The sequence below is a fragment of the Periophthalmus magnuspinnatus genome, chromosome 1 (assembly GCF_009829125.3).
Source record: "Periophthalmus magnuspinnatus isolate fPerMag1 chromosome 1, fPerMag1.2.pri, whole genome shotgun sequence".
Lineage (NCBI taxonomy): Eukaryota > Metazoa > Chordata > Actinopteri > Gobiiformes > Gobiidae > Periophthalmus > Periophthalmus magnuspinnatus.
Window position 1 is genome coordinate 31,888,787 of NC_047126.1, and position 60,948 is coordinate 31,949,734.

Genomic DNA, 60,948 nt, shown 5'->3' on the forward strand with positions numbered 1-60,948 from the left:
CAAGTGGTAGACCATGCACAAAATATATATTAATATATTACCTTTACACAGATATCTAATGAAATAAACCCACAATACTATAATATTTGCACGTTTCATAACTGTCAATGCATTGTTCAATATTCAGACTTTTTTCTTAATATGATTTTGTATTTTCTTTCTACTTATTACATATTCAGTTGATATTATTGCCAACATTTCTCTCTCCAAACAAAATAAAGCTCCAGTCTGTAAGCAGAGGTGCGTAGAGCGCCCAAAAACTGTGCTCAGATAAGAGTAACGTTACTTCAAAATAATATTACTCAGGTGAAAGTGCAAAGTAGTGGTCCAAATACTGTAATTACTTAACTTAAAGAGTAACTGTTGGGACGTAGCATCTGAATTATAATGTGAAGTTAATGCAGTTTGAAGGACAAAATCTTAAATAATGCAGAACATGTGGAACGTTCAAAGGATAGACACAAAAATTAGAAAAATTGGATTATATCTGAGCAGTGCAAGAAACACATATGTTCAGATCAATTAATTATCAAAATAAAGCATGTAGATTTACTCATAGTGGGAAATGTAACAAAACTTTTACACAAATCAAAGTACTGTTAGGGGTAAAAGTGCTGCTAAAACAGTACAATTTAGTGAATGTAAGTGAGTAGTGAACCTAAGCATCCATCTCACTCCATCTCACTCCACAGCCCCGTCCGCCAGCCACTCCCGGGACACTCATGTCCACTCTCCAGTCTGGGGCGGGGCCGTCATTTGGGACTTGACCTTGACTCGACCTTCCTGCCGCATCAATAGTGAAAGACAGGTCAAAGAAAGATAATCATAAATATTGATTTTGTATTTTGTGATGTTTTTGTATCAAAGTCGATGGGTGCCAGGCATCTGGGAGCCAATTTATTTCTGTATTTCGACGTCAGCGTTCCCCAGATGTATCTTAGCAACCTCTTTCTCCTTAATGAAGTATCGTGTAAATGCCTCCTGCAGTAGTCTATGTGTTTTAGAAGTGTACGGGTTTTAAATTTGACTTGTGCAAAGGCAAAAATAAGATTGTAAATAGTGTTTTTAGTGGGACAATGAAATTTACCTTTTTTTTTTCTTGGACAAATCAAATTTTATGAGCTTTAATGCTTTCCACTCACCATTATCTCACTCATAGTTAGATTTTGAGTGATCTGAGCGTGTTTGACTGATCCTGTATCGTTTTCCCATTCACCTGCCCACAGCTCCGTACTTATTTGTCATTCTTTGAAAAAAAAAAACTCACTCTCGGCCATCAAAAACTTTGCAAACATCTCCATGGAGACAAGCAGATGGTTGACCTTTCACCAGAAAATTTACATAGTGCACCTTCAATGAAACATTTAAAAGCTAGATTTTTAATTAGTTTGGATTGGTTTTGGAAAGAGGATAATAATAAAACTTTATTTTAAGTCAGCTTTGTGGTGTGTATAAGCTTTACATTTGCAAGAAAGTGTTTAATTATGTTACAAAATGGTATGCTTCCTAATAAGTCTGCTCTTTGTGGATTTATGAGTCAGCAAATGTGTTCCACCAAGTCAAGTCTGTCCTATGGCAAGTTCACCCCGCATGAACTTTAAAAGTGAGCATTTTTCAGCGGAAAGCGGTGAGGGAGATCATAGCAAGATTATAATGAATAGATGGAAATTTGAAAAGCAAGAAAACCCAGGGGGAAGCATGGAGGAGAGAGAAATGAAATGAACATCAGATAAGGATCAAATGATGTGTGAGTTGAAAAATAGGCGCTGGGATGGGGAGGTGTGCATGGCTGCTTCCTGTTGCTTTATCGGAACAAACAGCAGGCCTGCGAGGTCAGTGCCTAATCACAGTGGAGGTTAGATTGTATCGCTCTATCTCCCAAGTCTCCTTCTATCTCTATCTCCACATCTCAGCTCTCAGATCCGCTGTGGGACAGAGGATTCTGACATCAGGGAACTCATTTCGAGCCTCTCACTGCAAAATGCTTCTATAGAGCGTATTTGTGTAAAGAAAAGAGGGTGGTTTTCATGTTTGGGTCCAGCGTGATGTTGGCGTGATGTTTGCTTAGTGCTTGTTTACTGTTTGCTTAGTCTCGCAGCCACACAGCTTTCATTTACTCACGTAATTAAATATGTGGCTGATTGAATTCCCAATTCCTCACAGATATGGCACATCAGCTGTAGCAGCGCAGAGGCCTGATGCAGTGGAGGATGGTGGGATTGCAATTTTCTGTTGCCCTTTTAAAATTATCCAGGAGCTTTGGAAATTATCCTTGGCGATAAAAGATTGTGTTTTTTAACCATAATGTTAGTTTCAGGGCTGCTCTGTGCATACTGAATTACCCCCGGTGGAACGTAACAAAGTACAAGTAGTAAAGTACGGTATTACGTATAAATTTTAGGTGTCTGTACTTTACTGAGTGAATACATTTTTCTTTTACTTCACCTCATTTAAGAGCAGTATCTGTACTTTCTACTCCACTACATTTTTGAACAGGACTGAAAAGTAAAAGTATTTTTTATTGTTTCTGTTGAAAAGGCTCAGCACAAATCTTAATTAAAATCATTACATTTGAAGTCTTGTTAGATCTCAAAATACTTTTACTCTTTACTCTTTAAGTACATTTTTAATGGACAGTTTAATCCTTTTTACATAAGTGAATTTTTTTCATGTGATACTTGAGGTTTTGTTTAGTTTAGTTTTTTTTGTGTGTTTGTTTTGTTTGTTTGTTTTTTTTTTGGGGGGGGGTTGTACTTTTACTTAAGTAGATTTTAGAGTGGATACATTTTACTTTTACTTCACTACATTTGAGCGCAGTATATATACTTTCTACTCCACTACATTTTTTAACTGGGCTGAAAAGTAAAAGTATTTTTTATTATTGTTTCACTATATTTGAAACCTTATTAGATCTCAAAATATGCACAAAATACTTTTACCTTTTACTCTTTAAGTACATTTTTAAATGGGCATTTTAATATATTTACTTAAGAAGATTTTTTTTTATGTAATCCTTGAGGGTTTTTTGTTTTGTTTTGTTATTTTTTTATTTTTATTTTTTTTGCTCCAGTATCTGCACTTTCACCTAACTAACAAAACTGAGTACTTCTTTCACCACTGCTAATAACCAGAAGCGTATATCAAACAGTGATTACTTGCTCCATGCTGTTCTCCATTTCTGGTCCAGTATGAGGCTCCCGTCTTTTTACTAGAACAAAACCATACATCAGTCCACAGACTTTATATTATGTAACTTAAACACTGAAATAATACGGTAGAATTTAGTCAAAAACTGCATAGATATTTGTCAATTATAGCAAAATTGCTGTAGAAAGAATGTGATTGGATGAACCTTCAAATCCTCTGCATAGAAATGTAAAAATATGCAACCAGGGTAACGCTGCAATACAGAAAATATGCCCTTGTATTACGTGATATAAGGTACAGTTAGGCTTTTTTTTACATTGTTTTTTGAGAAATCTGAAAATGTTTTAAACCTTTTACACTTTTACTGCTGATTGATCTGGCTGGGTATAACTGCAGAGCTAAACTTTTACGTTAAATATAATGACATTGCCCTTACATTGAGTATTTGCAGTAAACACGCAACACTAATGACATTTTATCAGTTTTAAGCTAAGGACAAATTGAGTGGAATAGCGTGCCATCGCAACATTTGGCCAACTTGCTTCTCCTGGGCACAGTCCAGGGACTTAGACATGGGTGACACATGCAGGCATCTGTGCGCCTGTGTCACTGCACTGTGTGTGTGTGTGTGTGTGTGTGTGTGAGGGGGTGCATGTGTGTGTGTGGTCAGTGCAGTTTAGAGATTACTGCTTGAGGTGAGGCCAAACTGACAACAGCTGCTGACAGGCTGGCCACATGACATTGATTTATTTTTGATTCTGGCCTAATACCCTTTCCTCAGCCCATAACTTACACACCCACGTGCGCACACGAGTCGGGATGATTGATATAAAAGCTGTCATTCTCCCGCTGTGGCTGTCAGGCTTCTCTTATCTCCATGGCGACGCAGTGACAGGGCTCCATCCATCCCAAACTGTCTGACAAACAGATACACAACACTCGTAGGACACAGACCAGCACATCACATAATAATAATGACATTTTAAATATTTATTTGGGATTTGGTGGAAGGAGGACTATCTTTTCCCCTTAGGCCAATATTTTTTTTTACAAATGTAGGCAACTTGAGCTGGTGCCTGCATGGATTTTTTAAAAACAGATGCCTCCCTTCACTTAAAAAAGGCGAAATGTTAAAATGTCCCAGTCAATACTATAATAACAGCCTCTTAGTATTATTATTTGTAATTATTTGACATGAAACAAAAGCTTAATGAATTAATAGTGCACTATGTAACTTTTCTAGCAGAGTCAGCTATCTTACTTGTCTCCATGGAGATGTTGCCTGGAATGCTCCGCAGCAAGGCATTGACTTAGCATAACACATGACATATCTATGGTGACGAGCAGCAAGGTCGCACAGTGAAGTGCACATTTTAAAGCTGATTGAACAAGAGATACAGCAGATCTATGTCTATAAAACATGTATATTAAAATAGATCCAAGTTATTTTCTCAGGCTCAGCTAACCCCAAATGACACAGGCCTCTTACACAGAAGTGCACTCTGATTTTTTTATCGAGTCGCTTCTTATTAAATCAACAGGTCGGTTATTTTTGAGATAAGAAAAAAAGAGAGAAGTGACGTCACAATTGTAGACAACGTTTGCCTCCACTGTGAGTAATGTGATGCTACTACCCTCTAGTGGGCAAGCTGTGAAACTACAACATAAACACATAAACTATAAACTGTGGTACAAATGTTACAAATGAGCTTTGTTTAGTGTGTTATCAAGACCAGAACACGTCGATAAAACTATAAGTGAAATATTTTACCTAAATAGAAGCGGCTGTGACGACTATCTTTACAATACACTCCTTTTGAGGCCATTTAAATGAGATTATAGTGGGCCATCATGAAGCCTCTAATCTTCCCATTAGGCGATTAAAGGTGCACTAAGAAACCTGTGCGCAATACTGACAAGGCAATAGCCCCCAAACAAGTGGAAAAGAGTAGCGGTTATGGTTTTGAAAGTGAATCAACAGTAGAAGTACTAGTTACATACAATATTTGAGTATCAGAAACACCAGGCTATTAAAATTTGAACTCTTCGCCACATTTTAAGCCCTTGAAAACAATTATCTGAGATGTTGAACCCACTGGTCGTAGGTTTAACCATTATATTTGGCCTAGCTCTGAGCAGAATTCCTGTTTGGTGAATACAATCGTGTCAGAGACCTGAAGATTAGCATACACCCTCTAGTCAAACTTTCAGCACATCTGCCACTTTGGTCTTGTGCAAAGGAGGAATTTCAGCAGTGGCTAATGGCTCCTGATAATATTAAGCCTTTAAGCTGTGAAGTATGCAGTAAAATGTAGACTAGCCCACACCAGAAACACAGTACAGGATCGTGAGACTAAACAGTAATGTGATATGTGACATTTCCATGAAGATGTTGAATCTCTGCCTGGAATGTTTCACAGTAGTCTATGGATTTAAACTTATCTTGGATGTATTAATTTAGGCTACATGCTTTTTTTATTGCCAAAAATACTTTCTATGTGGGCTTGAATAATGAGTATTTGAGCAGGGATTTCACAATATCACATTTTGTAGTATAATGAGGTTCATCTGGTTTTCCGTTAACTTATTTTAACAATTATTTTTCCAGATTCTTGTTTTCATACTTGACAGTTAGGACTTTTCTTCAAAGTGGTCACATGATGCTGCTGTGAAGCATCAGGTCGGCTGATTTAACCAGGTTTTGGTACTGTCTTTCTGTCAGTGAAGGCAGGACAACAGCGCCATCTGCAGTCCGACTTCTACAGGACACTATCCCAGGTGTGTGAGAGTAAAAATGAAATAAATGCAGAGGGAAATGACAAAACGCAATATAAACACATCAGTAAAACCATACAGAATGTCATATATGAAAAACCCTGAATGTCTTGGGATAAAATATACATCGGGAAACAAGGAGGGCTTTTAGTACACGGAAAAATGAACATGTGACAGAATGTGAGAAGGAAACAGCAACATGAGCGACAAAACACAGAATAGAAGCAAGTGAAATCAACCGTTTCTGATCATTGTAAAAGACAGAACCATGGACTTTTTTATGGACTAGGACAAAGCAAACATCATTCAGACTGAGGACAACAAACATCGTCGCTGGATTAAAGAGGCAATCGAAACAGAAACGATTTTAAACCAGGACGAGGGGGCCTTTTTGCTCTCACACACCTGGGATGCTGTCATGAAGAAGTCGGACTGCAGGTGGCGCTGTCGTCCTGCCTCCACCTGTAGAAAAACCTGTTTAAATCAGCTGACTGAACATGTCACAGCAACATCAAGGAGAACGATCAGAGGAAGAGAAAGAGCATTAGTGAGCAGTGAACTGTCAGGTATGAAAACAAACTAAACCATGGTCTGGAAAAATAATCTGCTAAAATAAATGAAATTTTAGTGCTACGGTTATTGAGGAAAAACATTATGACTTGTGATTAAACACTATTAATGACACCGCCATGCCAAAGTATTTTAGGCTGACTAAGCTAAGACTAAACTAGGCTTTTTTGGAGTATATATTGAATTGAAATAACTTACTTGGATTAAACGATTCTCATTTTTAGATTGACATTGACTTTATATTGTGACTTTCAGTATAATCACGATCATCAATTAAACAAATAATCTTGACATCTCTATTTGAAAGTGACTCGGACTTGGAAAAGATGACTTGACTACAGCACTGACACAAAAAGTGAGGGGTAAGAGCGAGATATCATAAATGTCTGCTTTTTTCCTTCTGTCTCACCAAACCAGCCAACCAAACAGGACCCAATTTGGCCAATGGCGACAACAAAAGAAAACAACTTCACAAAGGTAAATTAAACATTGCTAGATGCTTTTGACTTTGTGTGTGAGAGGTCTGTGGGCCCCTGCAGGCTGCATGAATAATTAACAGGGCCAGTGAGCGAGCCAGAGCGGCGGCCCGGGTGTTCTGTTACCCCGCCTCACTCTGTGCTAGCATACAACATTAGATAACCCTATCTATGTGCATGTGGCTTTGCACTAGGCTACTTTTTCTACCATTTGATACCTGTAAAACCTCCCGCTGCAGAAAGCCTATACATCCCCTATCAAAGTGACACTGCAGCTTCAAGTGCAATATTGAACCAGTCAGGCCACAAAACATGGATCTTCAGACCTTTGTTAAAACGTTTTTTGGATAGATCATTAACTGCATAATAAAATAAGTGACAATGGCTTCTGCAAAGGTTTTTTTAATTGAGAATTAGTATTTTTTTTACACTGTTCTATGTACAACAATGGGACTCTTACATCAATCAATTTGGAGAATTGTATAACCTAGAAATAAAAATCTAAAAAAGGTAAATAAAGCTATCAAGTTTAAAAACTACAAGGATAAAAGAACTAAAGGGGAACACATGTGTCAGCGCAATACACAAAATGTAAAAACAGGGTGACAAAATGCATGAGACAGTGCCCTTTCAAAGGCTTCATAAAGGGATAAAGAAATAAAATACACATCACATGTAAGAGAGCAAAGGATACGAGCTCACAACGAATACTGAGAAAAAGCTGCTTTATCTAGACTCTGCTCATAGCTTAAGTGACTGATGGGAACAACCCTTTGATTCCCAGCTGTTTTGAGGATGGTGAGGTAAAGATTCAAGTATGCAGTGGAGTCCTTTTAGTGTCAGCTGGGTTAGGTTGTTCTCAGCCATTTTGACAGCTCACAGAGTATGAAAGCTGAATCTATTCATGTAGAAGAGTGTGTGCCTTTGGGTGGCCATGCACGCTCAAGGTGTTGAATAATCTCTTTTCAGCCACTTCAATGCATTTGGCGAGAGATTGGAGCATCTTTGCTGTGCTTGCCACCTCTGCTTGATCTGCATTAAGAATTAACACATGGCATCTTAATGCTGGCAGGAGAGGAGACAAGTGAAGCCACTGAAACAAAATTTACACTCTGTGCACTAACTATTTACTCTATTTGTTCTAAAATCATTGGGCATACATTAAGAATCAAGAAATTTCCATTACAAAATTTTTTTATGAACTATTTTACACCCTCATTCAAATCTGAAATTATTTACTCCAACAAGTCTTACTTCAGTTTAATTTAACACTTGCAACAAAACAAATAACCATGACAATGGCAATCAAGTGATGTGCTAATTAGAAAATAGAGTGTTAGAGGATATTAAAATGGCTTCAGTTTCAAGATCATTTTGTTTTGGTTGTAGAAATCCACAGTATCCGTGGTAGTTAGTGCCTTCCCATCATCCGATGAACACAATACAATCCAACAATGTTCACAGTAAAGGGCCAAACCTAGTTTTTCTGACTAGAATGCAGTCACTGTGTGAAAAATATTTCTTTATTACAAGATAATTCAAATTGAAATGAGGACCACCGTGCACCATGAATACTGTGGATCTATGTGCTCTAGCTGCTGCTCTCAATAACAGAACACAACAATGCTAACCTTAACTGAGAGGTGGGCATGTACTGCCATAACAACTGAGAAAACAAAATAAATTATTTTTAAAAAGAATAAGCAAGAAAGACTTTGTACAGAAATAATAAATAGATTTAACCTCTATTTACAATGTGCCATCTACTGATCTGAAACAGTGTTTGCGGTTTAAATTAAGTTAAAATTCAAAGGATTCCAGTTATACTTTTAATTCTGATGAAAGAAAATTGGCGCTCTGAACTTGCCTCCTCTGTGAGGAAACAAGAAGACATCAGGGAAGCTGTCAGAGAGAAAGTGCAGACACCGTTTTCTCCAATGTGTTGTATCCTCAGCAACTTTCCTAATTAGTTTTGTGGAGCTGTAGCTGCTGCTGTTAAGGTTTATTTTGTCTCACTCACAAATCCACAGACCTCACAAAGCACTGCATCCTACAGGATGACATTTAGGAGGAGCAGAGACCTTTTGATGCAGAGATTTGAACTGCAGTTTTGTCTTCAAACTTTTTGCAAACCATTAAAGCAACGCTAGAGCAGTGTCTTTGGGCCACGTCCTCCCCGCTCCTCGTGGCCGACTGAAGTATTAATTGCTCTTCTTTTCACTTTTTATGGAACCATTACGTTTGTGTTTGCCGTTGACCAGTGTTTCACTGTGGCAGTGTCCATTCATCAAACTTTCCTCTCCACTGGCACCAGCTCCTCTTCTCTTCACATGTGTGGCTTTTCCCCTCAGAAGTCGGCTTATTCGGGACAGTGCAAATATGAGGAATGTTCCCGCAGCGCCTACAGTGAGGACCACATCTAAGAGGAAGTACTGGTACACAGACACATCATACACAGCGGCGCGGAGGTGATTGGCCCCGTTGTGCCGCAGGATGTAGCAGATCCAGTATACAGCCCTGGTGACCGGGTGGCCGGGCTGGTCCTTGTGAATGATGGAGAGGAGGCGCGCCTGCTCACGGTACCTGAAAGAGACATAGCTTTAGTTCACTCTGCTTTTCCTCACACCTCAGTGATGATGGTGATGAGGCCAGACTACAGCACATACTTGGAATCTTTGATGACACTTGTGAGTGCGGTGTACAGGTCATCTTCACTCATTGACTTCCAGTGCAGCATGATGCCCATGCCTTTGGCCGCTACTCGTGTCATTGTGTCATAGTGGTCTCCAAACAGAGGGACGCCCACCACAGGGACCCCATGGTACATGGCCTCGTAGATGCTGTTGAGACCACCGTGGCTCAGAAAAGCCCTGGTGTTGGCATGGCCTGGACAGAGGATTAATATTTATTTATTTATTTGATTGGGCCAATGCATGCTAATGAACAGACATGATACAACATGAACATAAACACACCGGATGATAGCCAAACGCTGATTTCCATCCGTTGTAATAGAATTTGTTTGAATTTCAAATGTACCTGTTCTTCCACATTGCTATGTCATAATCTAAATTAGCAAACACAGGTGGGGCTGCCATAAAAACTATTTATCTCATTTCAGGTGACACCACCAGGCCAAGTTACAGGACTGGTCTATGGAAAAGCTAGTAAGGATGTATGATTAACGAGGATTTCCACCACACAAATTACACAGTACACTTTTTAATGTGCTGTTAGCATTTATATTTTAAAAGGCTTAATGACACAGTAACTGCACAAAGTAACTTCATAACAAATTTTGTGCAAGAAGATTTTGATTTCAAAATGATTTACAAATGAATGATAGAAAGAAATTATTTATTTCTACTCTTTTTAGTGAGAATGGCTTACACAATCAACGTGAAAGGTTGAATAAGCTTGCACCTAATATGAAACAACTCATAAAAAACATATCAATTATGTGTCATAACTTGCAGCTGGGCTGATAAAATCAGGTTTGGTAAGTGTGTGAATAGTGTCAGATAGGTCTATAGATATATTGAAAGAGAACATCAACAACTATTTTATGTGTCAAAAACTGTAATTTTGTAACTATAAACGCACCTAAAAGGTCATTCTGAGGCATCCAGTCTACCAGCTTGGTGTTGTTGCCAAGGTTACGAGGTGGGACTCCAGAGAATCTGTAGAGAGAAAACGTAAAAAGAGGTTCATCATGAAAACAGAAATGAAAATCTTTCATCTTCCCCCTTTTGTTTTGGTTATATACTTAATAAAACAGCAAAAACAAATAGATTTTTTTTTTTAGGATAATATTAGCATATTACTGCTTAGCATTTATGCACATTTAACTTTAAGCTAAATGTTTGCTACAGTTACACACAAAAATATATTATGTATACAACAATATGAGACCCATTTAGCCAATATAATCATCTCTTTCTGACAAAGCATCAATTCACTGTACTTGTACTGAAAGCCTACATTCAAGCAGACGATTATCAATGAAACGATTCATCTTGCACAATCCCATACTTTTGCTCCCCTCATTTCCGTTACATCTGACTGTAAGAATGCTTTCTTTTGAGTTGACCTGTGGCAATGGGTGCAATGTGCAACAATGTATTTAAAATGATGACCAGGCATACTGAGAACAAGCAGCCTACACTGGGCTCAGGACAGGCACATGGACCCAACACACTTTACACTATTAAACATTTGCCATGAAATAGCCAAAAGGTAAATGCACAAAGTACACTGTGAACAATAGGGAAATCAGTCTCTTGCCCAACACCAGAAAGTGTGGTGCAAAAACTACCAATTCCTTCAATGGTTAATCGGTTCTGTGCACAATAGTGTAACCTCAGTGTTAGCATCACTACTTCCTGTCCAGTTTTCTCTCTGTGAGGTTTTTGACCAGTCACACTAAAATGAATAAATATTTAAAAGATAAGTGGGTGGACAGAGAGCTGTGGGCGGATGTCATGACAACACGTTAAATACTTTACAAATGAGATGAATACTTCAGCGAGGACACTTCTGTGTTTAGAAAGAGAAATGTTTGAGCCTCAATGCTAATGCTAATGCTAATATTGAGACATAATAAATTATAAATTAAAACAACACCACTATACTAAGTATTCTACATATAAAAATAACTGGGTAGTCTTTATTTTTATTTCATGTTTTCTGATTTTAATAAAAGTAACTGTCATTTTTGAGACACAGTGAGCTAGCTAGCATGCTGCTGTCAAGTGCGTCTAAACATGGTAGCATGCTGCTGTCAAGTGCGTCTAAACATGGCCACTCATTGAAGTCTATGGGCCGTGCACATATTGAAAATTTGTACCCACCATGAGACATGAGCGAGAAAAACAAACGGAGCAGCCACAAAGGGAAGGGAATAATAAATAAATTATAAATTACAAATTATAAATTATAATGTTTATACTTCCAGGGCACTTCTGAACCATGCTCTAAACCTGTGGCTCATTCATGACAGTTTGGCTGGTTCACATCGCTCACATGCTCGTTCATGTTCTACTATGTCATCGCTCTAACCAATAAGCGCTTGAGTTAACTAGAGCAGACATGGGGTGTAGCTGAAGCTAACAATTAAAAAGCGTTTAAGACAACAGACGAAGCTGAGAAAAAGTTCATTATCTGAAAATAGGTAAAAATAGCCACAAAACTGGACCTTTGTGAAATCTGTAGGTGCCCCGTCAGCTGAACACGAGCAATTTGTGATCACATTGTGCTCTGTGAGAAAAATCCTTTCTGGGCAGGAGGGATTTTTTCGCTGCTGTACCAATGAGTGGCCACTAAGCCAACACTAGACAGCTCTAAGCAGCAACACCCTATCCAGTTATTTTAATAGATCCATGGCTGCTGTGCACAGAGCCTATTACATTATTTGTAGCATGATATAGGAAAAGACATTATATATGACATTTGATGACCAATAATCCTTTTAAGTCGAGGCCATGAGGAGTGCTGCTTTTTACACAGACCCAGTGAAGTAAATGAGCTCTATCATTACAGTCAGGAGGCCCACAATATTAATACTGTGGGGGGGCTGTTACTCTCCAGTACAAACAGGGCTTCAAGGACCTGGGAACCAAGCACTGCACTGCATCAAAGCTCAAAGATGACATCACTTTGAGTTTTTACTGTTTGCTCACAGGGCAAGCGCAGAGTGCACACAGCCTTATGAAACATTAACTCAGCGACACTAAATGCTTATAGATAAGTGAGCCTGAGAGTGGGATATTCAGTCAGAAACACCCTGTTTTTTTACACTGGTACTGTTTTTGCAGAGCAACTGGAACACAACACAAATAACTGAAAACATGTGAAAACATGCATTTCTAAGCCAAAGTAGCTCTATAGTCATTCATCTGTATTTAAGAGGTGTTTATTCTTAATAGGTCACTACTATGGAACTCTGGGTAAATGATTCCCTCTAATTATAGTGATAAGTGTGTTTGAAATCTAAAGTCAGCAACAACTAACAATAAAAACCCAATCCTGTCAGTATATTTATTTAACAGCAGACTCTGTATTTGTGATGTACCAGAAGCTGCGGGTTTATACGACCTAAAATAGATTACTGTGTGTAGAATTCAGTTCAAGATGATTATTTTGTGGATTTGCTCATTCATACAGGAGTGGCCCAAGTTAGAAAAGCTTTCAAAGATTGTGATCTGGACACTCAATACAGTGTGAAAATCAACAAAGGTTCGGCTAGTGCATTACCTCCAAACCACACGCTGTGGCAGTCGGGCCAGAGCTCCAGCCAGTTTGTGTGCAATGTCATGGGAAAGGTACTTCACCCCAGCTCCAAAAGACACCACCACAAAGCCATGCTCCGCAGTGTCATTCACCCAGGCCTCGAAATCCTGAGAAACATGAGGGGATAAAGTGTGAACAACAAATCAACATTAAAGTTTAGAGTTACTCAACTTTATTTGTGTATATTTTTTTACCCCATAGATTATTACTATATTTAGCTCTTTGTGACAAAATCAGACTGCTGTGAAAAAGCAGTCCTAAAGCTGGGGACACACCCAAAAGTTCATACATAAAAACACTAGACATATGCCAAAGGGTTTGTGAGCACTGGGAAAGAGTTAGATAGATTTAAATACCAGCTTCCTCTTTTTAGGTCTGAAAATCCAGTACCTAGCTTTAACTTTACATAAACAGAAGTATACAACGGACATCTGTGAACAATAGACCTGTGGTATCCAAGCAAATGTCAAATGTCCATACTGGGTGGGTCAAGTGCTTTTGAAATGTATGAGGCAGTCCAAGCATGAGTGTTGGTTGTTGTTTTTGTTTTTTTTCAAACTATTTATTTCATTACATTTATAACTAGCCTATACATGTTATAGCAATCTGTCAATCTGTTTAATAATTAGAAAGCATATTTATGTTGTTGTTGTTGTAAAAACATGCTGCATTAGGGCATGGAGAATGTTTGCTCATGAGTGTTTTATTCTGGAAAGATATATATCAAACCCTGCAAGCACCGGACTCACAAAAGCTGTTGGCATTCCGGGAAATAGCTATTTAATAATCATTAGATGTGTATCAAGTGGCAGAAAGAGATGTGAGACATGACATAGGTCTAAAGCAGGGTGAAGGGTGTTCCAGGGTAAAGTAGGTCATATCCGCTGATGGTTAGAGGACAAATGGGGAGACGCAGAGCCGGCCCCAGCTGCAGCAGCACACTGTCCCACTGTGTCCCCACAGCGCAGCCTCACTGACCCCACACAGAGCCTCAGTGTGGCCTGTGTCTCTCTCTGTGCCCGCGACCTGCTCCGGGACAATGGACGCCTTCTCCCTGCACTTCCATTAGAACTCCTTCCACACAACTTGCACAATGCGCCCTATTGGCTCAAGTGGCATTCCAGCACCCCCCACAGCAGATACCAGGGCTCTGTGCTGTGGATGTGCCCAGGTCATCACCATAGGCCTCTGCCTCCATCACGCCCTCCGCTATCTGCTCTAAATCAATTCAGCTTTCCCAATGCACGCTCCTTTTGTGTCTGGTTAACTCCAAACAATAAAAAAAGGACACCCAGATCATTTACAAAAATAACCAAATCTCAGCTTATATAGACAAAACAATGATGGTCCTGGTAAGTAAAAGACAATAAAATGAATGTATTTCAAAGTGATGCCTGAAGCAACAACCTAAAGGAGATTGACTTCCAGTTTCCTCTTATGTTTACTGACAGTATGTTTATGATTACCGTAGTTATTGTGTACGCGTTACAAATTTTTGTCCAATGAGATGTGTATGCTCTGTGTGTGTGTGAGATCACTGACCTCGGGCAGGGGGCTGGGTGGCTTGGTGAGGATACCTCCGATGTAGACCACGTGTGGCAGGGTGGGCCGGGGGAACTCTAGAGCCAAGTCAGTGCACAGCATCCACAGCCGACTGCCCTGCACCAGGTCGGTCATGGCCACCTGAGGCTGGACGCCATATTTCTTCATGATACGGTCATACTTTGGAAGAGCTATGTACTGGACACCGATGCGCTGCACCAGGTAAACAGCAGTGTTGGTGATTCGCTCCAGTAATGTCATGCGGTCTGTGAGCAGAGAGTTGAATTCTGGGACATAGGAGAGAGGAGCTGGGGCGCCCGCCTCTGCAGGATACCACAGGCCTGTTCCAAAGACAGCATACTGAACCCCCAGGATGTGAGCGATCACAAACCCACACATCTCATTGGGGTCCACCAGCAGCAGGTCAAATTGGGCTTCTTTGAGGCGGGTCATGACCTCCACACTGCCCACCACAGCGTCACAGTTCTGAGAGTAGTGATCCAGGATGTCAAAGAGCTCCAGGAAAGTCAAGCGACCAGAGAAGATGTTGTTGACTTTGGACTGGAGGAAAGAGTCTGCAGAGCTGCTGTTAAAAATCCCTGGGTAGCGCTGTAAATGGTAGTAAGGTGAGGGTGGGATCTCTCGACCTTCTGATACCAAGAAGTGCGTCTCATGGCCCTCTTGGTGCAGAGCCGTGGCTAAAGTCTTGAAGATGTACAGGTGCGACTCAAACATGATAGGCGGGACCACAATGACTTTCCCTGCCCACGATGAGGAGCCCCACACCAGCAGGGTGAGGAACAGCAGCACAGGTGAAGGCAGATGCATGGCTGAAATTGGAAAAAAACAAGACTCATATTAAACAATAGCAAGGCACACTGTACTGAGCCAGTGCAATGCATTACACACAGCACACCTTTTCAGGCACATGTAAGCAGCCATCAAGATAATACTATTAAACGTGCCTGCTTTGTTGTTTAAAGAGGGAATGAAATTATCAGCTGCATTACAAATGATGAATTGTACAGTATGTGTATTAGAAACTCCTTTGTCAAATAACCCTCTGTGTTGAGCTGTGTAGCTGTTCACTCTGAGCAGAGCAAACACTGTCCTGGTGTGGGCAGCACCAGCGTCAGTCTGCCTCTGTTCACAAAGACAACACAAAGAAACCTTATCAGGCTGCCCTAATTATTAAACCACCATTATGTTAGAAGTGCCAAATACATTGAAATGCATCCAGAAATACCAGTTAGAACACCAATAAGACGAGACATAGCAATTTGATAAATAGGGCTGAGCAATTAAGAGAAAGATCATGTCTAATTGTCAATGGTTGTGATTTTTAAATAGAGAGGTCTACAGCCTGTCTTCTGTCTGTGAGAGCATGTGGTTCAGACTGTGCAGGAAGAAATGTGATTATTTGTTGTGCTAAATGGCACTGATGAAAATATTGCATTGTGTGTATTTTTAAAATCTATCTCAATCAATAATATTTCTATTTTGTTTTTAAAAACAGGAAATAAAATCTAATCAAAATGTTAGATTTATCAGTGTGTGGGGGGGGGGGTATTTTAATTTTTTTCACATTTTGCCCTGGCCTGATGATGAATCAGACATACATCTTGGGGTTATGACTTGAATCACTTCAGGATAATTTAGCTGACTGTCACATTATTAAAACCTGTGAATTATTACACTGAATCCATGACATCATATGATACTAAATGACTCAAGAACTACAACCCAGGTTTACTGCACACCGGTCAGTGTTTCCATAGATTTTGTTAAGATTATGGTGGTACTAATAATTTCATTTGAATTTAATCTCATTCAGTATGTGGAGTGTAGATGACACTTACTGCCTATATTACATCTTTAACCATTTTTGACCAGTGTAGTCTCTTATCCAGGTTATGATAATACAATGAATGTAATTTTGTTATGCCAACATAGTACAGGTTGTTTTTAGGCAATGAGGCAGAGTTGTAGACTACAGGAGGCCACCATAGTCTGCTGTAGTAATGGGAAACACTGCTGGTTAGTTGTCATGATGAGGGAACTAAGAAACACAACTTCTTTATAATTTGCTAACCTGAAATTTGCAACCATGAAATTTAGTTTTGAATGCAATCTTACCATTATAACGTATATTTTGGAGTATTTTTGCATGACTTAAGCATACAGATAGACTGTGGTCCATATCGTTTGCTGATAGGAGGTGATAGCATCTCTAAGATTATGTGTTATATCTACCACCTGTGTCCGGTGACTCTCACAAACAGCTGTAGTCTGAAAAGAGACTTAACGTAGCCGCCATCTTGTTTAGCAATGTCCAGAGGATATAGCATTACAAACACTTCGCGGGCCAGACTGTTGACCGTAGCTATAGAAACCAGCCGCTGTCTACGGAGAACTGTGATGCACGATGACTAAAGTTACCAACAAAAGAGTCTGGTTACGCTGCGCACAGGGAGGGCTGGAGAATTATCTGATTAAATGAATTAAGAGAATAAGAAAAATGGGTGGGGTCAGCTAAGTTAAGGCATAATGGGACGCAATATTACATGATTACACAGGTTTAAGGCATGTCAAAAAATCTGTGTTTCAGAATATGCTAATCATGAAAAGCACTATACTAGTGTTATGTATGATTAGAAGAATTAATAATAATGATAATAGTAATAATAATAATGATAGTAATAATTACTACTAAATTAAAGATGGAAGAATAGTTTTAGACTCATTATTTATCATAAGTACCATTGTGTTGCTCTACTGGGGATATGAGCAATACATAACTCTCATACCTCATTATAGATTCCAGCTAACTACTTAAATTCTGCTTTTTATGTTTGCAGCTAATATTTGTAACAATATTGTACATTTAGAAAAAGGGTCTTCTGGGATTATCCTTTAGAGTTATTGTGTCACTGGTGAACAGCAGATTCTATTTTTATTGCAATACTCAGTGCTATAATAAAACTATGTTATTTAAAAAGGCTGCAAAATGACTGAAAAAATAGAAGACAAATATTCAGTGTAATCTTCCAAACAGCCTTGAGTCACAAACAAAAATATTTCTTTATCCATTCTACAATGAAATGATTTGACTTATGACTTAAGACGCAAGTATGACTAAGATGCTAAAATGATACAGTATCTCAGTAACATGAGGCATATAGTCATCAAGTAGAGAACAAAAAACTTAAAAAGAATCATCTTCTAAAATGTTCTATTGGAGTACTAAAACAAAGAGAGGGCAGAGAGAGATCTCGCAGTGTGTGACAGCATCAGGGCAACTTCCTGGAGGTGCTGGCACAGGCTACAGACTTCATACTGTCAACGAGTTACCTTAGTCAGGGAGTATTTGCCAAAAGCACAATGTAGGGTCTGAGTGTTCACTAGTCAAAAGGAAAGAATGGTCATACGTGACGGTCTGAAATCAAGTTCACCTTAACTCTTGGGTCACAGCCAGGAGTGCTGCAAAATCTACTTTGGCTTCTGATACATTATCTGAAAATGCCATTTCCTCTATCACAAATGCATTTTTTACCTTCTGCAATACAGAAATATCTAGGAGTACTTGACTGAAGTAAACAAACTTTAGAGAAAGACAAGGTTATCAGCGTGAGCCAATCAGTGATATACAGCCACACTTTGCACTCTTGAGATTGAAGGGGAATGCTTGAATGGGATTTTAAGACCAAACCTTTTATTCCTGTAATTAGTGACGTAATTATGTATTTTTTCATTCATTACAAGCTGTGATCCAAGCCCACTGAAAGTGTCAGGACACTTCACTTTCACATGAGAAACACAAGACTGTTTATAATGGCAACATGGTCTCAGTGTGTGCCCTTATTTACTCAAGCCTCATCAGCATTTTGATGGAAAACACATTATGACAACTATAGACAACTGCTTGATTAATACACAGACCTTATAAAACATATTCACCATCTTACACACTATCCAGCCAGACAGGCCTGAAGTCAAACAGAAAACAAAACAAGAAAACAAAGCAGTATTTATCAGACTCTGGTGGAAGTTAAACTCTGTTAAACTCATGGCTCAGTCTGTGACACTCCTTTAAACGCACACATCTATAAAATTGGTAACTGTACGTTGAAATTTGACCGCTGAATGAAACACACTTAACACATTACCTTTGGACACGGGTGTCTTCATCGGGACAGAGAATAAGACATAAACTGACTAAACAGAGTTGTGAAATAACAGATTAGCTACATGATTTCGGGTAAACGTTGATCTGGCGCTAACTCCTGCTGCGGAGGAGGATATGTGCGGCTCTTTAGTTTCTGTTAAAATAAATGAAGTGAAGTGACGCCTAATGGACCAAGAACCCCCGCAAAACCGGTTAAATGAAGATAAAACCTGTCCTTGTGTAAGTCTGTCCTGCAGAAGGAGCCCGCTCTTACACTGGTGTTACTCCACTCCGTGCGGGCCGTGAACGCAGCACGGCTCCACCTGTGTCTGTCTCTGTCCCTTGTCTGTCTCTGTGTCTTCTGGTTTGGACCGTCGCACCTGACACTGAGCTCCGGGGGGTAACAAACACAGCTCTTACAGTTAATAAGGCTCATAATAATACTGTTTTGGTCCTGTGTCCTTGACAGACAGACAGAGTTTCAGTGCTCGTTCATTCCCGTGACACCTGTTGTGCGAGTAAATGAGCGTGTTTTAGCCTTACCTTAGTGTCAATGTCCCTCCAGAGGTGAGGCCTAAATGGTGCTGTCCTGAGAATCTACACGAGAACTTAAAACACGCAAAAAAACTGAAAAGTCAGCACATGAAACATGTAAAGATGAACTAAAGTGGAGAAGAGGAGACGTCCGGGAGCACACCAAGCTAACCTCGCTCTCTCCAGGGCCGGACAGGGCGGGCAGGGCGGAGGAGGCGGGACCAGAGGAGCCGGGACATGGAAACTCAGGGAGTGGCGAGCCCCACAGCACGAGAGCACCAGGGCGGGGTTTAGAGGACAGGTGTCTCAGGTACACTGCTCTGTGCTGTGTCTGTGCTGTTGATCATGTCAGCAGAGGATCAGGGACACAGCAGAGGGACATGGACAGCACAAAACAATCTGAATGTGACTCAAACTTACTGGACAGTGTGTCTGGCAAATGCAGTAAAGAGCAACAAGCCCCAGACTAGTCTACAGCATTATACTCTAGAACAACTTATGTTTGACCTTAATGCTGTTTATTCACCCAATATAGACCAAAGTTAGACTAATTATAGCCCTTATAGGCCTGGATGGAAGGGTGGGGGTGGGGGAGCACCCCACCTGTTTTACTAGAGACAGATCTTATCTGAAGGAGAATAGTCTGGAGAGATACTGCTGACTGAGGACCCAACAGTCAGGATGTTTACATGGTAAACACTCCACTGGCTCTTGGGTTTGAGAAGTCTTCATTGTGTGGTCAAGACACAACAGTGGCCTTTTATTCCTGAGCTGCTCTCTTCTCACAGCTCATACACATTTCATTTTGCTGCATTCCTGTCATTGTCAGCTATGCCCTGGCTCATCATTGGCTGCAGACAGTATTGGTCCGTTCATCTATTAGTGTGTTTGTAAGAGCTCCTCTCTTTCGCTTTGTTCCACTCTCTCTTTTCTACCCCCTCACCCCTTCCTTTCTCCCTCTGCCCCCATATCAGGTGTGTCACCTGAGCTCTGTATCAATTGTTTATCACCCTGGGACACCCAATCTACAGAGCATGACCGAACACTCCAGTGAGGAGTGAGAAGTGCTGTGCTAGTGCTCTGATGTATTTGTGACACAAACAAAACACAGAAAGGGCTGTGTAAAACTTTGTCAGAATGTGCTTGAAATTGATGACAACAGCAATCTGCAGCAGGAGCAAGTTTTCTAAAGTGACAATAGACCTAGGACTTATCATGGATTTCAGTGTAGTGTTTATATAAACATTTGAGGGCTTTTATCCATTCAAATTTTTGCTTTAAATAGGTAATTGCTACGGTCTTATTTGAAGAGAAAACTATTCAGACAATGCATCGGAAAAGATAAGAATAAAATAAAGGGCAAGCCTTGCAATGATCACAAGTGACCACAAGAGGGATACTCACACAACAAGTCATTTGTGTAGTCTATAGGTCAACGTTGGCCCAATATGGCATGCATGAAATCAATTTGATTTGCATGTATTTATTATTATTATTATTATTATTATTATTATTATTATTATTATTATTATTATTATTATTCCCAATATGGCATGCATGAAATCAATTTGATTTGCATGTATTTTTTATTATTATTATTATTATTATTATTATCTTATTTCATACTTTCTGTTGTTGCTCTTTTACATTAATGTGGCACAATAACTTGTACTTTTGATGTGGTAAAAAACAAAACAAGTCTTGCCATATCATCCATGCCAATTAATCAGTTAACTTTGACAGATTCATGAGTTGTTATGGGTTAACCTTAAAAATGGACGTAATGTCATGATGTGACCAGTAGGTGGAGACTACAGACTATAGTCTTACTGAAACATCAACTCTCCCATATTAACCTTTCAAACATTATTAGAATAATATCTTTGTGACTGCGTTTTATGTATACATTCTGACATGTTCAGATTGCTACATAAAACAAGTTTGCATTTCAAAAAAATCCATGGATTTCCACATATTTTCTTTGCCAAATATGTGTTTGGACTGTGCTGCTTTAATATTCTCAGCCTGTCAGACTGGCAGTACATCAACTGAGTGTGTCCCATGTGACTAACAAGTTGTCCCCAATCAGATAAAAGGCCCCTTCAGTCATCTGCAGTATACGAACCATATCTTGAGGGAAATGCAATAAGTCAATTGGGATGCCACTGCTGGATATTTATAGCTCAGACAAAAAGGACATTACAGCGTCTTAACATTTCTCGATTTGTCCTTGCATTTTGTATTTGTCATGTTTGCTTTTCCCCTTATCATTTAGCATTTTGTTTTATTTTTTGTCAGTGAGGTTTGTTTGGTGTTGTCTTATCTTGTGTTAGCAGTTTCCCCCTGTGTCATTACTCCTTTATAGTGGTGTATACTGTAGGTCTTTGGGCTGAAACACAGGACTGGACCTCAAGTTTTTTAAGCAATACTACAATATTATATTGCCTTATGCCACAGGGTTTGCTCTGATAGTCTAGTCTTTTGGGATAAGACCTGTAGCTGCAGGTGCTTGAATCATTATGAGAAAGAGTGACGTCTTTAAGGAAGTTGAAACCTTTGGACAGTGGACAAACACTACTAGAATGCTCATAGTTCAAGGATTTCTTAGTAATAAATACACCATTAGATTAACATAATAGAAATGATTCATGAATATGGGACTGAATGCCTGAGTGATGCGCCACTTATGAATGAAGTAAACATATCTCCTACATCTGCATAATCCCTCTGACGTCCAGGTATGAACCACAGCAAAAGAATACACAGTTAAAATCTACAATTTCCTCAAACTAAAAAGTATTATTAAACCTTATTTGTTCTTTTTCAAGTATTTATGCCCACTCCTTCAGTCTCCATCTCGTTCAGCTTCAGTTGAGCAGGTGCACAGCGATAACGCCACTGAGCTGTAAAGTCCCCACTACTGGAGACAAACTTCAGGACTGTCCTTCTCCTCACTGTTTTTGTCCTTCTCATCACATCTCCCTTTCATCAGCTGACAGCCACTGAGTCAACAACACTGTGTGACTTTCCCTAAAAGAGGAGCTACGGCAGAGTTTTAATGGGCTTGCCGTCACAGCCCAACTCTTTTGAATCCCGTGTGAGTTTCTGACCACATCTACATCTTTAATGTCCACGTTTGAATAATGCATGGGCTCAGTGGCCTAGAACACACGCATTTATGCATCTATATTTGCGAGGGCAGCTAATGACTTAATGCTCTCCCATGACGAACCTTACAGCTAAACCTGATTTAAGTCGTGCATAAACAGGCGACTTCTTGACTACCAAAGAAATATAGGTCACTTCACTGGAAAGTCAACACAGCATCCCAGCAGAAAATCAGATTCTAGTTTATATCAGGCAAAGTGCATAACTCAAGTGAATAACCAAGACGCATGGTTATTTTTTGAGTGGGATTTGAGTTAAAATGGAAGCTCAGTGGATGGTTGTCTGTACAAATCTATACTATCTATAATAGGACAGCATGATCGATGGTGTCAAAACTGGTATTGAGAATGTAAAATTTTCCTTAGTGTCAAAATCTGGTTTGAATTTCAGTATCATGACACCAGTGATGGACAAAGTAACGATGTAATGAAGTAAAAGTACTATCTTAGGTATCTGTTTTTAACTTAAGTGCATTTTACACTGGATACTTTTTGATACTTTTATGTCACTATATCTGAGAGCAGTATCTGTACTTTCTACTCCTCTACATTTTTGAACAGGACTGAAAAGTAAAAGTAATTTATATTATTGTTTGAGACCTGCTGAAAAGTCTGAGGATTTATTTTTTAACAAGAAAACTAAAATACACAGATAAAAACAGCATTGATTTAATTGTTGTTGTTTTTTTTTTTTTTAACAAAACCTTTTAAATCTTTATTAAATCTCCAAATCTGTGCAACATACTTTTACTTTTTACTCTTAATACTTTTACTTAAGTCGATTTTTTTCATGTTATACTTTTACATTGAGTATTTTTTTGCCCCTGTATCTGCACAAAATGAAGTACTTCTTCCACCACTGCATGGCACTATTGATGTTAGCATAAAATATGAGCAGAGGTTGAGGACGTTTGTTCTGCAGAAGGGAAGATGACAACAAGAAAGTGCATCAGAGAAAGAATGTTGAGCAAAGTTAGATATGTCAGACAAAAAGCCAAATGGAGGAAGTACACAGAGGAGATTTATGAAAGGGTTAGTTAAGGTTGCATCCTATATTGACTTGCAGTGTCCTTTATAGTGTCTGGGGCGTTTGTCATCCTTTCTAATGAGACCGTATATTTATTTATATGAGTGTAGTGCTTTGTAACTCCTTGTTGCTTTGCTCATGTATTGACAAGGAGGAAAACACACACAAATACAACAACAAACGTATGGTAAATGGTGAAACTTTTCCACCTTTAGGCCTCAAAGCACTTTACATCAAGGAAACACTACCCCAATAATAAAAAACAATATTGAAATGGTCTCACGATTATCACGGCTAAAATAATTGGAATTAACGATTTTATCAGGAGAATTATTAAAGTGGCTGACAGTTTAAAATATTATGGATATGAATAATTATCATTTTATTATGATTTAAACAGCTGTTATAGTACTGTACTTTGTTGTAAGTGACAACAAGATAGTGGCGTTCATGTCTGTATACATTATAACGTGCAATGTATTTTTTATTTATATCATGTCTTGGTCATTATCTTTGTTAGCAGTTATCATAATTATATAAAATGCCCCACAAATGATTATTGTCTTGCATGCCTTGAGGTGGTAAAGGCATGGATGAGCAGCAGCTTCCTTCAGCTAAACAGTAGTAAGACCAACACACTTCTTACTGGCACCCCTCTCAAATTTGTTCCTTTCCTATATCATGGTTCACCTTTGATGGTCAGGTCAGGTCATCACTCTCTCCTCCTCAGTCACTAACCACATAAAACACCTGTGCAAGACATCATTTCATCATCTACAAAACATCTCCAAACTCCGCCTCCTTCTAAACCTCATGAGGCAGAGAAACTTGTCCACGCCTTTATCTCCTCAAGGTTGGATTATTGCAATGGACTTTTTGTTGGGATTCCTGCCAAGGACATTCAAAAACTACAATACATTCAAAACAGCGCTGCCAGAATCTTAATGAAAGTCAGGAAATTTGAACATATCACTCCTATTCTTAAATCACTACACAGGCTCCCTGTTTCATCTCGGATCGATTATAAAATTCTTCTGCTGACCCATAAATGCATCACTGGTCAGGCACCACTGTATGTGCAAGACCTGATTATTTTGCAATGTTCAAACTGCACCTTCAGATCTTCAGGTGGCTCCTTCAGGTCCCCCCCACGAGGCTCCATACAATGGGGGACCGAGCCTTCTGTTCAGCTGTACCATGACTCTGGAAGTTCCTCCCTGTCCAGCTGAGAGCCACACAGAGTCTAGACTTTTTAAAAGCCAATCTAAAACTTTTTTGTTGTAGCACTCTGGGATTCTGTTGAATGAAGAGTGCATTATAAATAAAATGCCTCTTTATATCACAAAATTATTATTATTTACTATCCAATTCTTCCTGTCACCCCACATAATCTTGACAGAATTTGATTTTTGAACATTGCGACATATTTGCAAAGGAAAAAAAACAAACTCTATATAATAACACATCTACTCTGCCAGTGCATGTTGTGATGGACATCTACCACACCTCTCCACTCAGCCACAATGCTTTCCTCTGCTGCCACCTTCCTGTTGACTCTCTGCACACTTCCTGTTGCATAGAAAAAGCATCAACAAACACCTTTCTGTTACTCCTCTGGACTCGCTTACTGTCGCATTGGACCGTTTAACATCCCGGTCCGCCCTCGTGTATTTGTGAGATGCTGGCTGGCTTCATACTTCACAGTTCTCATTTGACTTTTAAATGTATGTGCCCCCCTCTGATCTTCCCACACGCGCGCACGCACACACACACACACACACACACACACACACACATCCACAGATGTGCACACATAGACACACACATAAGCCCTCGGGAAGATGAAGATGTGAAACGGAGGTCAAAGTGGATTTCTGCTGCTACTGTGCATAGTGATGGCTTGACCCACCTGACCAGCCGGCAGCTCTCCCTCTCTCTTCTTCTCTCAGATGTTTGAAATGTTATACAATATATTGGCTCGGATTTCTCCACCGATTCAAGCGTTCTGCCTTCTGCTTTGCATTTGTAGCAGGGGTCTATTGGAAAAAGTACTTTCTCAATATTTCAGACAGTATATAAACCAACGAAATGCATAAAAACAGTGTGAATCCATAGCATATAAAAAACAACAAATCAAAAACATAAAAGCCAACACTTCTGCAGGTAGAAATGCAGACGTTGCCTTAATTTCAAATGTTTATCAAAGATGCTAACCTATTTAATACTGCTCTGACTATGAGGACTGTTTTGTAAGTAATTTCTGCTTGAAACAAAGACATGTGCAGTACGCTTCATGTTTTGTAGCGTGTGTGTGTACATGTGGGTGAGACTGTGTATGTGACTGCGTCTGTGTGTGGGTTGTTTGGGGGGTTGTGGGGATGGGGTGGGCATGTGGGATTGTTTTTAATGACTGTATATATATTGTTTGCATGAAAAGTGCTGTTTTTCAGAGTAAAGACGACACATCTGTTGAGGGTTTCCTTTGAGCTGATCTCTTAGTCACTTTCTTGCTACATCTTTGGTACTTCTGCATTGTTAATTACCTTTTCCTTGTTTTATAGATCTTTTCTCTATGTCTTTGAGGTTGTGAAACGCTTTGTGATACAGTTCCGGTATAAATTTGCTACATAAATAAGTCTTCTTATTGATAAATGTCATGTAATAAATTCAAATATATGCTAAATTTAACTAATAATGAAAAACAAAATCCGTACGTGGAATCTTTTTGAATCTCTGGCGTGAAAATGTAAAGTGTTAGAAGAATAAGGTCATCTTTGCCATGGGTGAGGATAAGTTTCTGACTTTTAAAAGAATGGCCCTTTTTGATACATGGTGGAGTGTTCTGACTGTTATGTGAGGACGACCAAAGCCCAGCTGAAGTGTGTGTCCAGATATGACTGAACGAGAGCTTCAGAATGAGAAAACTAACACTATACAAAGACCGTGTGTTCATATTCATACTGAGTTTAGGTTATAGTTGGAAAATGCTCTGAACAAGACTATGATAAATGGGTTACATAGCAGATTGTAGCTCAGTTGTGTTCTACATATTCACCATGGCATGCAGTCCATAAGCCTACACTCATCTGCACCTCCACAAATCATCCAAACCTATACCTGCTGTCACACACTGTACAAAGCATGTCAGTGAATTTACAGTCCTCAGGTCACCCCGGTCCTGGAATGAGAGGAGAATCTCTGTTTTTGCCCTGAGCAATTATTTGACTCCATGGGACTATAGGTCTGAAGCTGGGACATAAGGCTCGACCCGTAAATTGTAGTTTTTGGCAGTAAAGTAGGACTTAAAGGGAGGCTGTGGGTCAGAGCCAGGGAACGCGCACAGTGTGAGGCGCGCTCACGTTGTGCGGAAAGAGAGAGAGGAGGGAGAGAGAGAGTGAGTGAGGAGAGAGCGCGCTGCTAATACTAGATACAGAAAACAGCAGCGAGCATCGAGTCTGGAGAGCAACTGATGCGACAAGGTAATGAAAGATGCTGTTTGTTTGACTGTGTGGATGTATGCGCGCTAGAGGCTGTGTTTCTGCTGGAATAGCCCCATCACTGAGCTCTTTCCACCGCAATAGTCGTGTCCTCCAGCCTGATCCCGTGTCCACCGCTCTGTTGTTGTGTCCGCAGATGCTGAGCGTCGCCGTGCTGTGCTTGTGCGCCGTCGCCTTTGGACACGTCTCGGCTCGTTCAGACAACGGCAATTTTTTGGATGATAAATGGCTGTTGGAGAGATGGGACAAATTCAGAGATGTGAGTAGCCTAAGCTCTTGTTTCAGCATTGTTCTGAAAGCATGTAGTGCTGTCTCAGAGCACTGTAGTCCTCCACACTGCTCTGTGATCATGCGCCTCTCGTTTTCTCCTTGTGTCAAGCGGCGCGTCACGGAGCCCGTCGCTTGTGCTGTTTGTCACACGTTCATCACCCGCTCCAGTGATACAGTAAATACACCGCCATCATGTCTGCCAGTGTTTTTCATAAATCAGAGCACGGGCTGCGTAAAGAGCATCGTGTGGCGGCGGAGGGAGAAGCGCATGGGCCTAATTACAGGCAGGTAGACCGAAGCGAGTGCGCAGCACTAGGCCCGCACTTTGAACAGAAAGCACCTGCCATCTGCACTGTCATTTCAGCTTTTAGTCAGATGTAAAGGCTGTATAAATTGCACCTAAACCTACTGAGTGTTTAGAGTCCCAGACAGCGCGTTTGGAGTGGAAATATTCCCATTTTGGGTTTGAATTGTTTAGTCTGGGGTAAATCCTAGTGACCCTGCTCTTTGTCACTGTTTATGTTGGGGATTTCTCCATGTTTGTTAACAAAACCTCAGTATAAGCCTATGTACTGCAAAACTTTTGTTATGTAAAATTCAGTAGGTCTTATAAACTCTATAGCCTGAGGATGCCTTCACTCTTGTGTTTATTTGATCCAGGTTTGAGCTCTAGTCCTCATATAGCCTTTGGTTTGGTCCTGTTCTAATCCTGGTTTAATCTTGGTCAAGTCAAGGTTTAGTTTCAGTTTTGTTTCCAGTTTAGTCCTAATTTGTGCATGTGTGAACGCACCCTAAATTAAGCCTATTCACTATTTGCTATAGGCTAGATGAAAGGCCAACCATAACACACACATCCTTATTAAAACAGGTTTTCCAGAGTTCCCCAAAGCTCCCTGTCAATGCAGCGCTCCTCTGTATTTAAACAGTTTGATTGATGATTAAGAGAAACCCCCTTTTGGTGCTTTCATGTTATTACTGGAGGTACTTCCCTCGTGACTGATGTTTTTATATAACTTTCCAGTTGGTTAAAGGGACACATGAGAGCCAATCAGTGCCCTGAACCCATGTGATACACCCTAGGTCCAACGACGGTCCTGAGAAGGATTTGGATTATGCAAATGAAGTATCAGTGCCCGTGTGCGAGGCTCTGATTGGCCGTGGGCTTGGTACCTTAAGATACTTTGCCTTATATCTCCTACAGTTAAAAGATAAAAGAGAGAGTGAGTAGAAAGAGGGAAATGAGTGAAGTCATTTCTTGGGTTCAATCTGAAGCTCAGTATATATCCTCGCAATATCTGCTGTATATAATATTACACACAGCTGAAGTTCACTAGTAGTGTCATGATACTAAAAGTCAAAGTCAGTGATTTTGATATGGGATATATTTGCTACTCAATACTATTTAACACACTCCTTTATGGACCATGTCATTTTCAACACAAAATATACTAGTCTCTTTAATATTACCTCTTGGACTTATAGATCTATCTAAAACTACACAGGAAAGGTTTACATTTGGCCAGTTTATGCCATTTTTTTTTTTTTTTTTTTTTTTTTTTTTGTCTCAATAGCTGCTTAAATGAATGTAGTTTTGATATGGGCATCATTTTGACTACCTTACCTGACATTACAACACTTGATTGCAAGTTCAGTTCAGCTTATATATGGTGTTATTTAATTTTAATTATTTCTGCTCAATCATCCATTAATATGCCAAAGTATGATGAAGATCAAATTTTTTTTTTATTTATTTATTTATTTATTTTTTGATAATCATGAAAAAAGCGTTTTGCTCTTTGGCCCGTTATCAAATAGTTCAAGTGAATTCTTTGCTGTATGAGTACAAGTGAATGCAAAAAGTGTAACAAAATTAAATATTAAACATAGTATCTTCCATGAACTATTGGTGAGCCTCAGGTGCATCTTGAGATTGAGAAATAAAAATTGTGATCCAGCTTTAAGAAAATAAGCATATTATTATCCATCCATCCATTTTCTTACACATATCTGGAGCCGGGTCACGGGGGCAACAGTCTAAACAGGGACTCCCAAACTTGCCCTCACCCTAGACACGTCCTCCAGCTCCTCCGATGGCACCCCAAGGCGTTCCCGGGCCAGCCGAGCTTGTCCTGTGTGTCCCCCCTAGGGCCTCTTCTCTGTGGCACATTCCCCTTGACTTGGAGGAGCAGCGTCCCGTGCGACTGAGCTCCTCACTGTTATTTATTTATTTATTTATTTGGCATACCGCTCACCTCTACACCATCCCTCTCCTGTGGCGGTACATGGCGTGCTAACTTCCTGATATATAGCCTCCATTACCCGAGTGGAGGGTGTTTGAGACATGTACGCACACTCTCATCTTGAGGCATGAAAGCAGTAAGTGGGTCTAGCTAAGTGCACAAGATACAGTCCTGGCTTCTCATTTACTGCAGGTTCCACTTAAGATGGTCACTCAGAACCACCCCGGGCCCTGCGTACTCTGGACTCCCACCTAACCACCTCGCCAACTCGCTATATGCTAGGCCAACTGTAAGCGAATACAAAGTGTCACACCAAAAACATGGGAATTAAAGCTTGTTTTGACTAGCCTCATTATAAAAGATTAGCATGCTCCACTCCTCTGCTTTTGTGCGTTCGGATTGGCTGCGTTTGCGCCATACTGTTTGTGTTGTGGAGGGTGAATGATGTAGAGAAGGTACAGAGCTCCAGGCCTTTTCCACTTCAAAGCACCTCAAGAGTGTGTGTGCTTGTGTGTGTGTGTGTGTGTGTATGCGACAAGCTTGAGCAAGACATCACTAGCAGCACTACGACTGAAGCATGTACAGAGAGGAGAAGGGAGTGAGGACGCCAAGGAAGGAAGGAAGGAAGGGAGGAAAAAGTGTTGGAACAAAGTGAAGAAACAAGGTGCAAGTGAGAGAGAGAGAGAAGTTGGCAGGGCAGCTCATGGTTGAAGGGCAAGTCCTGATTATAATTTGAAGAGTGATGTTTGAAAATAAATGTTCATGTTCATGTTGTTCAGATGTACAACAGTGAAAGAAGTTAATTTACTGAAATGGATACGTTAAAAATGCTACAATAATTACTATAAGATGTCTACTACTAAAATGACTATACTAAAATGAATATGAACAAGTATCAGTGCTGGAAAAAGTCAGGACAATTTTGAAATGAGCTTCATCTAGATTAGAACTAGTAAAAGATGACACAATTATAGCAACGAAACATATGTGCCATCAGAAAATATGGTGATAATTATTGACTATGGTGCTATACCATATCACCCTATACCCTATTGTGGTGGATGCTGTTGTAGCCGATAGACTCACAATTGCTGAATTTCCTTTACTATAACTCCCCAACCTCATGTAAATTCAAACGGCATGTCAGCGCAGAGGCATGAGGCTCTTTAAATGTTTTACTGTCATTATGGTAATCTGCTTACGTTGTCCCTCGAAGATGACCAATCAGAGCGCAGGTGCCGCCAGGATTTTCCCAGTCAGTTATTCGATGCGTCAAAGGAAAAATACAGATGTATAGGTAAAACAGAGGAAGTTGTGTGAAAAAATGCAGTATATTCTGATAATTCCTTTAACATAATTTTTATGACTAAAAAGAATAAATCTAGGTGAGTCTAGCTGGTCTATAATGTGCTCAGTCCTTAAAGGGTTAATGTCTTGATTTACAGACAAAATAGCCAAATAAAAACACCAGGATCATGTAGAGCGGGTTAATACGAACAATTGAAGAGAGCAGTTACAGAGAGTAACTGCTCTCTGTAACTGACAGTGTTTCAATAAAAAGTGAATTGGAGCCAGAGTTGATGCAGCCAAAAGCGCATCCATGCTCACTTCCTATGTCCATTTATACATACAGTCTGTGTGCCATACGGTATACTTGGCAGCTATGGAAAAACTGGCACGGTTGCCTCCTTGTAGCTTTTATATTATCTATCTATCTATCTACTCTTCTTTTGTGTTGAAAAGAGCACTGAGTTTTCTTTTTAATACTAATAATAAAAGTCAATATTTAGATGGAGGGCGTTTGTATAAAAGCAGGCTTCATGAGTATTGTAGCACATCCACTTTTGATGTTGTGTTGTGATGACAGATACCCGTGCCGTGCTCACTACGGCGCCCACAGGTTTATTTGTTTACACTGCTGTTGTGTGCATTTGTGTGTGTGTGTGATGCCATTAAGGAATCAGACCTCAAGGACTTTTGCCGTGTTGACTTGTCCAAAGCGTGGCCCGGGCTCCCATAATGAAATATTCTCATTACTGGGTGTGCTATGTGCTCGGAATAGGAAAAAGCAGGGCACTTCCTCGGGTTCCTGTTTCTATCAGATGTAGACCTGAATGTTTTTAATCTGGTCAGAAATGAGAAAGGAGGCTGAGCGGAGTTTAATCTTTAATGTGGAGGAGTGAACACAACAAATATTAATGTTAGTGGGTTTGTTATTGTTAAGGCAAGCTGTGAGGTAAAGTCCAACCAAAGAGTGATCAGATGAAACAAAATGAGTGTGTGGGCTGAAACTTGATGCCAATTCAGATTATAAACTTAAATTAACATGAATACGAATAAAAAGTTGGACTGTTAATATGGTAATGGTAAATTGTCACATTTTTATACAGTGCTTTTCCACGTTTAAGGCACTCAAAGCTCTTTACATCAAGGAACCACTCACCCATTCACACACACATTCACATACACAAGAGTACACAGACACTGCGGGCAAGGTGGGTGTGTCTTGCCCAAGGACACAAAGACAGTAATCATCTCTAGAAGCTGGACTTGCACCTCCAACCTGTGGGTCAGTGTATTTGACCGCTCGACCAGTGATGTTTATGTCGAGAGCGGGATTCGAACCGTCAACCTTCGACTCAGTGGACAAACACTCATTCATTACATTAGTGAGCCTTTAGTAATACATTATAAATACTGCAACTACTGTGTAACAATAAGAACTCTTTGTAATTCAACTTATTTGAGGTTTTTCACAGGGACAGAGATAATTATAGCTACTTCTACATTGTTCCAGATTATAACTTAAATAAGTAAATGTGACATACCTGTTGTATCTTGTTGCGATGGACTTTGGTACATTTACTTCCTGTTCGCTCCCTTTTCACACTGTTCTTTTATATCATAGTCAAAGCCATGTGCTAATTCATCTCTTATTATTTACTAGACGTGAGAATTAAGAGTGTTATGTGGATTTACTTGAGACGGTGAGATCAGAGAGCATTTAAAGGACCCTCGCAGAGCTGCAGCCGTCTTGAGCGGCTTTCACATTTGCATGGGAGGCTAGCACCCCTGGGTGTGTCAGCTCATCTGCCGTCTAAAAGCAGAAGCACTCACCTCAGTGTACCTGTTTCAAGTACAAACAGCGCCAACTCAAGCAGAGAGGCGAGGGCTTAGTGGATGTAAATGAGTCACATTTTACAGATAAGATGACATTGAAGTAGCACTCCATAGCCTGAAATGAAAAGTCCCAAACACTACAGCTTAGAACTTTTGCCCGGGTATGAATAAAGACAAATCCGCAGTAATAGGCTCTGTGCACTGTAGCGCGCGGCTACCTCACTGTTAGCATCACTACTTCCTGTCCAATTGTATCTTTGTCAGGTTTTTGCAGAGTCACGCTAGAAATTTATAAATATTTAGGCATAAGGCAGTGAACAGGGGGCTGTGTGTGGGTTAGGGGTCAGGGGTCAGAGGTTTAGGGGTTTGGATCAGACAGTGGACATGGGGCAGTGTGTGGGTATCACTGACATGTTAAACACCACCAAATAAAATCAATACTTCTATGCTCACGAAGAGAAATGTTTGTGTCTCAACGCTAACGCTAATGCTAATTTTGAGGAATAATAACTATTAAAACAGCACCACAAACTGAAATATGCTACATATAAAAATAATTGGGTAGTCTTTATTTTTTTAATTGTGACTGTTAGCTTTGAGATGCTAGCTAGCATACTGCCGTTCACAGAGGCTAGTGGTGTATTATGTTTAAAGTGCATATGACATGTTTTGTTTTTTTCTAATTATTACTTGGTTTGGTGGGATAGTACATGCAGTAAATATTTATCATATTTTTATATCAGCGAAGTGGCAGTTTGTGGAAAAAGAATATCTCTACCTATGTCATCAACACTGTAAAGTCATCCAAAATACAGGGACAATTTACAAACAAGAAAGCCATGACAGATTAAACCTTCACTTAACAAAAACGTGTTATTTATGTTTAGTAGTCTAATCATTACTATTGTGTAATTTGGACAGGTTTTGGCCTTTGTTAACATTATGGTTGCTAGGTAAGTTACAAAAATGCATCTACATGTGTCACATGTGCTGCCCGTGTCCAACCCGGAAGTAAAATGATACATAATATTTCTGATACGTCAAAATATTGGAGACGTTTTGTAATGACTGTGTTTATGTTCTACCATGAGAAACACTAAAGGGGCTTTTTCTCTTGTCTTGTTTGTTTCTTGTTTTCATAATGCTTTCTACTAAAGGAAGTGGAGGTTTGTATTACACATGTTGTACATTTGGATCAACCACAACATTGAAATGATAAAATATGCTAAAATGTGTTTGTCTCTTTTAGGAGCCAAGAGCATGGAATCCATCCAAACCATTTGATCAAGGTGAGCACGAGAACCTCCTGCTGTGACTGTAATCAGTTCCAGGTCTGGGTTCAAGAGTACGGAGAATGTGCTCAGTGTCTTTAAATAAAACTGGCACAAAATGTGACAAGCTTACAAACATATAAAGTACCAATTTCAAATATCATACCATTTGATTAAGTTTGAGCTGTGTCAGTGGTGTGTCTGCTCTATGACCTTTAACCACATTCACTTATCTGTTAATAACTAGTATATCCCACAAAAATATGCCCATAAGAGAAGGTTTGGGTGTATAGAAACAAACAGTAACAACAATAACCTGCCAGGACCTATCTTTTGATATACAATATAAATTCAAGAAGTTAAAATTATTTTCTTTTTTAATATAGAACATTCTTAGACATAGGCTACATTTTGTTTCTTTGTTGAAAATAGAGAGTGAAGATTGAAACTGCTGTCTTAATGCTCTAGCAGTAGCTGCACACTAATCAGTGGATAATTGTCGACACCTGGTGCATGAACAATAAAAATGATGTTTTTGTAACAGCGCTGCACGGACCGAGCTGTTGGGAAAAGAACTGGCTCTGTGCACGACGGCACCCGGTTAGTTCCAACCAGAGGGACAGTCGGCTACACCATTTCCAGCGTAATGTAATGTCTGTGAGGGTTTTGCCAAGTCTCTAAAATCAATAACACTGACAGATCAGAAGTGGACAGGGAACTGCAGGTGGATGTCACTGACAACATGGGAAATATTTTAGAAATGTCAGAAAAACTTCACACTGTGTTTACAAAGGTGCGTCTGTGTGTGTCTGGGCTAATGCTAATTTCTGAGTCTGATAAATATTTAAATAACAGCACTGGCTGAAATAATCTACACAGAAAAGTAATTGGTTCATCCTTACAAAAAATGAAAAGTTGTTGTTATGTTATATTTAATGTTTTAACTTTCTAAAAGCAGAAGTGTTTAACATGTTGTCAGTGACATCCACCCGCAGCTCCCTGTCCTCTTCTGATCTGTCAGGATTTATTGATTTTAGTGCGACTCGGCAAAAACCTCATACACATTACATTACGCTGGAAATGGTCAGACTGACTGTCCCTCTGATTGGAACTGGCTGACTACCGTTGTGCACAGAGCCAATTATCCATCCTCTTACTCGGCCCCTTCAGCTGTAGCAGTTCCTCTATTAGATAATGGCCGTAATAGAAGGTCTGGTTATACAGCGGTTTACAGCATTCAAATTGTGGTCCAAAGCAGCTTTTTCACTTCTAATAAAGAACAATACTAGGCCCTATCTTTAGATATACAACTCCAACTTTGTACACAGCCTACATTGTTGTTTCTTTGTTGAAAATAGAGAGTTTCTGTGTCGACTCTGCACACCTGATTGGACGACAGATGCGTTGGAGGAGAGCCACTTAGCTGAAAATGAGACAGTGAGATAGAGTTTTAATAGTAGTTTAACATCATTTCTTCAGTGTTAATGCATTGGCACTTGTTAATAATAAGGGGATAATTGTCAATACCTGGTGCATGAACATTAAAAATCTTAATGTTTTGCAACAACACTGGATAAACTGAATTACTGAAAAAATAAAAAGTCACCCCTCTTATTCAGCCCCTCCAGCTGCAGCAGTTCCTCTCCATGCTAATTGGTAGCAGGTGATAATCGTATAAAACATAGAGGCAAACCAGGACAGCAACACCTTCACTGTTTGACTTATCACCATTAGATCCTCCACCACATCAGCGCACGTCCACACACACGCCTGTATCATGAAACAATAGCTTTAGCCGCGTGGGATCAAGCCGAGATTATCTGACAAAGCTGCTCAGGGATTACAGTAAGGTTCTTTAGAGGCAGAGGTCACTTGCTAGTGACTACTGTTCTGAGATCCGTGCTGGGCCTAGCATGTTGTGCACGGGAAACATGTAAATGACTGACTCAGGATCAGATGGAGATTACGTGCGGAGAAGGAGGAGAGCTAAACACTCAGACCTTACATCAGCTGTCCATGAGGCTTTCTCTCTGCAGTCGGAGGCTAGAAGCTGATACCAGATCAGTTTGTAAGGAGCTGCAGGATAGATTCAATTAAAGTTCATGAGGATGTCACTCCAGAAGTATCCGCGCTAACTGTGTCCATCTGTTTTTAGATCTGTGGATGCTAGGTGTTAGCGTTGAGTTCATTTGTAGCAGGCTGTAAAGGAGAACTGCTTGAAGATTGAAAACATGCGTGCTAAATTGAGAGATTAGATCTTTGTTGGCAGTGGCCTCCATATTGTTTACAGAGACAAAAAATCTTTGGACATGCAAACAGACTCCTAAAGAAAAAAAAAGATTAAGATAAGGTTTAACAGTTTATAAATGAATAACCAGTATTCATAAAGAAAGATAAGAATCACATACCTATATAATTATCTTTCACTGCTGTAACAATTAGATGGCTACATGTAGACAGGGGCGTGTCTACACTTTTTTTTTTTCCTAGAGTGGCCCAATGGTGGCACCAAGTTTTTAATTCAATAATATTAGGAATTGAACACTTACAGTTTATATTTTTGTGAATGAATAATTTTTGATCTATAAACATTTAGGTCTATTTTGTCTTTTTGTTATAATGTACTGCAATAATATAAGTACCATTGAAGACTAGTAGTTATTTTACCCCCAGTACACATATATTGCTTATTTAGATTTTTTTTCTTCTTTGTAATTCCTCTGTCATTTGCCCTACCATATAAATATATACATACAGAGATAGAAATGATCACACAGGATTCATTTGGTTTGGTTTTATTTGTGTTCCCAGCCCTTGATCCAGCCAAAGATCCCTGTCTGAAGATCAAGTGCAGTCGCCACAAAGTGTGTGTGGCTGAGGATTACAAAACTGCCACTTGTGTGAGCCAGAGGAGAATTAGGTAAGACCAGTTCACATGGGCTCACATGCTGTAACATACGTACTGCACTTAAAGACTCTATTAAAATCAAAGGAACCGAATCTAAAGACAAGCTGTTCTTAGGCTCAGTTCAGTGTTTCAACCAGAAATGAAAGGCACATGGCAGCAGATTATTTGGAAATCTAATTTATTTTAGTCACTTCCTTATTTATCCTGTCTCACTTCTTAATTTCACTGTCATGATCTGACCATATCAAATCACATGAGCTGCTCTTTGTTGTCTGTAATAAGCGGAAAGTACCAAAGACACATAATTCTTCATTTCTCTTCATTGCCAAAATATAAAGTGGAAATGTTTCAAAAATCCCATTACTGCGACTGTGACTTTGACAATCAGAAATGGAGTTCATGAGGGCCCGACATCGCCCAGGACTGAGTGGGAAATATCATGAAAATATCCAAATTTTACGTGCACTATGTAACTTTTCTGAAGTGTCTGCCACCTGCTTGTCTTTATGGAGATGTTATATTACTTTGCTACAGTCTCGTATCTCCACAGATCTGACCTGTAACTCAGCCTGGTAATGTCACTTGCTTGCCTTTATGACGATACAGTGGTCCCTTGTTTAAGCTAGAAAAATAACCCGCTATAGGTGAAATCTGCACAGTAGTTAGCTTTATTTTTTGTTTTAAGATTGTAAAACCCCTCATCACACACTTTATACACTTTTCTCAGACAGGTATTAACATTTTCTCGCATTTATCTCTCTCGTTTAATTGATGAATAGTGACTCAGGTGTATTTCACAGTTCCTCTGATCATGTGTCTTCGTCCTGGCGTCACTCCGCTGTAGTGTCGATCCAACATTTATGTAAATTTGTCTGAACACATCCTGTACTGTACAGGAGACACAGCACGGAGGAGACTGATGGACAATGGTCTACAGTCCCTCAGCCAATCAGGACGCAGAACACAATGGATGCTCATGAACTGTAAAAAAAAAAGCAAGTAAAATTTCACTAAAAAATCTGCGAGACCACAATATAGTGAGAGACCACTGTAGATAAGTTTAATAACATACTGTGTAACGAGTAGTAATGGGTAATGCAACTATACTTCTTTGATTACGACCACTGCGCTCACGGCCACGTCCTACGGAGGTCGACTTGCATTTTCCATAGATCACCCAAATTGGCAGTAAGAGTGTGGAGCAGCCATAGAGAATTTTCATTGTCGATCCAATATTTATAATTTAAAAAATATATATATTTTAGTTTAGCTAGAAATGAAAAGATAACAACAATAGCCACATCCCTTTATATGGGAATAGTTTAAATTCCATCAGAATACCCAACTGTCCAAAATGTCCAACTGGTCCATCCGTCGCATTGCTCTCCTGTGACTGTTGTGTGACATTACCGTTCCGTCCAATTAGCTCCCAGCTCTGGCAGCACGGTTTAACGGACAGCGAGTCCTGCCAAGTCATATGAATGGGGCTTTCTATGTTTGTGTGTTTTTCAGTCTCAAACACTGTCAACCGGACCAGGACAGTAACACCGCAATGACCTCATTCCCATTCTTAGCAACGAGACAATTACTAATGCACAGGCAGGGCGAGCAAATCATCAAATAATCACACTGAAATCCTACAATCCTTCATTTTTCAAATTGCAGTTGGAATAAGATGACATTCGACTGACATAAAGCGCTTGGCCAGCACTAGTCTCGAGCACGACGGGCTTAATGGACGGAGGTTGCGGTTAATGTCAAATGATTCATAACTTCCTCAGTTTTTGTGGAGGTGGAGAAGAAGTGAAAGCGCCAGTATGTGAAAGTATCAACCAAGTGGAAGTGAAAATTGATAAAAGTTTTCATACAATGGGGTTTTAAGAGTTCCATTCAGATGTCATGGGCCACGGTAATGAAAGCTCGTGAAAGAAACAGACAAAAGGGTGATGGAGCACGAGGATAATTTTCTGGAGAGGTGGTAAAATGAGAACAGGTTGTGCAGAAGTTTAACACTAATGTGACAATATTAGAAGGGCATTTTTTACCTCAATTTTAAGCAGGCCCTTTGCAAGAAAAGTTACATAGTGCACCTTTGACTTTCAACTATTGCTTCTCAAAGGTTACGCTAGTTAATGTATTTCAATTCTGCTGTGTAGTTTCAAGGATCCCAGCTTGTACCAGAACCCGGTGTCAAAGTGCAAGCCCTGTCCAGTGGTGCACCCGTCTCCCGTCTGTGGAACTGATGGACACTCGTACTCCACCGTGGTACGTCGAAACAAACAACTCAGCAAAACCACGACCTCATTTTGACAAAAACATAAGTGACATGCTTTCATTTCCTCTAGAAGGGTCTTTCACATCCTAACTCCACTTCTCCTATGTCTGTTCTTTGGTATTGTGTGTCGCTTAGTGTAAACTGGAGTATCAAGCCTGCATCACAGGAAAGAAGATTGGCGTCAAGTGTCCCGGCATGTGCCCTTGCCCATCTCAGCCCAAACCAACGCCATCGGAGAAAAGAGGTATTCAGCGCAAAATACAAGGTTATTTTTATAAAGAATGCAGATGTTTGACCTGGTTCATGATTAAAGCAGAACTAAGTAACATTTTTACCTCATTAAAAGTCCCTGCGAGGATTAAATATGTTTTTGAAGCGGCTGTTGTCTCTGTCTGCTGTCTCTGGGCAGAAAACCAGCCTTGCAATATGGCCGACACGACCCGAAGAGAGTTCTCCTGGGAAACTCTGGCTCTTTTTTATATTTGACAACATTATTATTTTAATGTGATTATACTGCCTTATTAAAAAGAAAAAAAGAACAAAAAAACAAAACAAAAAAACACTTTTGAGTTTGTTCCCTAACAGTGTATTCTCATAAGGGAGCTGCAGTGGGAGCTCTATTGATGAAAGTTCATATTTTTTCACCATAGCTTCCAAATGTGATCGCCTTTCAATTACAGTACATAGGCATTGAAGTAACTTGAAGTCAAAATAGTTCAACATTTATTGATCTTTTTGTTTTGTTTAGAGATGTCTTTCAAAAACAGTACATTTCCTAACGAGCTCCATTAGTCATATTCCAGTCAAACTTGTTGGTGGGCAAAAAAATATGTGACTAATAGTTTTAAATCCTGTTCTAAAGTGTGCAGTGAATCTGACCTGAAGGAGGTGGTGAGTCGTCTGAGGGACTGGTTCAGAGTACTACATGAGAATGGTAACCATAAGAGGGTCAAGATCCAAAAGCCAGAGAAGAACAGTAAGTTTGAAATTAACGGCCATTTTTACCAGAGCTTCTGTGTTAAATAGAGTCTTTTTATTGCAGAGTTTGAAGTGGGCGCATCACCCATCTGTAAGGACCCACTTGGATGGATGTTCTCCCGCCTCGACACAAACTTTGACATGCAGCTGGACCAATCAGAGATCAAGAGTCTGTACATGGACAGGAACGAGCCCTGCTCCGATGCCTTCTTCAAATCCTGTGACACACACATGGACAAGGTCATAACCAGCTCAGAGTGGTGCACGTGCTTCCAAAGATACACAGGTATGTACTGTTTGGGACAGTACAGCCAAGTGCACCGTGCCAGAGTCGTTAGCCCTCTTCTGTGTTTCAATATAATTGTGTTAGATGAATTAGCTCTGCACACAACAGCTCCCAGCAGCCTCACTGTTAGCATCACTACTTCCTGTCTAATTTTATCTCAATGGGTGTTTGCCAAGTCACGCTAAAATGAATACATATTTAAAGATGAGGCAGTTGACAGGGAGCTGTGTGTGGATGTCACTGACGACATGTTCAACACCACACAAATAAAATGAATATTTCACCAGAGGGTGTTAAGAAAGAGACATGTTTGTGTCTCAATGCTAATAATAATTTTGAGACATAGTAAATACATAAAACATCACCACAAACTGAAGAATTCTACATTTCAAAAAAGTCGTCTAGTCTTTACTTTAATTAATCTGAATTTGAATAGGTTGTTTATACACTTTTAATAAAAGTTATCTTAAGCTTTGGGACACAGCGGGCTAGCTGTAAGGGTGAATGTCCAGCAGTTGTCCTGTTTATACTGCTCATTAGTGTGTGAGGTATACTGAAGTTATTTATTACTCCTGGGATTAGGCCAAAAATATGAACATTAATGAATATAAACAAGTTATCACTTACTATTATTATTTTATGACAACAGCTACCCATTCAGCTCGTAAAGTTAGGTGTCAGTAGCAAGTAATTTCCTCAAATCTAATCCCCACAGATTTCACTTTGGTTAACAATGATTAAAAAAAAGCCCACTTTTCCCTGGAGATGCAAATTGCCTTGAGTTAGTCCTAGTTTTAAGCAGGGCATAAATTTAAATGATCCCTTTTCTTGAATCCAATGATGTGTATGACATTTTATTCACTTAAGGCATATGCATTTGTCTGTTTATTCTTTTTTTTCGTTTGGGGTACATTTCTCTATATAAATACCACTGTTGTTGACCATTGTACCGATATACTTTTGTGGTTATGAAGTTGTGTCTTTGGAGATGACTCACCAAACAAAGATACTGACAAAAGCAGAAAGTCCACACAAAAGCTGCACAAACACAAGCCTTGGAAAAAGCAGCCGACTTGAGCACTTTCTCAGTGCACTCTTTGTCTCGTCTCTTTGCAGACTCCCCTTGTAAAGCAGAGCTGTCCAGCATCAACAAAAAGCAGTCGGGGAAGAAGCTGCTCGGTGAGTCACTCATATTACAATGTCATGCACAGACTGTTTGAAGCATCACGTCAACTGTCTGTATGTTTCATTCTGCTTACAGGCCAGTATCTGCCGTCCTGCGATGAGGAGGGTTACTACAGGTCCCACCAGTGCCACAGCAGCAGTGGGCAGTGCTGGTGTGTGGATCGCTATGGTAACGAAGTGGCTGGATCACGTACCCATGGTCCTGCAGACTGCGGTAGGCTTTGTCTGTACATTTCCACACATTTCCACAAAGTTAGAAATAACCTCAAATCTAAGGTGTAATTATGATCTACAATAGTCTTTTTCCATTAGATGAACAGTGATATGGTCTTTAGGAATATTTGGAGGCTACATATTTGAAGACCAATTGAAATATTTGGATGCAATAAATATATTTTAAAATTCCTGAGTCTTGCTGAATCTTGCTGACTAACATATTAATGCGCTGTGTTACATATTCTATTATTTTTATGTGAAGGTTCTGTCTTCAGTTTGAAGCTTTGAAATAACAATTCTTTCTGTCAGAGAGGTGAGTTAGGTTTACCTGCTTTACATGTTTCCACTACGTCCTGAAGCTTTCCTCAGAAGTGAAGCTGAAACATGTAAACAAACTCTCTAAATGAAAGAACTGTTATTTTTCTAACCTTTATTCTTAATTTATTTTAGAGATTATTTTAAATAATTTATTTTAGATAGATATAAGGCAGTGTTCAACAGCAATCTGACCTGAACTGAAGAAATGGCTTAATTGAGCAGCGAATATCGTCACTCCTGCAAAGTTTTGTCCAGTTGACAGATTTAACTTTGGCTTTTACTATTTATTTTAAAGAATACAGTGCTTACTTAGTACTTAGTAAGGTTGGGTATGTAGAATTATTTTTATAAACATGATTTGGCTTCAGATACGAGGTAAACATGTACAAATCAAATATTTACAGATACAGGTTGTAATGTTGACGTATTCTTAATTACAAAAACATTGTACACGACCAAATAGTTGATGTTGTTTTGGTTCTCAGGCTGATTATCCAAATCAGAAAGCAGAAAGAGCCTCTCATTTGCTTTGCCAGTTTCAGCGCTGAAATCTAGTTGGTTTAAATCTAAAGGACTCTCTGTGATCTGAATCCTAAACCTCAGCACCTGTATGCAAACCTGACTCAGTGCTAGTGCAACTTCTGCAGCTCAGTGTATTATGGTGCTTTCACAAAAAAAAAAAAGGCCTGTCAATATTAGCAGAGTTCTCACATATATTATTTTTTAAGCTAACTGTACATTTTCACCATCCCTCTGTGCTCTATAAATATGTATTCAGTCTATGTTATTATTATTATTATTTTACAGGGGTGATTTTGGAGTCATCCGGGGACTTGGGCAGTGGAGACCTCTTAGTGGATGAAGGTGACGACGATGAGGCAGACGATGAAGAAGACGACTACCTGCCCCCGCTCGACCCGGTCATCGATGACGAGTACAACGATGAAGACGAGGACGACGACGATGTTGACGATGAATACCTGTCGTAATCGATCGAGCCCCAAAACAAACAAAACAACTTAACTGGTCAAACTGCACGCACCATGGTGACCCGCCAGGAAGAAACCTAATCGTACTAACAGCCAATAGACTTCGCTCTATATTGTTTGTTGAAAAAAAAAAAGAAAAAAAAAAAGAAATATTGCTGGCGATTAATAATTTCTGATCTTATCTCGATATGACTAGGCACTTTTGTTGTTTATTTGTGTGAATATGACGGACTCTCAAAGACCAGCCAATCCGGAACCTTGGATTCGGTCACATGGGTAAAGATCTCCCCTGATTGGACAGTCCTTGTCTTCTTTGTGTCCTTGTGCCGAGGTATGTTGACGCCCCAAGGCACGCTGTTTTAAAAGACCCCCGCCCCCCCCCCCCCCCCGCCCCCTCTTTTCGCCAGTATTCCTGTGTATTATAAGTGGGACGTCCCAGATGTAGATAAGGAATTATTGCACTCTTGAGGTTTTCTTTTGATCTATAATTTGTAACTGTGTCTGTAACTCTATGGAACAAGCAGATAAAGTAAGGAACGCTTTATTAGGGGAACTAAGGCAGTGTAGCAATCAGAACAGACATGCAAGCTGCTTTTAGTGAAAAACAAATCAAACAGAATAATCTCTAAAGGCTCTGGCAGCAAAGAAAGACAAATTACTGTTTAGGAGAAGAAGAAAAAAAACACGACGGTGCTTGGAGCAAAATCGATCTATTTTTCTAATCCACTGAATATGAAAGATGAAACAGATTTGTCAAAGCATGTCTAATACGGTGTAATATTCCTTTCTGTAGAGGCTAAAAAAACCTTTGTGGAACTCAAAATATTGTAGCTCGAGACGAAAAACTGAATCTCGCCTCAAAACACGTGAGATCACAAATGTTTGTTGACCGCTGCGTCGGCGATCTGTATCTCATTGTTCTTATGGTGTCGATGTTTTTCAGTTTTATATTTTAAGAGTCTTAATGTGTATCTAAACATGCAGTGTAAGAGATGCAAAAAAAATGATTACGTTGCACAGTCATAGACCCACGTATGCGCTACCATGACGACCAGAGGGTATTGTTTGTTGGGGGACGAGGGGTAAAGAGGTGTGCCTTTATAATGCCGGGGATGGTAATGAAAACGCTTGTAAACAGACTCATAATTACAGCTGATTATATTGGCTTTTTAGTGGATACCGGATCTATATTGGTTTAAATACAGTTTTGTTGTCCCACGAACACCAGATAGCCATAACATTATAAGACTACTGAACTTCAACGGGACATATAGATGGGATACATAATATTACTCAAGTAGAAGTAGTGATCCAGGAAATGACTCATGTAAGAAGAAGAATTATTTGCGTGAACTAGTAAGACAAATTGGACGTAACATTTGACTAAACATTTAATTGGAAGTACAAAACATGAACTAAACCACAAAATCTGGTATTTTCAAAGGATATATCACAAACATGAGTAAACTATATAAACTACTCTGAAAACTACTGTATAATTTTATTTAAAAAGTGTAAATGTAACTGAGTAATACCCACCTCTGGAGATATTAGGTACCAATTTAAATGAAAAAACATAACTTATTTTTGGTCCAATCCCATCAAAAGTGGTCTAGGTAATGAAAACGAGTTATACATGGACCTAGGCCTGTCACAATTATCACTATACCGACTATCATTTAACATTTGGAAGCTGGAACAATAGATTTTGCAGCTCAGAATTGATCATGTGTACAGTTTCTTCACAAAAATAGGAAGATTTGGGGTATTCCTGTTGTAAAACGGTGAAATAAGTAACTAAATATTGCTCCATTCTGTTATTTGCTTGCTGCAGCTCATGACTTTTAATGAGACTGTCTATTTAAAAATGGTTTACTGAGATAATTATCTTGCATTATTGTTATCGAGTCTTTTCAATATTATTTATCGCAGTGTTTTTCTGGAGCAATACATCGTGGTTCAAAATGTGTTATCGTGACAGGCCTACATGGACCGACACACGAGAGTAGGTGGTGATAATGTTATGACTACGAGGTGTCCAGTTCATAATACAGATCACAATACAGCGATGCTCGATGTGGGGCAAAAGCACAGGCGTATACAGCAGTTAAGGCATAGAACAGTGTAATGGATTTTATATCACACAATGGCTAAGATACGTGAGCTTTGGTTTAGACAGCTTCATAGAAAAGAGCTGCTTATGTTATAATGGCATTTGCTTTCATTTGATTTGTACATGCTGTAATGAATTTTAGTGTAAATGTAAACCGGGCTGATCGCCAGATTTAACACGCAAATCTGGAAACGGCCTCTCAAGTACTAATACATCCATTTAACATTTGAGAGATTCCATGTTGAGAAGTGCCATCTAAATGTCCTGCGTAGATCTAGAGTGTCTTTCTTTTAACTTGGAATTTCGTCTCACTTGAAGCTCTGCCTCCAGGTTCGGTTCAAGTCTAGTATTTTTTGGTTTTGCTTTACTTTCCTGTGCGTAATGACAAATGGTTTGAAAATGACCTCAGACACTGTAGCCACTCCAATCACACACTCTGTCATCACTCTTTGGATAGCGTTAGGTTACGCTACAGATTACATTTTTTACAGTGTATGTATGATTTGCTGAAATAAAAGCTATATTGACCAATGACAGTGGGTTTTGTTTGTGTTTGTGGCATTGATCCAGTTCTCCACATCTGAGCCAGGATTTAAATCAGGAGAAGTTACGTATGAAAGTCCAGAAGAGCAACACAGCTTTAGAGCATATGTTAGAGGGGAAAAGTGTGATGTTTTGTTTTGACAAGTTTTGCGCTTAGAGTGCAACTGTAAACAACTCAAGAAGGAATAACATTTGGAAGAAGGCTGAAATATGAACTGATTAACATGAATATTTCAGAACATGTTTGTAGAGGGCAGCAGTGGCTCAGTTGGTAGAGTGTTTTTCCCCTGATCCAAAGGTTGGTGATTTGAATGCCGCTCTTGACATAAACATCACTGGTTGAGCGGTCAGATCCACTGACCCACAGGTTGGCGGTGCGATTCCAGCTCCCACAGATGATGTAAAGCATTTTGAGCGTCTTGAAGGTGGAAAAGTGCTCTATAAAAATGTGACCAACAACATTTTTCTCTAAAAAGACAGGATATTTTGATTATTTGCAGAGGACATTTCATTATCTAAATACCTGCAGCCTTTGGGATTTGATAACTGCGTCTCATATTGTGACTAATTCGAGTGCGGTATCTCCTGCTACAGCCCTGGTAAACATGGGACCTTGTTGCTAAGTGTTCTGTGGTATACAGTACTACTGTAACACTGCTGCTGCACCCAAGCCTTCAGCTGAATGTATTGAAATAAGAGGACACACATTAGTCAGACTATTCAGTTTGTTTTCCCAAGGCAGTAGCATGAAGAGCCTCACACACAGGTCAATTCACTGTTAGAAAATAAGAAATGAAAGAGTATCCTTGTTACTTTGCAGCAGTTGAAGTGGTTCAGTGTCTGTAATTCGCTACACATTTAAATATATTGCTACTAATACTTGAGCATAGTGCTGTATGAGTATAGAGAGTCGTGGGACGTAACCAAGTAAAAGTAATAAAGTACTGTCCACATTTTAGGTATCTGTACTTTTAAAAGAGAACACATTTTAATTTTACTTCACTACATTTGAGAGCAGTTATCTGTACTTTCTACTCCAATCCATTTTTGACCAGGACTGAAAAGTAAAACGATCAATTTAATTATTTCTATTGGACAAAATTCTGCTCCAATCCTTATCAATATCACTGGATTTGAAGCTTTAAAAGATCTCAAAATCTGTGTGAATTACTTTTACTCTTTACTCTTTAAAAACATTTCTAAACAGATACTGGGTACAGAGCAGATAATGAAATATTTGTAACTTGTTCTGAAATTGTATTAGCCTGAATTTCACCTGATCTAGCGCTGATGTGCCCCTGCTGCTTGTTTGTTGGGGGTGGATTGTACAAAAACACTGCTGCATTATTTAGAGGCAGAAATCATGAATATTTCATGAGCCCTGATCACGCCCACAGAAAGACTTTGCATATGACCCAACACAGCTGACTAAATGAATTAGCTTAGTGAATTAGTTCTGCACAGTGAGGGCCTTTTGTGAGGGAACCACAGTCAAAACGCTGACCAAAAATTCTCTTATCTCAAAAAAGAAGGAAGTGACTGGGTAAATATGTATAATGTATCCACACACTTTCCTCTTCCTGTACGAGCTGGGCGTGTTGTGAAGATAACAGCTCTGCTTAGCTCATTTTTAGCCCAGTGTAGAAGCAGGAGTGTCTAAACAAACAAATAATGATGTGCAATTGTGAGACAGCCAAAACACTGACAGGACCTCTGCCTCCGTAAGATTAGGAAGGAAGTGGCTGTGGTGTTTTGTAAGTCAGGCTTTAGGGATAAGAAAGGCATTTTACATGTTTAAAATATAATAAACTAATAAGTAGCTAGTCTGGTCTCATTTTGCAGATGCAGATGTGGTTCGAAGGTCAATGTTCATTTATTTAAGGACTAAAAGCTCAATGTAAACCAGAAAGTATTCAGTCTCACAATACATTAGGCCTGTCAGAAGTACTGGAAATCAGACATGAAAACTCGAATCAAAACTAGATACTCATGTAAGTATCTATACCCTCCTAGGACCCAAACTCTTGCTTTATTCATTTCCCTTTGGGCTGATTGGGACCTGATGAGTGTAAAAATAAAGTATTATTTTTTTACATTATGAGAAAAATGATGTTCACAAATGAGGACATTTCTACATTTTAATCATTTTGATAGAACAAAATATAGTCACATTTGAATAATGATTTGCAAAAACAATTTATTAAGTTCCTGAACACAGCAACATTTGTCCTGAGTGTAAAATTGTGCCTCTTGGAACAGTGTGTCTCATTTGAAGTGTTGCTGACAGGTGCAAACATTAACAAAAGCCGTCTGGAATCTAAACTATAATGTGACTCTTTTGTCATCACTAAGGGGCCACCTTATATGTGGACACCAAGATCTTATAGACAAAAAAAAAAAAAGTATTATGGCCTAGACAACCCAAAATGTGCTGTCCTCATATGTGGACACCAGGTCCTAAGAGGATACTGAAATGAATCACAACATCATAACTGGATAAAATTTGACCTTTCCTGAACAGTTTCTCTAGTTTGACCAGAACTAGTGTAAGATCACATGGTATAATAAACAAATACTAAGGTAAATGGGGGTGGGATTTAATACATTTTCTTCTTCCCACTCCTTTTTGAGCTTAAATAAGAAAAAAAAAAAAGTGCATTTTAGTGTACTTCATACATGTCCTCGAAATAAATAAATGAAAAAAGAAATGAAGGTTAATGGTCAGATTTTTATGTAGAGCTTTTCCACCTTCAAGGTACTCGAAGCACTTTACATCAAGAAACCACTCACCCATTCACACACACACTCATGCACCAGTGTACAAATACACCGGGGACGAGGTGGGTTAAGTGTCTTGCCCAAGGACATAACAACAGCCTTCCGCTCAAACCAATGATGTTTATGTTGAGAGCGGTGGACAAACACTCTACCAACTGAACTATCCTGTGTTGAACTTTACAATAACATCCCAAAAACAGTTTTCAAAATATCATCTGCGTATTAAAATCTGTATCAAGTATTGAGTCTTTTCTTTAATATCAAAATAGAGTTTGAAATTTTAGTATCATGACAACACTAACACACATAGGCCTAAATAACTGGAAGCCTTGATGCGACTGGACTTTTACACATCCCAAAGCCCTGTACTTTCCTGTATTCAGAGTGTACTACATTTATGACATCAGAAGCTCATTTCTGCTTACATTACTAGTAATAGTGTAGAGACAAAGCCCTGCGCTCATCAGTACTTACAGCCACTCACTCAGAGGAGGAGGAGGGTCTTGTTCCTGACTCAGCTCAAACACAGACATCCACACAGCAGCACCACAGTTTTACGACCCTGTGTCTCCCATAGTCCAGTCCAACCAGTCCTCACGACGAGCGCCCAATCATTATTTCATGCCTTGAACATAAATATTGAATCAAATAAATAAATGAAAACAACACAAATATCCACCTATAGAGCACAGTGAGTCAGAGGTTGGCGCTCATTTAAAATTCATTATAGGCCGTGTGAAGAGTCCATTTAAGGGCAGAGATGCACACTTTCAACCATAACAGTCACGTTCCACCGTAGAGCTTTAAACAGTCCTTAAATAACCTATGGAATAAATATGTAGGCCAGAGAGAAGCAGAGTTAGCACTTGTTTCTAAGAGGAGAGTGATTCCAGGACAGGCCTTGTAGAGATAGCATGCCCCCTATAGGTTTTCTCCAGGTGTAAGACTTTTTTTTAATAGAATTATTCAGTCAAACCTTGCTTATACCGACCAAACTATAGCATCGACTGAGGGATAGGCACCTCTCACTGAGCACTTCAGTGAGTTGAAAATGATTAGTCTACATTTTGTGCCTAGATTTTAGTGAGACATCTTTGTTGAGGATGTTTTATTGAGTTAAATGTGGTATAATGTGATGTTTATGGTCATGTTAAGTCCATTATGTGTTGCGTGAATCTTTATTTGCTGTGGTTAATGGGGTGCAGATATTTAGGCCACATAGGTAAAAGACTGGACTAACTGGATCACTCCTGCCTCTGTTACCTTTGGCTGGCATGGTACAGAGGTTTTTGGCACTTAGATGTATTACGTTTTATCCCTGAACAAATTAAACACCAATTCAAAACCATGTCAACCTGCGATGTTGGACAAAGCGTACAACTTCCTGTAAAGATGGGCCTAATGTTTTCCCATCTTTTTATCCATGCACAAAGGATTCCAGGAATGTGTTCTGTTAAGTACTGTGGAAATGGTGAGGTGTGGCCAGCCAGTGCCCACAGAGCAGCTTTTCTTTGGATTCCTGAGTTTTATGGAGGCAAAGAGTGCAGTGCTTTCCCATCAGTAAGCTCTAACTGCTTAGTGGCCGGGCGCTTGTCTGGTCAATGGCTGACAGGAAAGAAACTGCAGGGGGTAAAACAGATCGTTACATTAGTACACGGTAGTACACTGGACAAGTTTATGGCATGTCAGCCTGTCTCCATAGTGATGAGCCAGCGACAAACACCATTGAGCGCTTGAGTGTTCAAAGCTTTTATAAAAGACAAAAACACACTTCAAAACAAAGTACATGCATTTCTACTTTCAGGCCAAGTTAACAAATATAGTCAAAATGCATTAAATAAAATATAATGGCAAAACAAATCCACCTAAAATATACAAATAAATGTAAAATGAACAACATATTCAATACTGCTCTGATTAATATTTGATTTCTAAGTTTTTAAAATTACCTAAATAACATAAAAACTCCACAATTTTATGTGCGTAGTCAGAAGGACCATGACTAGAAAGAAATCAGATCATTTTCTGTTTACATTTGGGTTTAATAACTTTTTAAGTCGTAAATCAGTGGCTGCGGTTACTTGCACACTCAAAACCAGCATGTGACCACAACCACTGATCCACGTAGAGGGATTTGCTGACCTCTGGTGGCTGAACATCTAAACACACAGGCTGACCTAAAACTACACAAAAGACAATGATACTTTTTGAATTTATTGAAAACTTCAATAATTAAAGACTAAGAATTAATAAAATATAGACTAAAGTTAACACTATGTTATAAAACCAAGCATCTTTACAATGTTACACACAATAGTAAAAAAACATATCTCTTAGTGTTAAACTGGTTCTGTTGCACAATTTTTATAGAAAGGCACAAAGTGTTGCACTGGCTCTGCTTACAGACTTGTTTTATCCCTGCATTATTTTGTTAGCTCTAAGTATATAAGCGCTTGTCTTCAGTGGTTTAGTACGTTTGTTTTTACAGTGACCTTTTTGACTTCTTTATCAGGCCAACGTCCCTCTGTGCTTCTGCAAAGGGGAAACACAGATCTGTTGTTTAGTGCTTTTGAAAATGAATGCATTGAAAACTGTTTTAAGTAGGCTGTATAAAGTCAGTGATATTGAAAACTTACCATGGGTTCCAGTTCTTTTCCATCCCCTGTACCACCTGATTTATACAGCCCCTTTTTACTATTCTCAATAAACTCCTGTAAAGGTAAAAGATGATGATTGATACTTCTAATATTATTCGTAAAGGCACTGCATTACTGTTCTCTGTATAAGTGACTCACCATTAGGGCCTTGTCCATGTAATATTCATGACCAGGGCTGCCGTCATTGTATTTGGTGTCAACGGCGAAGCATAGGAAGAGTACGTCCACCACATTCTCAAAAACCGACAGGAAGCAGTGAGCCACCAGAAACGCAAACAGACAAACTATGAGGAGTGGAAGGACCCAAACAGTGTACTCTCTCTGGTAGTTTAAAGCCAGGACTCCAGCAAAGGCTGTGCAGGACACAATCAGAATCTGTAAGACACGCAGGTGGAAAAAAAAAGTGTTGACAAAACAGAATAAAGACAGTTAGTGGCAAATTTACAGTCTTAAACTTTATGTCAGGATAATAACACTTAAAACTTAATTTAGATATGAAGGAATAGACTTGATAATCAATACCTATTTCATAATAAAAACACTCAATAGAATGTGATTTTCAGCATTAAATGGTAGTAATTTCTTTTATATTCCTGTGTCCTTACATCTGTGTAATCCCTCAGTGTCCAGTAGGTTCATAGTGGTCCGTGAGTGTATACTAGTCTATGTGTCTTATACTTGCTCTGATGCAGCTCAAGATCATTCTAAAGATATTCAGGAAAGGTTCATTTCTGTATGAAAGTGACTTTTTTAGTATCGATACCTGCTCAAATGATTATATAGTTCGATCCTAGTTTTAGTATTGATTAGTATTGGATTTTGGATATTTTTGACAACCCCATTTCATCATTTTACTTTACCTTTCCTAAGAAGAGGACAAAGTCGCCTATAGTGTTAATGGCAGCCACACGAAGGGCGTTTTCCACCAGGATAACAAAAGCATCACGGGCTGAGGTGCAGAAGTTTGTGCTGTTGATTGCTGTTGCGGTGTAAGCGTTCTGAAACAAACAAAACATAATTATGCAAAAGAGTCTAAAGTCCAAGAGTACGCCTGTCAGCATCAGTACTATACTGCACTGAAAATTTGTTAAGTAAATACTGTATATAGGTTGAACGATAACATTGAAACCAAACCCTAAAGCACAATTATCCCGTTCAAAATATGAACTGCAATAAACAAATAACAGAAAAATAACCACAGTGTTCCCACTACTGCAAAGTAAAAATACCCAGGACAAATACTGACCCCCAAAAATAATTCTTCCATCTAATATGTACTGAATGATAAGGCCATATAGTCATTATCGTGACGTCCCTGTACAAGAGTGGTGTGCTTGATCTACAACAGTACTTACTTGATTCAGGAAAGCTAGACACTTCTCCAGACACCACAAGCAGCAGATACAACATTTCAACATACAGCGAGCGCAGGCATTTTCCTAAGAACATAATTTGCATTTAGCAAGACGTCAGGCCAGGCATGTCTTCTAATTATCCACTTTAAAAAAATACGGGGCTCACCTTCCCTTTGAGCTGGTTGTGTATATACATGAGGATGAGACGGGGGATCTTGACTAGAGTGATGATAAAGGAACCTTTGGCCAGTGTGCCCAGGTGGTACCGAAGTGTACGGCCCATCGCTTTGAGAATAGGGATGGACGTCATCTGTGATTTATTCCTTTAAAACAATAAAAAAAAAAAAGAGCTTTAAAGATTGGAGCATATATTTTAGACATATACAGTACACATTTATACTTGCAGTGATTTTTGGTTGCCAATACCTGGTAAAGTAGTAGGTGACCACAGCTCCAGCTATTGTCATCTGCTGAAAGGCCAGTATGAACTCACTGATCCAGATGAGACCCACCGCATGGTACCACACCATGTACTGAAAGGGCCCTTCTAATTTATATTCAACAAGGTTCGTAGAATTGTTCTTAAGCGGTGTTCCTATGGGATGAAATGTATTTCACAAGTTATAAAATACCAGAAAAGCTATGCTAGAATGTGCTTATTTTTGTGGTGCAGGGTGATTTAATAAAACTGGCACCTCTACATCATTAAATATCAAGTTAACTCTAAAACAAAGAACTTCAAAGAATTTCCTGCCGAAAAACAGAAGTGGGAGATGAAAGAGAACTTGTTCACTGACGTCATCCTCCCTCATCACGAGACAAGTAAAATATTCCAAAAGTGGGAGACAGATCAAGCTTTGAGAAATGTCAAAATGTTACAAGAAACAGTCAGTCTTTAGTTTGGATTTTATATACATGTGAACAATAAGCCACTACACTGCAACCTGGGTCTAAAATATTTTTGTAGTAAAATAATCTGACCTGCTGTCCCAAGAAACAGCAGCACAGATATCCAGTAGACCCAAAAGAGCATGAGGCAGAGGAAGGTCCAGAAAGGCTGCAGCACCAAGAGAGGCAGGTGGATGAACACTTTCCCTGCCACGTGGAAGAGAGCGATGGTGAGAGAAACTCGCTTCCTCATGAAGAACATCACAAGCAGAAGCACAATCTGGAAGAGAAAAATAGCATCATATGATTATTAAGATTGTATTAAGGCTTATGCTAATAACCTGTTATTCGGTCTTACTGTGAAAACTGTAGCTCCAATAGCATAAATGAGCAGGGCTTTCACATTGTCTGCAGCCACTTCTTTACCAAATACAGTTGTAGAATTATTATTAAGAGCCTTTCTGTGGTCGGCATACAACCACCAGAGGACACCAGTTCCACCTGCAAATGTACAGTTATAGATTATATTGTATTTTTGAACATGTCTGAAATAGAATCTATGAACAGACATTACCTAAGGAGCAAACAATGACCAGGATTGTTAAGATCCAAACCACCACTTTGGAGATGTAGCGGATCACGACCATCATGGCCAAGGACAACACTACAGAGGGGAAAAAAATTAAAAAGTGCAGTGAAGTTACATAGAATTATATAAAAAATATATATACACAATATAAATAAAAAGGCTAAGCTGTTCTATTTACAAGTAACATTTATATGGATTCAGTCTACATGCGTGCTCATCTAACATATTGTTACATGACTTACACAGACATTTCCTGTTATTCTCAGGACAAAAATAGCTTGTTCTTCAATTTGCTGTCCTAAAGCCTAAGCAAGGGAAGTGACAGATGTGAATATAAGAAAAGAGAGAGTTCATACCCAATGCCAAAAGACAAAGACCCATAATGATCTCTTTGCTGGCCATCACCCCGGCTGTAACCCGGTGCAAAACACTGTTGTCACTGACGAATGTGACGAAAGCCTGGATGAACTCGGCGTAACAGGCAATCTCCACAGGAATACAGCGATGAAAGATTGGGACCGATTTACTGCAAATAGAAAAAAATTCTAAATCAAATTACAAACAAAAAGAACATTATTTGCGTTTAATAATTGAATAAGTAAAACCTTGCAGGCACTGGGAGTTTGGGACACTTGGTGAATCGTTCAGAATGGCTGGTGTATCGTGCAGTAGTGATGTCATAGGTGCATAGTTCAGAGCCTATGAACAGCAAAATATAGAGACAAAATACAGAAAAAAACATTTTAAAATAGGAGTAACAGTGGAGGAATTGACTTGTATATAGTAAGAAAATGTGCAAATACACAAACCAAGAAAAACTTAGATTTAATGCAACTTTTCAGAGTCTTGGACCACTTTATAGTCGTTTCCTTCTCATTTACCCTCTCGAAGTTGTTTGTGGAGTGATTCGTGCATGTTTGAGCAATTTTTAATCTCTTATTTTCAAGACGCCATATTGCCAAACAATCCCCGTCTTCAATGTCACCGGTAACCGTTGCTTTGTACATACTTTGTTTTCCATTTTTATTTTCTTAACCAATGACACACGTAGGATTCGGCAGCATCGTGTAGTAAATGAAAAAAAAAAAAATCCGCTACTCGCTAGTGTGACCTGCAGTTATCTATCGCAGAGGCTGACAGCTCCACGGCTCTTTGGTGTGATGATGTTTACGGCGACATCATCTACAATTGGACACCGCAGAGATTAGAACTATATAGCAGATACAAGCACAATGGGTCTACTTTAAAATTCCTTAAACATGACCTAACTGTGTCTCCAGATACGAGGTAAACAAGTTCAAATCAAATATAGCTTTTACTGACAACAGCTTTATTGCTGATTTATTTGTAGTTACAAAAACATTGGACATTAGGTTTATTGTCAATTTGGTGTTTTGGTTCTCGAGCCAATTATCCATTCAGAAAACATAATGAAGTCTCAGGTCTCAAGAGCACAGGCCAATTATGTATTATAAGGCCTTAAATCACTGGTTTAACTGCATAGAGGAGTTGAAGTTATGTCTGTGTAATCCCTCAGTCATCCAGTATGGTCCATAGCAAAAGAAAAATGTAATTCTGTCACCTGGACAAAAGCTTCAGAGTGAAGACGTTTCACCGTTCATTCTAGCTCCTCCCTCCAGACATAAGGCAATTTAACCAGAACTGAAGAAACAGCCTGGATGAGCGGTCAAACATCTTCACTCTAAAACTTTTGTCCACTTCTGTCCAGAGAATTGTATTTTTATGTATGATTTAGTTCCATTTCTTACCATTACTGAGTGCAAACTGTTTTATATCATAGTAGGTCTGCAGCTGCGTAGAAGGGCATTGTGAGACACACAGGGCTATAGACTTGATCTTTCTGTTGATCAAATCAAAGTTGCACGGCTCTAGGAAGAAAACATATCTGAAAGAGACAAGAAATACATTTATATATATATATATATATATATATATATATATATATATATATATAAATAATTTATCAAAAAAATATCATATATCAACTGTTCTGTGTTTTGCATGGCAGTCTGCACCAAAATAAAGCATGGTGACATTTACTACCCAGTCTGACAGACCCCTCTTTGTGGCAGAGACGTCTTTTGTTCAAAGCATTCATGCGCAATCAGCCCATCTTTAAAGCATGACCCATTGTTTCTGCAGAACCAGGCTACAGAGTGATCAAATCTACTTTCAAAACAAGACTTTTTATAATGATTATCAATTACTGAAACATTAGAAGGATAACTTTGTCAGCATGTATATTTTGAGGGTTTTTTTTTATTTTTATTTACCAGAACCATAATAACATAATTATTACTGTTTATATTTTGCACTGTTTAGTAAAGTAATTACCCTTCGATTAATATGTTTGTCTACATCTATGTAATTAAAGGTCCTATAATTACATAACATTTCCTATTGTGAGCTTTAAGACATGTTACCTCATCAAACACATACCTGCAGTTTGAGTAATCCTTTATTATTAGTGTGTCAAAATGCTGTCAAAACTCAAAATACTCTGTTCCACCTTGTGATGTCATGTAGGGAAGGTTAACGTTAACAGCTCCTTTTAGCTTTATTTTAATAGAGATAGGCAATTCCAGAGCTGAAATCATCCAAGTGATTCCAGTGAAGGTGTCTGGAGTTTGAAAACACAGTGGAGCACTTCTTGTATTACCACATAACATCACAACGTAGAAAAGAGCATTTTCTGCTTGAATGTAGGGTTTGTGTGATAAACATGTGTGAATGAAACAAAACAACTCCAGGTGTGACAAGGAAACAACTTTATAACATAGAGGAAACTAGCCAAATATGAGCCCTTTAAACAGCACGCACTGTTTTCTAGGATTAAAAATTATTGAACAGGTAAATTGCATCTTATTAAAACTCACTTCTTTTCTCTCATATCCTGGCCGCTCAGCTCCACTCCTTCAATCTTGGTGTTCTTCTGACCACAGGTGTTGCCATAACTGTCATATCCAGAGAGAAGTCTGGCGGCTGCCCCAGTGGCAATAGCAAAGCCACATATACACAACTGCAAAATAAGACCGGAAAAGCGAAAAATCATGTTCAGGATCAATAATAACTGCACTGTGACAGCTATATCACCAATACTTACCGTAAGTACAGAGAAGAGAGAACAAAAAAAGAAACCTTTTTTTCTTTAATCATGTTTGTGGTAACATCCTGTCTAAAGTTTTGGCTTTGAAGTCTGTTGACCAAAATATATATATTACTTTTGAATCAACATCACTAAAAGTGTCATGTGGAAAAATCTACTTGAGTAACTTTTTGCCTCTGTATCTGTACTTTTACTATGGATCAGACCTGGATGACTGAGGGATTACACAGACATCTGTACTTTTACTTAAGTAACAGTTCATCCACCACTGCCCATAGTCTATAATCCTCCTCCTCATAGACCTGCTCTAAAAACAACATGGACTATACTGTTATAACAAAAAAAGTGATATACCTAAAGATTAAATACAGGCAGGGAGTGAGAAATTGAACAAAATGTATAGGAAACACTGCATTACTGTTAATTATTACTTTCTCTGTGCAGAATTTAAGTGAGTAAGCGAGTAGCATTGCTTTAACGTGCAAAGAGAGTAAGATATTTCATGTTTAAAGGTTGTTCGTCTCCTGCTCCGGCTGTAAACACTTACCATCCCCAAACAGAAGAGCATGAACAGGAGCAGCCATGGTATGTCTGTGCAGCTCCGATCCTCCAGAGGTTTCCAGTCTCGTTTGGTCTAAAAACGCAAAGAAAAGTCAGTCCCCCTCTTATATGGCAACTCTAATCGTGCATAACTGTGACTTTCTGCGCTGTTTTACCTCTTTACTCTGGCAACATCCCATTGTACACGACCCAAGTGCGACAACTTCTCACAAGTAAACGGAACTTCAGTGATTATGGCTCGATTTAAGAAGATTTTATGCGCATTCCCTTCTCTTTCACTCACCGTCTTCCGGATGTGAACATTGTTATGGAAATTAGCTTCATCAAACTTTGTTTATACCGCGCTGAACTTACGCCTGTTGGTGCGTGTGGGCGCGGGCAGGTAAACGCGGAAGAGGTCACGTGGACTGCTGCTGCCTTCAAGCGTCGTGGGAAAATTTGCAACAGCACTCAAAACGCAGTGTATTTATTGTTTTATATGTTGGGTAATTTCGGCATTTTTAACGATAATTTACTATAATCGTGTAATTTCAGAGTAACTTAGCCTATTTTACTAGAAAACTGTAATTCTTCACAAATTAACAACGTAAAACAAGCCCCCGTGACATTTTTGAAAGTTAGTTGCTGCGCACGTGGTGAATTTGTCGCCACGCGCTGGTCATGGGAAAACCTGCCTCTTAATCTGAAAAGTTTATTTCAAAAAGGTAAAAAACTAAACAAAACAAAAAAACTACAATTCGCGCATGTTTAAAATGTAAAAATAGTCTAAGTTATTTTATTTTTGTGATTGTGCAATTTTGTTTTCTTCTGACAGTAAGGTAAGAAATATGTGTATTTTATATTGTAATTATATTGTTAATAACGTTGCATTTATATCCGGTAATTAAATTATCTAAGCAAAGTAACAACATATTGAGGGAAAATAACAAATCAGAAATTAAAACTTGATTTGACTGTAGTTTGCAGGCGTTGCTCAAGTCATTAAATGGTGTTTGTCGCCCCCATGTGTTTGTGTAATGTAATAACAAACCTTTTCTCACGTTAATTTATTCAACAGGCCGAAGCCAGGCTGAAACTGAACTGCTCAGTTGAATCATGTGGTTAAGTGAGTTTTTTTCTATAATGTAATGCAAAAAATGTCCTACAAATTTCCTGAGCATGTTTAATGTAGCAGAAAGGCTGTTGCAGATGACATTTTTGTTTTATTAAGGGCAAACAACCCACTGAGATGATTGTTCTCCAAAAGTGTCCTCAGCATGACTCATGTAAATACAAGAGCAAGTACGTAAGTGAAATTCAAGTTTTAAACATAAAAACAAAATAATTCATAACATCTGAAACTTGGTGAACAGTTTCACGTCTATAAAATCTGTTTTGGTCTAGATTGACATTTTTAAGTATTTTTTAAATGTTTTGGTTTATGTTTTAGGCCTGTCACGATAACAAATTTGATGTGCAATATATTGGTGAAGAAAATATACACAATAAACGATAATATTTAAAGTAATAATGCCACTCATGCAGTAACCCTAAAGCAGGATAATCCCACAAAAATGATTTTAAGTGTAAAATATCGTTATAAAAACATACACAACATAAAGGAACACGTAAGTATTAGTTTGCATCTGTAATAAGTTAATTCAGCCTTTTACAGCTTAAAACTTATTATACAGCCAAAAAATAATCTAAAATTTCCCAGTTGTGCAAAGAAAAAGTTTACATGATAAATATTGACCCCCAAAAATCTAGTTTCAGCTTCATATATTGACATAGTAGATATCACAGAAAGGCCTAACTGCAAAGAGAGCATTGCTTTTTATTATTGTTTATGTTTTTTATACCCAATTGTTTCAAAGTTGCATTTTTTTCATTGCTAAGTACTAAAGCAAACTTCAAAAACGTAGATAAAACATATGGCTGAACACTTGGCGACTGTTTTCACCTTAATTTCATTCAAATGTTACAAATGTAAGAAAGACTGAACGCAGATGTTGGGTGGTTATAGTTGGATTTGAATTGTAAATGAACACAGATCGGAAGCACGTCTTCGTCTGATCAAGTCATGACACCACTTTTGGCCCTTTGACATCCATGAGTGGTGGTCCAAGTGTCTCCTGACGAGTGTGCTGTGGCAACTGTATCTAACGACAACACATTACATGGGTCTTATAATGCAATAGTCCACGCCAGCACGGCATATGTTCTGCAGAGTTGTGGGTGGGGGGTGTTAAAGCGGTCCAAGGTTAAAAGATCGTTGGTTGTTTTTGTTTGGTGTGGAAAACACATATGTAATGTAAGATGTTGCAACATTTACGCATGGGGCAAAGTGCTTGTTTTGCTCAGTATAGTTCTTTAGACAATTGAGTATTTATATGAAGAAATTATGAAACCGCATCATGCATCGTTATGATAATTGCATTATGTAATCTATTGCCATTTTCGCAATAATAAGTGGTGGATTTCTTGGCTCGTGGAACTGATCAGTCAATTAAATTCAATCGTGGTCATAAAACTTCTAGAAAATCTCGGTATATTAGGCTCTATCTAATACAAAAGACATGCTACCTGTTTGAATACTACTATAATGATTAAAAACACATCTATTATGACAACTAACATGCTCATTTGACAGTTGCTCAGTTGGTAGTTTGTCCACTGATCCAAAGTTGGCGGTTCAAATCCCACTCTCGACGTAAACATCATTGGTTGAACGGGCAAATCCGCTTATCTACAGGTTGGCGGTGCAATTCCAGTTCCCACAGTTGAACGCTGCTGTTGTTGTGTCCTTGGGTAACACACTTAACCTACCTCGCCCCTAGTGTCTGTGTACGCTGCTGTATCAATGCGTGTGCAAATAGGTGAGTCATTCCTTCATGTAAAGCACCTTGAAGTTGAAAAAGCGGTGTACCTGTATATAAATTTGTGACATTTACAAAAATACAACAGTTTCTTTCATGAAATATTCTTAAAATCAATGCACAGAGATCGTAACTTCAATAGAATATGTTACAGTTACTTTTGCTTTTGAAGTACCATATGCATTCTGTTTACACTTGAGCTAATGCAGTGCGCAGAGGTGTGAGAATGCGCCTG

General features: G+C 39.1%; 3 protein-coding genes across 3 annotated transcripts; 1 reads left to right on the plus strand and 2 right to left on the minus strand.

Moving 5' to 3' along the window:
* Positions 1 to 7,356: 7,356 nt before the first annotated feature.
* On the minus strand, positions 7,357 to 19,691 carry ugt8 (UDP glycosyltransferase 8). Its single transcript, XM_033969907.2, has 6 exons — positions 19,507 to 19,691; positions 14,799 to 15,628; positions 13,221 to 13,363; positions 10,572 to 10,648; positions 9,635 to 9,854; positions 7,357 to 9,551 (listed from the first exon to the last, which is right to left on the minus strand). Exons 2-6 carry the CDS (start codon positions 15,624 to 15,626, stop codon positions 9,170 to 9,172), a joined length of 1,650 nt encoding a protein of 549 aa, XP_033825798.1. The 5' UTR covers positions 15,627 to 15,628; positions 19,507 to 19,691; the 3' UTR covers positions 7,357 to 9,169.
* Positions 19,692 to 27,020: 7,329 nt separating this feature from the next.
* On the plus strand, positions 27,021 to 45,891 carry spock3 (SPARC (osteonectin), cwcv and kazal like domains proteoglycan 3). Its single transcript, XM_033975887.2, has 11 exons — positions 27,021 to 27,170; positions 27,325 to 27,447; positions 34,068 to 34,107; positions 36,901 to 37,009; positions 39,154 to 39,262; positions 39,408 to 39,516; positions 40,135 to 40,248; positions 40,315 to 40,536; positions 41,653 to 41,715; positions 41,798 to 41,935; positions 43,063 to 45,891. Exons 2-11 carry the CDS (start codon positions 27,325 to 27,327, stop codon positions 43,242 to 43,244), a joined length of 1,209 nt encoding a protein of 402 aa, XP_033831778.1. The 5' UTR covers positions 27,021 to 27,170; the 3' UTR covers positions 43,245 to 45,891.
* Positions 45,892 to 50,411: 4,520 nt separating this feature from the next.
* Positions 50,412 to 58,506, minus strand: LOC117379150 (choline transporter-like protein 1). Its single transcript, XM_033975878.2, has 16 exons — positions 58,011 to 58,506; positions 57,842 to 57,928; positions 57,065 to 57,207; positions 55,937 to 56,073; positions 54,773 to 54,866; positions 54,524 to 54,693; positions 54,153 to 54,242; positions 53,937 to 54,079; positions 53,672 to 53,858; positions 53,117 to 53,285; positions 52,857 to 53,013; positions 52,691 to 52,774; positions 52,196 to 52,333; positions 51,474 to 51,710; positions 51,315 to 51,389; positions 50,412 to 51,210 (listed from the first exon to the last, which is right to left on the minus strand). Exons 1-16 carry the CDS (start codon positions 58,032 to 58,034, stop codon positions 51,187 to 51,189), a joined length of 1,959 nt encoding a protein of 652 aa, XP_033831769.1. The 5' UTR covers positions 58,035 to 58,506; the 3' UTR covers positions 50,412 to 51,186.
* Positions 58,507 to 60,948: the final 2,442 nt, after the last annotated feature.

Excerpts from the sequence above, each read along its gene's own strand:
- ugt8 (XM_033969907.2), bottom strand. The coding sequence starts at position 15,626 with ATGCATCTGCCTTCACCTGTGCTGCTGTTCCTCACCCTGCTGGTGTGG. Across the intron at positions 10,649-13,220 it reads CCACAGCGTGTGGTTTGGAG|ATTCTCTGGAGTCCCACCTC; the intron begins GTAATGCACTAG and ends TTCTCTCTACAG. Across the intron at positions 9,552-9,634 it reads AGTGTCATCAAAGATTCCAA|GTACCGTGAGCAGGCGCGCC; the intron begins GTATGTGCTGTA and ends TGTCTCTTTCAG.
- spock3 (XM_033975887.2), top strand. The coding sequence starts at position 27,325 with ATGCTGAGCGTCGCCGTGCTGTGCTTGTGCGCCGTCGCCTTTGGACAC. Across the intron at positions 39,263-39,407 it reads GACACTCGTACTCCACCGTG|TGTAAACTGGAGTATCAAGC; the intron begins GTACGTCGAAAC and ends TGTGTCGCTTAG. Across the intron at positions 41,716-41,797 it reads GTCGGGGAAGAAGCTGCTCG|GCCAGTATCTGCCGTCCTGC; the intron begins GTGAGTCACTCA and ends TTCTGCTTACAG.
- LOC117379150 (XM_033975878.2), bottom strand. The coding sequence starts at position 58,034 with ATGGGATGTTGCCAGAGTAAAGAG. Across the intron at positions 53,286-53,671 it reads GCTGTTTCTTGGGACAGCAG|GAACACCGCTTAAGAACAAT; the intron begins GTCAGATTATTT and ends TTCATCCCATAG. Across the intron at positions 52,775-52,856 it reads ACAACCAGCTCAAAGGGAAG|GAAAATGCCTGCGCTCGCTG; the intron begins GTGAGCCCCGTA and ends TTATGTTCTTAG.